Source organism: Protomyctophum parallelum (assembly GCF_964188405.1).
Source record: "Protomyctophum parallelum genome assembly, chromosome: 19".
NCBI classification, from domain to species: Eukaryota; Metazoa; Chordata; class Actinopteri; order Myctophiformes; family Myctophidae; genus Protomyctophum; species Protomyctophum parallelum.
Window position 1 is genome coordinate 23,233,797 of NC_139717.1, and position 66,664 is coordinate 23,300,460.

Here is a 66,664-nt window from a genome sequence, read left to right on the forward strand (position 1 = left end):
GAAACGCACCGGGGTGAGTCTTCCAGTATTCGTTTTATGTATATCCTGATGACTGCTGTGCACAAAACAAATTTCCGAAAGGACAAATAAAACATCTATTATCTAGGTAGTCGATACCATTAATGACCATATGGTTCCCAAATGTTTTAGCTCGAGACCTAAGAGAAATGTGATGTCTCCCTGAGACCCAGAGAGAAATGTGATGTCTCCCTCAGACCCAGAGAGAAATGTGATGTCTCCCTGAGACCCAGAGAGAAATGTGATGTCTCCCTCAGACCCAGAGAGAAATGTGATGTCTCCCTCAGACCCAGAGAGAAATGTGATGTCTCCCTGAGACCCAGAGAGAAATGTGATGTCTCCCTGAGACCCAGAGAGAAATGTGATGTCTCCCTGAGACCCAGAGAGAAATGTGATGTCTCCCTGAGACCCAGAGAGAAATGTGATGTCTCCCTGAGACCCAGAGAGAAATGTGATGTCTTTCCCGGGACCCAGAGAGAAATGTGATGTCTCCCCGAGACCCAGAGAGAAATGTGATGTCTCCCTGAGACCCAGAGAGAAATGTGATGTCTCCCTGAGACCCAGAGAGAAATGTGATGTCTCCCCGAGACCCAGAGAGAAATGTGATGTCTCCCCGAGACCCAGAGAGAAATGTGATGTCTCCCTCAGACCCAGAGAGAAATGTGATGTCTCCCCGAGACCCAGAGAGAAATGTGATGTCTCCCTGAGACCCAGAGAGAAATGTGATGTCTCCCTGAGACCCAGAGAGAAATGTGATGTCTCCCTGAGACCCAGAGAGAAATGTGATGTCTCCCCGAGACCCAGAGAGAAATGTGATGTCTCCCCGGGACCCAAACTAGTTAACATAGCACCTAGAAGCCTGTAGATCTGCTACTTCTTTAAAACATCTTTGATTTTGATTTTACATTGAAATTTGTTTCTAATTAATGATTATTATTATTTTTTGTTTGTTTTTATTTTAATGATTTTAAATAATAATTCAAAACGAAATGTATAGGAAACAAAAATAAATAAATGGATATGTATTTACTCGTGACCCATACAAATGTGTCCACGAGCCACTGTCATATGAGACTTGAATGGTAAAAGTGGATTGGTGAAAGTTTCTGCCACAGTTTCTCATGCAACAGCGATTCGGAGCCTGTGGGCCGGGGGCCCCCGTAGTGGGCAATGAGGATATTGCAAGTAAGCCCCCGAATAATTTGTAAAACAATAAGATTGTATCGATATACAAAATAAATGAATGTAAGAAAGGTAATGGTATTTATTTTCTTTAAAACTTTCATTGTGAAAATAACTGACCTCATGTTTCTATGTCAGTGGTTCTCAATATTTGATGTCAAGGACCCCAAAAATTATATGTAATAGGTCGCCGACCCTCATCTGAAAATATGTTCTAGGGCTAAGGAGTATGAAGAGGTGGGTTCATTAAAATATGTTCTAGGGCTAAGGAGTATGAAGAGGTGGGTTAATTAAAATATGTTCTAGGGCTAAGGAGTATGAAGAGGTGGGTTCATTAAAATATGTTCTAGGGCTAAGGAGTATGAAGAGGTGGGTTCATTAAAATATGTTCTAGGGCTAAGGAGTATGAAGAGGTGGGTTAATTAAAATATGTTCTAGGGCTAAGGAGTATGAAGAGGTGGGTTCATTAAAATATGTTCTAGGGCTAAGGAGTATGAAGAGGTGGGTTCATTAAAATATGTTCTAGGGCTAAGGAGTATGAAGAGGTGGGTTAATTAAAATATGTTCTAGGGCTAAGGAGTATGAAGAGGTGGGTTCATTAAAATATGTTCTAGGGCTAAGGAGTATGAAGAGGTGGGTTCATTAAAATATGTTCTAGGGCTAAGGAGTATGAAGAGGTGGGTTCATTAAAATATGTTCTAGGGCTAAGGAGTATGAAGAGGTGGGTTCATTAAAATATGTTCTAGGGCTAAGGAGTATGAAGAGGTGGGTTCATTAAAATATGTTCTAGGGCTAAGGAGTATGAAGAGGTGGGTTCATTAAAATATGTTCTAGGGCTAAGGAGTATGCAGAGGTGGGTTCATTAAAATATGTTCTAGGGCTAAGGAGTATGAAGAGGTGGGTTAATTAAAATATGTTCTAGGGCTAAGGAGTATGAAGAGGTGGGTTAATTAAAATATGTTCTAGGGCTAAGGAGTATGAAGAGGTGGGTTCATTGTTAGGGCCTAGCACTTGCCCTATAGCCTTGACGACCTTGCAGGCGTACAAGGCTATACAGTATGTAATTTAGATACAGTATAGCATATTATGTAGACTTAGCATTCTATAAAACAGCACAAATCATGTTTAAAGCCTGGAATAATAGGTTACCTGGCAAAAAGAAAGATGGTAATCAAAAATGTTAATGGTAAATAAAATATTAAACTTTGCAACAATATTAAACTGTTCCAAGTGCTGCAATAGGCAGTCACTCATTCAAAATTATAGATGGACAGTTGATTTTATAATTACTATGACTCTTTACTTTAGCCTATATGATGTATTATGATTTATTTATGTAAAAACATTTTGTGTTTTATATAAACGAGGTAAGAAGGGGGCTGGACAAAATAAGCTTTTGCTGCCCCTTCTTGAATACAAATGGTTGTGTTATAGTGCTGATGATGTATGGAGTATGACGGTTTCTGTACAATTTATTTATTCAAGATAAATCAAGCTCAAATCAAAATCCAATCCAAAAATCTGAATGCATTTTAACAGGAACACGGCCTTGTACAAATTGCTAGCCCGGGCACAACACACCATTAATCAATACCTCATTTCCGAATATGAGTCTCAGACAGAATGGAATTATTCACGTCATCTATCTTGTTCCTATGCTACAGACACATTAACGAAGGCTTTGTTTGGGATAAGAAGATGCCTTGGCCATAAAGTCAGATGTATACACAGTTCAAGAACCTTTTCTGGGTTTGATGATGAGCTTGCCATACAGTACCTCAGCACAGCAGCAGAATCACCCCTCCTCCTCCAGGCACAACACAGCTGCGTAGGCATCATCTCTTCTTGATGAGGTCAAAGTAGTGTTCTTTGATGTCCCTCGGGTCGGGGTTCCTTTAACTTTAAGCTTCTTGGGCGGTGATTACATCATCTACTTGTCCTTGCAGTGCCGGAGTTTTAGGATGATATGTCTCTCAACCTATACTTTTATTTATTTCCCAACAAATATATGGCCTAGTTTTTCAATTTCAGTCTCCTTCACTTTAAAGCCCAATTTCCTTAGTAGTCTACTTTCATTTCTGACATGTTTCACCTTTTTCCTCTGGGGCTCAGTCAACGATACTGTGATTGAATATCCAAATTCTAAGGTCCTCCTCCAGTTGTTTATTTCCATTCTCATTAAAACTGTCCTGGTCTTACAATTGTAATTCAACTGAATCCCGGTATCTCTTTAAGTGCACTGTCCATTCTTTTTTGCACATGATCTGAGATGATCTGAGATAATGTCAATGACAATAACACAAAAATGTAAGTTCTTGCTTTGTGCTCCAGCAGCTCTCTGTAAACATCCTGGATATTTCTGTCACGTTTCGGTGGTGTGGTGAGCTAGGACCCAGATGCAGGACAGCAAGCAGGCAGAGTTCAAAATCCAAGATTGGGTGATTTATTACAAAATAACTGAGATAACGTCACAGACACTGAACTGAACAAGAAATTACACCAAATTGACTGGGCAAGGACTGACTGGGGAACAAGACTGATATACCCACGAGGGCTGATTATTAGTGATTACACATGAGAAACACCTGGGGAAGACAACATAGAACCAGAACATAACGTAGAAATACAAGAGCTAGACAGGCACAGTATGTGACTGTGACTGTATCCTCCCTCCACGGACGGACGGCCATAATGTCCATGAAGAGGAGGGGACAAGAACAGGCTTTAGAGTACAGGTAGATGGGGGGGCAGGCAGGGAAAGGGGCTGAAACCCCCTAGAGCTTTCTTCCGCTGCTTGACAGGAACAGGAAGTTAGTGGGTCCTAAAGGCAGGGAAAGGGGCTGAAACCCCCCAGAGATTTCTTCCACTGCTGGGTCATTTAGGGCAGAGTCACAGGGTACAAAAGGCAGGGAAAGGGGCTGAAACCCCCCCAGAGCTTTCTTCCACTGCTTGGACAGGATCATGGCAGAGTCAGAGGGTCCAACGGGCACGGAAAGGGACATAGAAGAACCTGGGGCTGAAGAGGTGTTGAACTAGCCTGGCTAATAAGCCAGACCGAATCAGCCGTTGGCAAAAAAAAAAAATTGCCTGCCGGAAAGTGTTGTGTGATATTAGTCTGGCTTATTAGCCAGGCTAGTGTTGAACAGTCAGCTCTTCCACAACCAGAACCTTTGAGGAGTGAGGTCGGAGCATCACAACCAGGACTTCGACTTAGTACAGTACAGTACAGTACAGTACAGTACAGTACAGTACAGTACAGTACAGTACAGTACAGTACAGTACAGTACAGTACAGTACAGTACAGTACAGTACAGTACAGGGACCCCCTGGGGACCCCCACACGGTAACTCATTTCTCTACCCTTTTGGATGCGGCTCGCTGGAACCGACCCGGCCCTGGGCGCGTTCCTGTCGGTCAGGAATTTCTGGGGACCCCCCCGGAACGCCCACACGGAGTTGCACCGCTTACTTCACACGGGTGAAGGGCGGCGGTGGCTCAGGGGTAGAGTGCCTGGATGGTAACCGTAAGGTTGCCAGTTCGAACCCGGGCTCCCCCAGAGTTACTGTCGAAGTGTCCTTGAGCAAGACACTGAACCCCTAATTGCTCCCGATGTGCTAGTTGGTGCCTTGCATGGTTTCCGCTGCCATCGGTGTATGAATGGGTGAATGTAATGCACAATCTCTGTAAAGCGCCTTGGATAAAGGCGCTATATAAATGCACCATTTACCATTTACGGGTGTGATTTTACTAAACAGAATGCAAGACTAGTGGGATACTGCACATCTACTCTATGCCTTTTATACTGTACATGACAAATGGATTTATAAATCTACAGTTCAAACTTGAATGAATAGTGCCCATGCAGTTTAGGACACGTTGAACAGCAGGGTGTTCAGCTTTCAGATGAATAATGGAACATTTTCACTCCCACACAACAGCATTAAATATTAAATAAACACAACTCAGAACTTGTGAGGACTCATAAATGCAGCATACTGTATACTGTAAAGCACAACTAAACAATATCCAAAAGTTGACAACAGAATTCACTATAGCAGAGACTAAATGTTTTTATAATCGTCATGGGGGCCCGCCCACGCCAAACAACAAGAAACAGACAGAACAACTACAGCAATGACATTGTTAATAACAAAAGAGACATGTCTAAATAAGTAAATAAAAATAAACTCATCCCACCCTACAGAAACACCATAGCCTATATAACATGTTCACCTCTATTCTTCATACATACAAGAATTCCTTCACAAAATATCTATTTCCATGTATATTATCCACTTCAACCAGTACTTGTAGAATTTCTCTATACATATCCTGACGGAGAAAGTATGTTTCTCCATTTCGTATATATAGTTCTGTACAATGGCTGTCCACTCTCATCTCGCCAGCCACTTCTTGGTTATTGCTTTTTTCCCCCTGCTACCAGCAGTATTTTAAGAAGGTACTTATCTGGTGTACAAAGATCTTCTGGTATCATGTTACACAGATAAATGTTTGTAAATCCGTATCCAATCTCAAAACCCATTATTGCCTTGATCATAGAGCAACAGCCTGGTCTGTCAGCCATGTGGCTATAAGCTGCACAAGGAAATTAGGTCAGAGTGAATCTGATCGAGCGTCACTCTGGAATTTGGTCTGCGGCTGTTCTGTTGACCCACCCGCACACAATTAACACTGTTCTGTTGACCCACCCGCACACAATTAACACTGTTCTGTTGGCCCACCCGCACACAATTAATAGTAGGCCTATACTCCAATAATGATCTTTAGGGAGGACAAGGGAGTTCTGTTAATGAGAAGTAGCGAGGGATATGCCTTTTTCCATATTGACATATTTGAGTGTCAGGTGTTACCAATGATATAATTAAGGCTCTGTTACATTTAGTGTATCAGAGCCTTTCCCGTGAGCTATAGCTCTTGCGAGGCCAGCCCTCAATCTCAGCTCCCCACTCTCAGAGATCTGAGATTACCAGCAGTGAGCAGAGCTACTGAGAGAGTAGGGTACACTACAGCACAGTACAGTAGTAAGTAAGTAACGGTACTTGCAGTGACCGCGACCTTTAGGGCAGGGGTTCTCAATGTTTTTGGCTGGGGTCCCTCGAAATGCTTTGGCCATGTCTCGCAACCCCCGACCCACCCCCCTTCACACCACCAATTCAAACTGACTGCAAAAATAAACGTAATAATAGAGAAAATATATCAAAAATTAATACCATTATTATTAGGAAAGGAAAGTTTATGCATGCACTATGTGTACTATGTAAACTCTTAATTTCCATGTTCCAGCCATTCAGTTGCAATTGTTTTTTTAAATAATTTGGGGACCCCCCAAAAATAATTTGGCGACCCCCCGAGGGGTCGCGACACACAGGTTGAGAACCCCTGTTCCAGGGGAAGTTAACATGTTATAGACATGGAGATGAGAAAAGACTAGACTAGTGAGCCAACATGCGTAATAGCATCACACTGATTCACACAACGGTTGAACCTTACAGTATCTAACATTACACAACTGTTAAGCAATTATGGCTGCTGTGTGAAAAATATCTTTTGGGTGTGCTTGTTTTTTAACAGATTAAACGGTAGCCTAGATTATTTAAAATAAACTGGAGTAAATTGGTGTCAGAAATACATGAATCAAAATAAGTACTATACAGGAACAACATGCTTTATCTTCCTTCATTTCCTGTTTTTGTCTTTCTGGATATCGTAAATGATATACCAAATATGCAGGATGAATTAAACAAGTTAAGAAACCTTGTAAGATAATATGGATGAAACGGAAAACATGTATAGGCTATCACAAACAGACACGTCTCTCTCTCTCTCTCTCTCTCTCCACACACACACACACACACACACACACACACACACACACACACACACACACACACACACACACACACACACACACACACACACACACACACACACACACACACACACACACACACACACACACACACACACACACACACACACACACACAGTATATCTCTCTCTCTCATATATTGTATTTCATTCAAATGAAAGCTAGTATGCTGGGCATGTACTGAAATATCTTGTTTTAATTTAACTCTGACTCTCTGAGAATGTATAAGTTAATTTGTATATGCAGTGCCACATTACATGCACGGGGGAAACTTAACTAATGAGAACAGTTTTACGTTTAGCTGAAACCGGATTATTTAGGTCTCTGTTCATAATGCTTTATAAGTATTAATACTTTTACCCCCACGCCCAACTGTTAGTAAAGGAATCTTTGAGTTCATCTCCATGATTAAAAAAAAGTGCAGTCACAGAAAAGGTTGCCGTAGCAAAACTTGCTATAGTTCAACTCAATAATTACCATACCCCAGTGCCAAATCACTACAATTCACATCTGCTTCTCTTTGGCCTTCATTTGCTATGGACTAATAATTGAGGACTTTAATTGAGGAAATGTTTTCGTGAAACATGGGTTTAGAAGAGGAGAGGAGTGCTAATGAGATGAGATCCAGTATGGAGGACTCTGGTCTCAAAGCTAAGTCCTGCATGTCAGCATTTTGCCCCAGCCCCATCCATCTTTAACTAGCTTTTTATCAACCCAAGTGTTCTGGAGCCAAAAACATCAAATTAAAGGACTCCGGAGTTTATCTAATGATGAAGAGGAGGCGGGACAGGAGGTAGAGGAGGAGGGATGAAGAGAAAGGGGAAAGAGCAACAACAACCCGAGTACTGAAGAAGGAAAACCTTTATTGAAGAAAACAATTGAAAATAAACCTGACCCTTCCCTACCTTTCTGCCTTTGTGAATAAACATTTACATCAATCACTGTGATTCTCAAAGTGGATGTGACACTCCTGAAATCACAATGGAGCAGTTACGGCTTTAAAAATCACTTTAAAACTGACACACATTCTTATTTAGTTGAACACTAGTGCACACGCTCTTCCGAAGATAACTTAAAAGAGAGCAATCATAAGGGAAATTCTGTAATAAATACAACCTGAATCAAACTTTAGCATTATTGAGATCAATACAAATGTTAGCCTATATTTATAGTAATGCATAATTTTCAGAACAGGTACTGTATGTGAGAGTGAAGCAATGTCTTGCATGTTTAACACAGTGTTATTTGTTTGGTTAATGCATTTCTGTGAGTGACCCACAAAACAATATAATTATGTGCTTTATCTTTAGCTATACAGTAACTGCTAGCTTTTCAACCAAAACCCACAGGCCCCACCCCCATCTCACTTAACTTTGATACAGCTTGCTTTTTTATAGCTTTCAATAAGCAACATGCCTATTAGGATGGAACAAGCGCTTGAGTCCACACGGACCTTTTACACCTACAACAACATAACCTTATTGCCTCTCTGAAATGGTCTTCGTTGCTATTCTGATCCATTAGTTGCCCCCAGCTTGCATGTTTGTCCTGCAGTCTTTCAGGGTCAATTGTAGGACAACTCACACCGGCCAACACTCTGCAACGTAGGCCAAATGGGGCGAACATGTTTCTGAACTTCTCACAGGAAGCAATATCGTCACTGTCGTGTCGGGCGGAAACCTTGTATGTGTAAAATAGAACTTTACTTTTCAGGGTATATATGGATCCAGTGTATACAGTAGTTAACCCATTTTGACCTGAGATCATATTCTAAAAATGTCTTCTACATCCTGACAGTTTTCTGAAAAAGCTATGTTTCTATGTCAGTGGTTCTTCGATTTAAAAAAAATAGCAGACCTACAAGCAGACAAAAAAGACTATTTGGTTTTGATCATGTTTAGCTAGTGCTCTGGCCACTAAGCCCCCAATGTTTCTCAGAGTTGAAAATCACACCAGTGTGAACCGAGTGGTGCAACTCCCGTATATTGGTTCTCTGTATCGTTCCAATTTGTATCGTTCCAATTTCTTCTCTGTATCGTTCCAATTTCTTCTCTGTATCGCTCACTTATACATACATACATACATACAGGTACACATACAGGTACCTACCTACCTAGGTACACGGACATTGCTGGATGTAGGAGTGGTTGCACCACTCAAAAATAGGTCACTGATTACCCATCAATGGAGCCCAGTGAATCCTGCGCGTAACAGCGGGAGATGGTCTGTTGGTTAGATAAAGAACCTTTATCGCTACTTACGGAAGAACCAGGTCCTACTGCACACTTCAGTAGCGCTTAAACACCCTGGAATCTATTGTACCTGAGAGCTGCCATGCCATATGAGAGCACAGGGTGTGTTATCAAAAACATAATATTATATCATTCAGTGGGCAGAATGGTACTCCCTACCTCCCACTCCCTGTAGGCACTATGGGCTCAACAGATCAAAGGGATTGTCACGGGGTAAGCCCATTTTCAGAAGACAGCATCAGCATTTTGAGCAGTACAGGTGCTGCCAACAGTGTTTACATGGGTTGGCGGGGATAGGGGTCAGAGCCATTTAATAGAATGGCTCTGAGTTACAATATTGAGGGGGCAGAAACTGAGCGCTCGAGCGCTCATTTTCTGCGACAAGCTGGAGTTGGAATTACATTGTTTTCAACCAGGGGCGGCGCAAATAAGAGCTATTTAAGCATGTTTGCAACATGACAACCGTTTTAAAGTATTGTACAGTAAACAACTAAGTCTCTGTAATGTTTACGTTGTACGATTACGACGATTTAATCTGTATGTGATGAATAAAGATTGAATGAGTGTTAGGGTTAGTGAGTGAGAGGGTGAGTGAGTGAGTGGTAGTACAGTTAGTTGTACTATATACAGTATAGATATAGATACTGTAACCAGACATACAGAGAGACCAAAACAGATTCATACAATAGCAGAGGCATAATGTGAAGCAGGCAAGCAGGCAGGCAGGTAAAGACAAGCACATGACACAACGACAGAAAATAAAAGAAGGAGACAGCCAGCTAGCTGAGCCTGGGCCCTGCAGTGCTGCCTCTTACAATGGCACCCGTAGGAGGTGATTCCTGGGTTTGGAAATAAAGCCCTCAGGTCTCCCGCCTGCACTTTCTTTTGCTTACACGAGGGATTCCCCAAAAGTCAAACCACTCCAGAACATTCTCAAATGTATGGGTCGATCCACACACATTCTGACTAACCTGCACAACACGCTGCAACGTGTAATATGTAGCCTGGTGTGGATCGTCTGCTCTCACACCAAATGTTATTTGTGACAAATGTTGGCCTGTTTATGATGTGCATGACCCAGAATAGGGGCACTAGGAGGGTTCATGTGGTTAACTGGAAGCGATGATGTACTGCCAGGGCTTGCTGTGGGTGAGAACCCGGCCCTGGCAGCCGAGTTCTGCACATGCTGGAGCCGGTCCAGGGCTCTGCTGATGATAGTCACACACCACCAGAGCAACTACTACAAAAACCACTGCGAATAATGTTTATCACATGTTCCATATTGTTAGATTATAGGGCAAACACCACTGTATATAGGGACCACACACTGGAGCTGTGCAGTGATATGGGTCAGTGCACACTGCAGTGCACAGCTCACCAACACAACATCATGACATGATGTAAGCAGCGTGTCATTTTAAGCAAGTCTGGATTCACATGTTTTTTATTACAATGTATTTTCCAATCAACCACCCACGGCCACCACAGGAGGAATGTTGACTTCACAGTGAGAGAGAGAGAGACAGAGAGAGAGAGAGAGAGAGAGAGAGAGAGAGATGGGGAGGGGGGGGGGGCTGGAGGGGACAGAGGATTAGGAGGAAATATATTTTTTAAATTGTTTAGTGTGGGAGTAAAACCCAAGTTTGAGATGTTGACAAGCACTAGCTATTCTGAGCGTGGAGGTGTTGTGAATTTGCACGTATTAAAAGACGCAGCAGGGTGTGCCGTCTTTATGAGCTGAGCAGAACATTCAGTGCAGGGGGAGAGAGGAACCGAGAGAGACAGTGTGTGTGTGTGTGTGTGTGTGTGTGTGTGTGTGTGTGTGTGTGTGTGTGTGTGTGTGTGTGTGTGTGTGTGTGTGCGCGCACATGCATGCGTGTGCGTGTGTGTGTGTGTGTGTGTGTGTGTGTGCGCGCATGCACAGTGTAAGTGTTGTGTATGTGCCTGTGTATGTGTGAGAGAGACCGAGAGAGAGAAAGCAGAGCAGAGAAAGATGAAGGGTGACGATAATAACAGAAATCAAAGGAAACTTGGAAGATTGGGTCACGTCTCACTGCACAGTGTAACCTTTCTTTTTCTCTCATAACCCTTACCTCACCCTCTTTCTCTCTCCCTCTCTCTCTCTCTCTCTCTCTCTCTTTCCATGAAGGAACCCTCTCATCTCTAAGAGCTGTAACTGGCAGCATGGTGTAACATTCCCCTCTGTGCTGTGCTAACCGTGAGTATAACCTGGTGCGAGCAGAAAGGAAACACAGCTGCCAATCTGGTGAAGAAAGCAATACTGTACCTAGTTCAACTGTCGATTAAAGGCTGGTTTTTTTATACTTTGTTGCTTGAGGCTTTCACTCAAAATGGCATTTGTTTTGCAGAACAGTGTGGTATATGGCACATTTTAGGTTTCAGTACCCTCTTTTTTTAATAATATACGCGGATGACATTGCACTGTTTGCTGAACACATAAACTCTGCTCAAAAGCTTTTAACATCATAAGTATCAGCAGCCAAAGTTGGTCTATTGCTCAATGCCAAAAAGACAGAATGCCTGCTTCTGAATGAAGACTCATTGTTCACCCAACCATCGGCTCCATGGACGGCAGTGACATCAAAGAATGAGTATGTAGTGAGTAGCAGAAAGGACTTCCTGACAAGCTACATCTTATATGGCAGTCAGACATCTCAAGAGCTATACCAAAATCAACCTGTTTAAAGCCTGTGTGGAAAGTATCCTTCTTTATGGTGCCGAAACATGGACAATGAATAAGGAGTTTCAAGATCGTCTTGACGGAACATATACACAAGACTCCTCATGCATGTCCAGAACCTCTCATGGAAGGACCATCCCACTAAAGCTCAGATTTATGGAGGCACATCTCAGTTGTTGTGGCAGAAAGAAGACTCTGCTTTGCTGGACACTGCCACAGAGCAAAAGACCACCAGGTCATTTCGGATATTCTTCTGTGGAGACAACCCTGCCCATCAAGAGGAACAAGACCTCTCACATTTCTGAGTAGGGACACAGGACTGACTGTGAATGAACTTGGTGTGGCGATGAGCAACAGAGACCAGTGGAAGCAGCTTGTGTCGCAGATCTCGAGGGCACTCAAAGGATGATGATGATGATAATATATTTGGGGACCCTTACTATATTATAGTAAGGGTCCCCAAATAGGTACGGGCTCAGAATGAACAGAACCGGAGGCCGACATAAGTAACACAGCTGCCCAAATTTGTGCATGTACAACTTCCTGGTCTCAACTACTGTATGCATGTTTCTTTCCTTCCATGGAGCACCATGGAGCAACATGGCGTCGCCCGTACGGTCTTCACATCTCATCCTCTTTAGACAGTCCTTGGTAATAACCGGGACGTGCCAAGAGCCAAAGAAGGAGGCATCTACCTTTGTAGAGCAGGAGGGGTAATGAAGATCTACAATGAGGCACATGGGCGCGCTGCTTGGTCAATAAGACTAATTGGCCCTGAAATGAAAACCGGTGCAATACTGTTAGGAGTCGGAGGAGTAGTTAGGAGTCTGACATAGTTACTGTGTCTATTCTTATTTTAGTTTTTTAGAGGGTGTGTGTATAGTGTTGTATATTTGTTCATTATTTATGGCGACTGATTTCCCCCACAAGATGAATGAAGGTCTGTCTGTCAGCGCGTTCATGTTATTGGGGCAAATCCATCACGGAATGCACTCTGTTCCTACCCGGGAGGAGGAGTGAAATCGCCTCATGCGCTTTTGAGCAACTTTAATGCAAGTGGTAGGGAGGAGAAATCCGGTGTCGTCTCTATTAATATATACTCTAAGATAGGTACTGGTAGTACATTCACACATTCAAAACAAATTGATCACCGATCAAATCCCCCCAAACCACAAATCCATCTGTCCTTTCTCGCTATACAAATCGGTTCTGTTCTCCATGTGAGAGACGGAGAGAGAGAGAGAGAGGTATAAAGTTCATCCCAAGGCAGTGTCTGTGCAGTGCTGACATCAAACACATCAAAAGGACTGCCAACCGTATCTGCCTCTGCTTTATACAGTAGCTGTAGCATAGTGTGTGTGACTGTGTGTTCTACTAGTGCACTTTGTGAGGACTACTGTAGAAGTCTTTACAATAATAATAAAATTATGAGGAAAAGGAGGACATTTTGCCATGGGCTTTATTTGTGTGTGTGTTTGTGTGTGTGTGTGTGTGTGTGGGGGGGGGGTGTTAGACCTTAAGGTTTTACTGAGAAAGGAAAGAGGCCGCACAGCTCGAGGCCGCACAACGATGCCATCAAATTGTTATTTTTCGGCAACAAGTTGCCTTCTTCAGGGAATGATGCCGAAACGTTGGAAAAATTCAAATTTGATGGCATCGTGACTACGAGCTGTGTGGCCTCTTTCCTTTCTCAGTCAAAGTTTTGAAAAATGGGGCGGGGTGAAAAATGGGTTACAAAATCATGGAATAAAAAAAAAATATATATATATATATATATATATATATATATATATATAGCCTATATAAAAAAATTAAAATAAAGAGATTATACAAAATACAAACATAGCCTACAAATAATATTCCTGACAGAGTGCCAACAATGAGAATGCAAGCCCTGAGTAAGCATGTCCCTTTGATACAGTAGGCTATACAGATTCTCATTATTCAGTTCCCACAGCCCTGCCTTCTCTCACTCTTCTGTGCACAGGCAGCCGGTTCCCCTGAGGAGGCAAAGCTCCCATGAAGCTCACAACCGACTTGCCACAAGCACGGGTCAGAATTTATAAACTCCCTGCACATGAATACTGAATGTGGCGTGAACTTGTCTAGTTCAGTGGTTCCCAAAGTGGGGTCCGTGGACCCCCAGGGGTCATTGAGGGAGTTCCAGGGGGTCCCCAGCTAAATGATAGTTTGGAACCAAATGGACCCTTATGGGCCTGGAGCTCTGAGAGTGTACAAATGGAACCAAATGGATCCTTATAGGTCTGGAACTCTGAGAGTGTACAAATGGAACCAAATGGACCCTTATGGGTCTGTAACTCTGAGTGTACAAATGCAAATGGAACCAAATGGACCCTTATGGGTCTGGAACTCTGAGAGTGTACAAATGGACCATTATGGGTCTGGAACTCTGAGAGTGTACAAATGGAACCAAATGGACCCTTATGGGTCTGGAACTCTGAGAGTGTACAAATGGAACCAAATGGACCCTTATGGGTCTGTAACTCTGAGTGTACAAATGGAACCAAATGGACCCTTATGGGTCTGGAACTCTGAGAGTGTACAAATGGAACCAAATGGACCCTTATGGGTCTGTAACTCTGAGTGTACAAATGGAACCAAATGGACCCTTATGGGTCTGGAACTCTGAGAGTGTACAAATGGAACCAAATGGACCCTTATGGGTCTGGAACTCTGAGAGTGTACAAATGGAACCAAATGGACCCTTATGGGTCTGTAACTCTGAGAGTTAAATTATCATTGATTTTACAATATAAATTGGGGGTCTCAGAGATAGAAATGCCATTAAATGGTTGCCCGTAGACTAATGCATGTCAAACTGGGGGTCCTTGAAATTATACTGGTTGAGAATCACTGCTAGAGCCGTAAAAACTTATCTTAGGGGGTCCCAGGCATATCTTTTCAAATAGGGGTCCACGGGCTAAGTAGTGTCAATTTGGGGGTCCTTGACATGAAAAAGTTTGGGAACCACTGGTCTAGTTCACACGTGCAATTGTGATTTTCTGCTAAACGTTTTTATTGTATGCCTAGTTCACGCCTACTTCAGAATCACACGACAGTTAGTTTGGTTGCTGCTTTGTCTTTGACTACAAACCTCAGAAATAAAGTTGAACTTTCTTCAACCTTTGTTTACCGCTATTTGCTGCGAGTCTCCGTCGCAGCGAATCACTCCTTGCCACAGATAATGCATGGAACAATGTTGATTTATCCGAAGGAGCGGAATTTCGGTGATGGTGTGATATCACATGTGTGAGTTAGGCATAAGTTGGGTTGTTTTTGGCAGTTCCGTGACCGCGGAGAGCAAAGGTCCGTTTCTCAAGCTACATCATTACGTCCTTAGCCTTGCGTCATTGCCATTGTCTCCAGCAAAATCTATTCATTTCTTTGCAACACGAGAAATATTCACAGTTGGTATGACTATACAACATTATGGTTAATTTACTTCAGGTAACAAAAAAGTATTTACACATTTAAATATAGGACTCTTACTACTGCTGCTGCATTAACATACAATACTGCCAACAGATGTATAATACTTGTTTTGGGGCAAAAGAAAATCCAGTTTCGTCCAGTATGGGTGCAGCCATGGCACATAGATCCATGTGAAGAATACACTTGAAAAAAAAAAGAAAAATCACACCCGTCTGAACTGAGTGGTGCAACTCCCCTCTCTATCCCCCCCCCCACCTCTCTCTCTCTCTCTCATTAGCAGGCAACAGTACAGCACTATTTCTCTCTCTGTTTCTGACAGAACAGCGCCCCTACTGGTACTCATACTGGTGCTCATTAACCAACACATAGGTGAACAACACATAGGTGAACACGGACATTGCTGTTCTTTGGAGTGGTTGCACCACTCAATAAACATAAAGGAAAATCAAGTGAAAGCAATCGTAGAAGGAAACATATACTGCAGACATTACTCGCTCCCTCATACTCATCTGTTTTAATCTCTCCCGATCGTTGTCGTTGTTGTTTTCATTCTATCTCTGCGATCCTGCCCTCCTATAGCTTTGCTCTCTACCTCTGCTTTTCATCCTGCTATAGTCTCACTCTCAATTCCTGCCTTTTATTTCTCCATTGTTGTTTGCCGTGGTTGTTTGTCATTCTCTCACATTTCTGTTGTGGGGTTAAGCTCTCCTCCCCACTGTAAACACATTTAAAAATGACACAGACTCTCGCAAAGCTTCCGGAGTAATCCTGGGTGAAGGTAGCATCCCTCGCTGTTGCTGTGTTGTTTGGTCTCGTATCACTTCCCATCTGGTAATTGGGTCTCTTTTTTGTTTTGTTTTCTCTAGGCGTCTTCATTTCCACTCGTATAATTCTCCCTGTCAATCAATTTCTAATTAGATTCAAACCATGCCATGTTGGCACGATAAGAGATCTGGCTGTGTTTCAGTGACACATGCATGCCTCTCCCTTTCCTCTCTTCCATCAACACCCTCATTCCTTCACCCAGTTTCACCTCTCCTTCACTCTCCTTGTGCCAATTTGGTTGTCTTCACAGGTGATGTCAGGGTTGTCACAAAACACCTCATCAACTACTAGATGGATTGCTGTGATTGTCGTGTTGTCTCTGTGCGCCTTCATAAGAGCAACACTTTACACTTTAACACAAGATAAGTCAAAATATAATGACGGGTATATTGCCATGAAGCTTGCTGAGCACATTCATGCTCCAATAGTATCAGATCACTCACCCGTAACTATTTGAGTGACCCCTTGACCTACAGCATTTCCACGGCTGGCAGACTGCTAGCGGGAATTTCAACACGCGGTCTCGTCGTCTCATTTGAATGCGTGTGCATATATTATGTATTCAAACAAAGCAAATCAGAACCTTCCTTTCTCGTTTGTTATATGTAATTATAACTCAACATTCAATCGCAGGATTGAGAGCGAGTGTAACTAACCCATTGTCATCTGCATCTCATTGCATATTGACGGTTTCTTGTCTTCTAAATCCTAACCTTTTTCTGAAAAACCCATGTTTCTATGTCAGTGGGGCTCAAACTTTTTCATGTCAAGGACCCCCAGAATTATCTCTATTGGGCCACGGACCCCCATCTCAGAATATGTACTTCCAGGGACCCCCCAGAAGCCAATATTTTAGTTACAAATGTTCGCTCTGAAATATATATTCAAAGATTGGTGCCACACTTTCATGATTTTTCAAAAATAGCAGACCTACAAGCTGCTATAGATCTGCGATTTTTCAATAGCTAAATTATAACATAATGTTTAAAACACCAAAACGGGTTCCCGCCTAAAATGAGTTAAATCACAACCAGTGTTGATTTTGTCCTACTACGACGTCACATGACTACGACACAAAATGTCCGTCAACTACCTTTTTACACTGACGAAAACTAAATGGAAACCAAATGAAAACTTAGCTAAAAGACTAAGAATGTGGACAATTTCGTCAACAAATAAAAACTAGACTAAAATGTTAGGAAGGAATTGAGATCCACTATATAAGTAAAAGTCTTTTTACACTGACTTTTTTTAGTTGCACGCTGAAAATAGCCCACAACGCGTCGCGCTGCGAGACTGTGAGGCGTTGCGAGCTTGTAGATCACACCCACACACACCAGCTTGAACCTCTCTCCTCTCTCTCAATGGCAACTGTCGAGGTCAAGGAGACACTGGCCAAGATAATTAACCCTCCAAAGCCCCATGATCCCAAAAATGCACCAATGACCTTTGACTAGACTGTGATTATACTGAGGAACTTGGCAGGTATATTGTGTGTGTGTGTGTGTGTGTGTGTGTGTGTGTGTGTGCGTGTGCGTGTGCGTGTGCGTGTGCGTGTGCGTGTGCGTGTGCGTGTGTGACTGTGTGTGCACAAAACATTTCGGCTCAGTTTGCTTTCCCTGATTAAATACGTAAAACAACAAGAAGAGCGCAATATGCTGCCCTCGCCATTATTGTCTGAACAGTCTGACATTAATTATTTATGTCACTCACTGTCCTCTATACGCAACATTTCTGTCAGCCAATATGAGCGCGTCAGCTGGGGAAACACGTTCTAAATAAATGAGTTGTGGGTTTTAATCAAATCTCATAAACAAACATGTTTTATACTGATCTTCATCGTGGCAAGCAACACTTTTCCAATACAGTGTCTATTATCAACTGAATATCTCTCTCTCTCTCTCTCTCTCTCTCTCTCTCTCTCTCTCTCTCTCTCTCTCTCTCTCTCTCTCTCTCTCTCTCTCTCTCTCTCTCTCTCTCTCTCTCTCTCTCTATATATATATATATATTATATATATATACTGTATATATATTCAGTTTCGTTTCCTTTTTTACGGATTCTCTTTACTGTAAAGCTGTCCTTCTGTTAGCCAGCAGGAGCCAGCAGTTTATTGCTATTAAGGCAGGATAGAGATGAATGGAGATGCCAGAGAGAGAGAGAGAGAGAGAGAGAGAGAGAGAGAGAGAGAGAGAGAGAGAGAGAGAGAGAGAGAGAGAGAGAGAGACCGACCTTTAGTATACTTTTCCCAATTTCGGCATTTAGAAGACTTATCCATTACGAGATCAAGATCAGAGACATGTCAACCAATTGACAGGTTAAAATGTGGTCAGCTAAATAGAGAGTGCTATAAGAAAACCTATTTAGAGATACGAAGTAACCAGGATACCAGATAAACATCAAACCAAGCATCTGTCTAAACAATTGCCAAACAATGGAAATATCATTCTAAGCATTATGCAGTCAAGTATTCATCTGAATAACATTATAGTGTACAAGTTTACTGCTTAATAATAATATCAAATAATTGGCGACAAGAAGTGAATAGAGCCATTGTCGGCCGTGGCTCTATTCAGAGAGCCATTGTCAGGAATGAAACCTGTACACGCACGCATGCAGGCACGCACACACACACACACACACACACACACACACACACACACACACACACACACACACACACACACACACACACAGACCAACCCCCAGTGCCCCACTCCCCCCCCCCCCCCCACACACACACACACACACGCGCGCACACGCACACCGCATTAATCCCTGTCCACTGCAGATACAAGTCATTAGCATGTTCATGCGGTAACGACTGCAGTTTCTCACAAAGAGGACCGCTGTTTAATTAATCCCATGTTACCTCTCCTCATCTGTTCTGCCCACCATCTCTTCCTTTCTTCATCACTCCAATTCTACTCCCCCCCCCCCCCCCCCCCCCCCCTCCCCTCTAGCTGCCCGTCACCTCACCTTCCTTTTTCTGTAACCTATACTGTTACTGTCTTGTCTTTTATGAAACCTTCATTTAGCCACGTCGGAAACCCACTGAGATTACAGATGTCTTTTTTTACGGCAGAACTGACCCAAAAAGGAAAGCACACCACCCGGAACATTTAACAGCATCTGACGAGCATCATGGAGGGGGTGGGGGTGGGGGTGGGGGTGATCAACCCGAATCGCTTTCCCTGCAATGTCACAGAGGCAATTATTTGTCAAAAAGGTTGTGCAATTTTTTGAGGGGAGTTAGTAATATTAATGTGGGTAATTCTAATTAGCACATTAGGAGATTATGCTAATTCTATACATAATGTATCAAAACATCGTTTGGCAGGCGAGAACAGTGTGAAAGTGTTGTTGTTTTGGATGAACATCATAGCACTTTAATGTGTGACAGATGTGTGACAGATCCCAGGTGGCCGTGGCAGATGTGGTGTTGACGAATAGCTGGGATCATGGGACAGAGGAATGGTAGAAGTATACTAGAGATGGATGAGAGATGGAGGAGAGGAGGAACTCTGGCGGAAGGAGTGACCGCCAAGGAGAGAACGAGTGAAACACAGAGAGAGAAAGCAAGTGAGAGAGGGATATTCGAAGAGAATAGAGAGAGTGTGGCGATAGAGCTATGTGGGATTATGTGAGAGAGAGAGAGAGAGAGAGAGAGAGAGAGAGAGAGAGAGAGAGAGGATGATAGAAAGGGAGGTCACTGAAGAACAGAGAAAGGCCTCCAGGGAGCTGTCTCGTGGGATTGCCGTTCTGCGTATTCCTAGGAATTCCGCAGATCTCCGCCGCAGCATTCCGAGTCTATTCTTAGCATCAAAGTCTGTTCATCTGCACAGGAGCGACACACTTCGGCAACCGCAGCAGAAACAGAGTATAGAGGGCATGAACATCATCACAACAGGGATAATGATAGCTGAATGACCCTGCAGATTCTGGCCTCGGGCTCCCAAACACATCATACACCATCACACTCTGCAGTGGGTGACCTGTTGCTACGCACTATACCTAGAATTATTGTGTTCCATCAAATACACATACATCATCATATCGTATCGTATCCCAAATAGTGGGTCGGGACTCGGGACCCATGTGGGTCACGGAATGTTTTTATGGGTCACGACTACATTCCTACATTTTGTTTTTAATTATAAGTAAAAAATTTATTCATTAACAAACAAACAAATTGTTTTCTTTTGGGTCTCAAGCTAAAAAAGTTTGAGCACCACTGGTAACATATACCACCAAGCCTTTACTTGCCCTGCATGGCTTAGGGTGTGATAAAAGAACCACGAGGGCATTTGACCTGTCCTGATTGTTCAGCTGCTGCAGATATAGGTGCAAAGCTTATAGATTTATAAGGCAGCTGACCAATTAGGTCCAAAGTGCCACCACAAAGCAAAACTGTCACCGTGAGCTACTGAAGGGATTCATGGACGAATGTCATGGCCAACAACTGTGGTTGCTGATGTCGTCATCAGCAGACCAGTCGTACAGTATAGATAAACATTAGTACCGTATATGTACTGTATATGCAGGGCCTGTATATACATCCGGGACCCAGCAGGTGGCGTAAAAGGAGAAGACATGCCACGCGCCATCTATATGGACCTGTGGCGTGGGACGCTTCAAGTCATCTATGAAGAAGTGGGGCCTGTCGGACAGCGCGGCATGCGAGTGTGGCGAGCCTGAACAGACTGCCAAGCACATCATCACAGGCTGCCCCCTATAAATGGTAAATGGTAAATGGTGCATTTATATAGCGCCTTTATCCAAAGCGCTTTACAGAGATTGTGCATCACATTCACCCATTCACACACACATTCATACACCGATGGCAGCGGAAACCATGCAAGGCACGAACTAGCACATCGGGAGCAATTAGGGGTTCAGTGTCTTGCTCAAGGACACTTCGACAGTAACTCTGGGGGAGCCCGGGTTCGAACTGGCAACCTTACGGTTACCATCCAGGCACTCTACCCCTGAGCCACCGCCGCATATACAGCCCACCCTCAGCAGCTGGCCTTTTTGACCAGAGACGAGGGCATGGCTGCATGACACTGAGTTGGCATGCTATCCCATTGCAAAGGAACCAAAACAAAGAGCAGAAAACAGTGACCTTCAATCTCTAACCACTTGATCCCCATCCCTATATGGGGGAATGTTTGCCAAAAACAGACGATCTACAAGCTCACAGCATGTTGCGTTGAAACGTGTTGTGAGCTTGTAATGTAGACGTTCCATGTACAGTTGTAACTCAGGTTCGTTTAAACTAAGAATAGAGGGTTTAAGTGGTGAATTGCCCTGACCAGTCGTAGATGAACATTAGTATATGTATATGCAGGGCCTGAAGGATCAGCATCTAATCGATTCCCACAGATTGAGCACGTACTGTATAATGAACGCGGTAGATTCCCGCACACGTACAGCAATGTCGATAATATATAATCAGCAACGCAAATGTGGGAAGAGTGGCCTAAGTGCGGTGAGTTTTCTGTGAGCTCTCTCTGAGGTCAACGCTCACCCAATGCCACTTCGCTTCGCTTCTGGGGGTCAATGGAACAAAATATGTTTTGAGATGGGGTCCACAGCCAAATACGTATGTATGTATAGCCTAAACCAGTGTTGATTTCGTCGACTAAAACGATGACAAAAAAAGTTTGTCAACTACCTTTTTTCACTGATGAAAACTGAATGAAAACTAAATGCAAACTAAGCTATGATGAATAAATGTACTGACAATTTCGTCAACAAATGTTAGGAAGGGACTAGTGGACAAGAGATCCAGTATAACTCAATTTACACTTGGTTGCATTCTGAAAATAGCAGATCTATATGTATCTGCTATTTTCAGCAAGTGTAAACCAGTCATTACAACGGCATCAAGGCCCGCCAAAATACATTTTAGTCGACTAAATCAACTGTAGATTTAGTCGACTAAAATGTATTTTGGCGGGCTTTGATGGTAGTATATCTTTACAACCTTGGGAAAACAAATGCATTGTGTGATTGACCTACCGATAATTATGAACGTAAAGTATAGTATAGTAGTAACGTAAAGTATATTAGTTCCAATAAACATGCTCTGAATATTCAAGTGGGTCCTCTCCTGATCCATTAAAGGTTGGGAACCACTGGCTGATAATTCTCACAAAAATGCAACATGGATCCCTGTAATTCTAAAGTAGTAATTCAATGGTAAATGGTGCATTTATATAGCACCTTTATCCAAGGCGCTTTACATGAGATTGTGCATTACATTCACCTATTGACACACACATTCATACACCGATGGCAGTGGAAACCATGCAAGGCACCAACCAGCACCATCAGGAGCAATTAGGTGTTCAGTGTCTTGCTCAAGGACACTTCGACACTAACTCTGGGGGAGCCCGGGTTCGAACTGGCAACCTTACGGATACCATCCAGCCACTCTACCCCTGAGCCACCGCCGCCCCGTACTGCACTGTATTGTATTGTCCCCACCAAGTAGCATACTGTACATACTGTATACCTGTGCATGTTTAGTTGATGCATGTCTGAACAACGCAACACGGCAGCGACTACATAAAGGACCATACTTTAACTCAATAATGCATATGGCCAGTCCATATAGGGCTGTATTTTAAAGAAAATGCTTGCTACAATTACATGTAGTACTTAAGAGGCCAGAGCAGAATTATTTAAGCATCCCAAGACATGGACGGGACCAGCAAGAAATGTTCTTTTCTAAATGTATATACTAAACAATATAAGCCTCGGCTTCTGCTTTCACCTGTTCGGTTTCCACTAGTATTAGTGGTTTTTAATCTGTATGTACGTTTGTATGTACATGTGCTCTTTTTCCTTTTATGGACCAAAATAAAATCTATCCATCTATCCATCTAACAACAAATATTAGGGCATGCTGATTCTGTAGAACACTGTCACAATTTATTTGTGCGTATGTGCGTGCGTGGATGCATGTGCACGGGCACACATGGTTATGTTACGTACCTGCATCTGTGCAAGTCTCTGGAAAGGCACGACCACCAGTCATTGATCTCATCCTGTGTGAAAAGCCTCATTGACATTTCTTTCATTGTTTGAAGGTCATGCAGGTGTTTGAAGCCAGCACACTGCAAAGAACATACATGGGGAACATAGAAAATATTTGGGTAAGCGGGGATTCAGGGAACATAATGGTACGGTCCTCAAAATACAGCATACACTATACACATTTGACTTAACTTCATCATTATACTGGAGATGGGAGCGATAAAGCTTTAGATTTGTTAATTAGCCCCTCATTGTATGTGTCTTTGTATGTACATAGTCATACTGTATTATCTTGTTTACAGTAACAGTTTATTATTATTACGTTAACACTTATGTCGTTAATGATGGTGATAGACTATGTTAACTTACTGTAAAGAAATATGGGTAAATGTGATTGTGAAATCTGTTTTGCACAATAACAAGCCGACTAATTTATGTCCAGTGTGATTTTCAATTATATATTAGAAGCCAATTATTTATTCATGCTTTGCGTGTGCAAATGATGCATGTATGACGCCCAGACATGTGAACTCAGAATGAACGCTAGCTATAGCAGCTGTGTTAGCCCATTTTGGGCGGGGACCCCTTTTGGTGTTAAATAGCAGATCTACAAGCTCATAAAAACCGAAGAACGACTGACATAGAAAGTTAGAAACATAGCTTTTTCAGAAAACTGTCAGGATGTAGAAGACATTTTTAGAATCTGATCTCAGGTCAGAATGTGTTAGTTACTGTGCTCAGTGACGTACTGTACATTGAAATTAATTCAGGGCTTCCGTTTCAACTCATCTCCATATGCAACCATTAGGAGTCGGATAGCGGAGCAGGCATATTAAATGCATAGAAATGTATTAATGAATGCTGCAACACAAATGTCGCATTGCAAATTTGACCTTCTGGGTCATTCCACGGCAAGAAGTAAGTCACTCATAACAAGTCATTATGGCTGACTATAATTATTTCTCCCTGCTTTCATGGTGTATGCCACTAAAGTACACAAAATGGAAAATGTATGGGGGAAAAATGTTGTGATTATTTAAAGTAATTTCTGCTTCATTACGATAACGAGTTAAGGAAAGCGAGGGCTGTGGGGAGACATGGAAATGAAACAGAGCTGGATGAGAAACAGCACGTTGCGGTCATGTGGTCAGTGAAGTGGAGCCAGACTTTGCCCATTTCGCACGAGAAGATCAGAATGCACTGAATATGAATATGCTAATTTGTGAAATGAATAATATTTACATACTGTATTGCTTTCCAGCTCAAGGCAGACAAAGCAAAATGGCAAAACCTGATGATTCTAGTGAGGAAGAAGGTGCTCACCATTTGTTTATATGTACCCAAACAATTAAACCAATCAGTCATTTCATGGTTTTCTGACAACTACAGTCTTGTCCAGGAGTTTTGTTTTGCTTTGTTTTAACCATTTGACTTTGCTTTTGCACTCTCAGAGTTAAATGAACACTGTGTACTGCATGGTGTTAAAGCTAAATTACACTTTGGTAAAGGTTACTAGGTTAGAGTCGTGTAGTTACCATGTTTACCTTTTTGTAAGTTAGCCTAACAGTCATACCATGACTAACTCAAGTGTGCCCACTTGAGATATCATCAATATTGATCTGTTGATTAGACATTGATATTCAAAACCCCTCATTGACATACATTCACAAGTCACTCTTATATATAGGGGGCCTCATATAGACCCCTGGGGAATGCCGGTCAATGAGTTTAAGTGGTTTAAGTGGTTAAAATCACTGCACCATGGCCCCTAGCTGGTTTAAATCCTTTTAAAAATCATCCGTATCCAAAAATGTCCTGAGGCTAGAGGCCTCTTTTTGTGATAATGGCTACGTTTACATGAAGGGTGATCATTCCGAATAAATACTTCCGAATAAAATACATCCGATGTAATGTTTATGGCCGCGAGTTTACATGGGAAATGGTCATTCCGAATGAGTGTTTATATGGAGAAGTGATACATGTTAATTCACGTGAAACTACGCCATCTGTTGGACACATAAAATATAGGCAGTTCATTCATTGTGACTGTCTCAACAATACAAACATATTACAGACGAAAGACGATACTTTGAAATCCCATCATTTCATTCCGCAGTAGCTTTGAGGCTGCTGGTTGGATAGGGACGGGCAAATATGTTTACCGTCTTTTTTTCCCCACCCGCTGCGGCTCCGCTTCTCCGCTGGGAAGGTGATCATCTCATTTTTATTTGTAGGCCTACTTTATTATCTACAGCACGGCCAGGGCACGCAACACTGATTATTATTGTATCAGGTCGCTCGTTATTTTTTAGAGAGAGAGAGAGAGAGAGAGAGAGAGAGAGAGAGAGAGAGAGAGAGAGAGAGAGAGACCGTTGAACACACACAGACACACACACATACACACAGATCAGGGTTATCGTCATCTGCTGCTGCTCCACGTTTTTTTGTGGATTTCGGATCTGAAAAAAGGAACGAAATAACGCGCTCTATGTGCAAACTCCTCGGCGCGCCTTGGATATGAGCGCCTTGGAGCATGCTCAGAAAGACCAGAATGAACTTACATCCGAATTAGTGTATACATGAGTCCAATTTTCTTTCAATCGCATTGAACATCGGAGTAATCCGGCCAGTGACATCGGAATGGTTTTTAGATCGCATCGAGCGTTTTCATTCGGATGTAAGTTTTTGTAGGTGTTTACATAACAACGTTTAATAGGATTGAAATTCTATTCGGAATGAAAAGGGGATTTAACTGCTCATGTAAACGTAGCCATTGGTACCATTAAAAGGGACAAAGATGATTGGATATGATTTTTGTATTGCTACATGTCTGTAGTTTATGGAATGACATGATAGCAATCTCAAAATAGTAGCTGATTAGTTGTTTTCAGCCCTTATATCTGCTATAAGAAATTGGTACAGTGAATGGCATAACTCTGCAACTAATGGGCCGATTTAGATGATGCTGCTATCAAAGTATAAGTTTTCTGGGGTGCCGAGTTGATTTATGAGATGACTGAAGCAATTCAAGTTCAGTCAAAGGTTGAAGGTCAAAGTCAACGTCATTTTCGATCCAAATGTTAACAAAACTGGCATATCTTGGCCTTAACTTTTATGTTGATCTTGCCCTCAATAATAATTATGTAGCAAATAAAATTACATTTTGTAGCAAAACACTCAAATAACCTCAATAGTTTTATTATCACGATCAGTCTCGTTTACTGCCAAATTCGCTTTTAGTCAGCTCCTTATTTTAAGGAAATCTCTGAAATGTAACCCCAAGCTAATCGGATGATAACTTCGGAGACCTTTCTGAATTCATAAAACAAAATATGTGTGTGTGTGTGTGTGTGTGTGTGTGTGTGTGTGTGTGTGTGTGTGTGTGTGTGTGTGTGTGTGTGTGTGTGTTAGAAGACCGGATATTTGTCATAAAACATTATATTAATGCTTTATGATCAGTGCAGGAATGCTTCAGATAACCAAATGTTTCTTTTCAATCTACCGGTATATGTAAAATCACTCAGTCTGAAGTAACTCCACCCGCTTGTATTCAATTTCAACTTCTATGTAAAAGTATATATTGTCTCCTGCTCAGGGCCCACGGCGAAGCTCTCTGTCTTTGTTTCAATAAATGGTCAATTCAACACTCAGAGGAAATCTCTCTCTCTGCCTGCTTTTCTTCATCTGATGCAGTCCTGATTTTGAGAACTCCATACTTCTCTGGTTTGGTTAGTATAGCTTAAAGTGGTGTTTAATTATGCCATTTCTAATATACAACACACTGTTTTTGGGAGAGTGCGGGTCTTTAAATCACATAACCTGTATGCTTTTACTACAGCATATCTCTATAGCGTACTTATTCTGCATAAAAAAAAAGGTATAAGAAGCATAATGTAATTGATACCAGCAGAAACCAATAATGGAAATGAGATACCTTTATAAGGCCATATCACCTAAATAAAGGATGGCTGTAATCAGATAGCAATGGTCAGCATTAATATGTATTGATTAGCAGACAGGATACCTGGACAATAAGAAACCTGATAGGGATGCAAATTGATGATAAAGTAGTTCAGAATACAGTACCTTCAGCAAGGTCAACCTAAGCAAATGTATTCGTGAATAGCGCTGAAGGAAAGATGGTGGATTGAATCCAGCTGATATACTGTAGGCAGCTCATCTGTTTTAACATCTAGACCGGGCTCGGAAACCAGGAAACCAATGGATGCCAACATGTTCCTTGAGGTCAACACAACTGCTGGTTTTACTGTACTGTGGGCCTATACTGCATGTCCTAACTGATAGTTTGAAATCAGGCCTGAGGGGGCAGTTAAACTGCAGAACTAAAACGGTGTTGAAAGCATCTTTCTTGTTCATTTTTTTATCCCAAGAGCCAAAATATCATGCTTGGCTGCTAGAATTAAACGTAAATAGTTCATCAAACATACCCCCATTTTGTCATTCTGCATTCCTTTTGCACAATGATCAGAACTACTGTACTGTACTGTCCTAGAACTACTGTTGCTATTAACTCCCACCATTCTGGGGAGGGTGTAGATAAGATAACCACATGCCTCGATCCTCCAACACTCGATCACCAGCCACTTATATATTTCACCTGACAGTGAGGGAGATACACTGATGGTGTAATGTATGCCGGAACATATATGCTATCGTTCCCAGTTCTAAAACCTGCTGACCACAGCCTGTAGTGTTTTAAATACCAGAAACAGCAAGTTTTCTTGGTACAAGACCATTCACACCATGTTGCTTTCATTGAATCTGTCAAATCCAACCAAATCCAGTGCTGCTTAATCATAGTGGGCTTCAAGAAGGAGCAACAGCGAGTACAATTTCATCAGCAAATCAATAACCCCGAGTGATCAGTGAACCAAGAAATTAGAGAAAGCTACAAGCACTGGGGTTATCAGCGATTATGCATGACAGGGCAAATCAATGACCTACTGCTGTGCTGAAACATGTACAAATAGAAGTATGAAATTGACAGAAACAGTCTTGATATGTATGCAAAAGCACAACCACAACCACACACGCAGCAGGCACACACCGTTGTAACCCGGCTTTCGCAGCTGTTCCAGATGGCTGCTGACCGGGGCCAATCAAACACAAATCCCTTTCCTGGCCTCACAAAACTTCCTTGTTGATTGAAAGGTTCTGGCGGGCTGTAAAACTAAATTCCGTTATCGCCAGAAAGCAGAGTCGTGTTGGTGAGATGTTTTTTCCTCTTTCTGTCATGGTAAAGCCAAGCTGCCTGTTGACCCCCGACAGTCTTAGGAAGAAAATAAGAAAAAAAAAACCAAATCTTCTTCTTCATGTAAACGTGTGAAGTTTGAAATGCCCCTTAACTGCTGGAGCACACCCCAGTAAAGTGCCAGTATGAGGGAATACATTTGTTTGGAAGTGAGGGTGTCCAATGGGGGGGTCTTGGAGGGGTGCATGGGCTCCAAACACATGTCTGTGCTAATTGAATGTCACTCACAGGGATTCAGAAAAAAAACAAAACAACAGATGTTGGACTGCTGTTTACCTGTGTCTGTGTCACGGCGCTGTGGTCTCTGTGAGGCAGGGTGGTTGATGAATGGATATCTGGAAGAGCAGAGGGAGCTGTTCATGGTCTCTGGGTAACGGTAATGTACAGTATTCAGTACATGGGTACCCACACACGCTTGACTACACATAACACTATATCAGCTACTGCACTAATATGAACTGCAACTGTGAAGCCTTGCATCCCTATTCTGGGGGGGGGGGGGGGGGTTAACTTTCTGCGAGAGTAGCAGATCTACACAACACATGACACTCTAATGCAGGCCTGTCGAACTCAACTTGGGGCGGGGGCCGCATTGGTCAAAAGGTTACTTGATGGGGGCCACAACCAGTTGCGGACGCACGCTCGATGTCTCAGTCAGTCACTGCTATAATATATATATATCACTATCTATCTATCTATCTATCTATCTATCTATCTATGGCTCACTTTGTTTTTCTTCCCACAATAGGCCTATATATCAATTTATAAATTGTGTGTTTTTTAGAATAGTAGCTACTATCATTATTGACTTTCAATATTATATTATTATAATTTGAGAGATGCTAGTTTTGTTTAAGAATCAAAAATCTGTATTTATAGCACGTTTAAAACAGAAGCTGACCAAAGTGTTGTAGCCTCAGGCATATAGTTTCATAATGTAATTTAGATGTGTCAACTGTGAGCTACCTGTCCAGTGTTGAACAAGAAAAACTCGCATTAGAGTCTAATGCAAGTTTTTCAGGCTAATTTCGTTTGGTGTGTAGAGGGAAAATGGGGTGCCCTGGAAAATTGCAGTCGAGTGAACTGAACCCCAATGCCCAAACTAGTTCATCGGTATGGTAGAGTATATTACATAATAAATAATGTATACAAATACAGGATAGAGTATCTTAATGGTACAATATCGCCTAGAGGTTGACACGGTCCATAAGTTACTTATTGACAGTTATGTATTTTATTTTGTTTTGTTATTTTAAAGATTTTAAACGTTTACCCGTAGTTGGACATCTCTTCTCTCAGTTGGAATTATGGCCAGTGACGTGGATGACGTAGTGAAAGCCATAAATCCATCATGGCCAACTGACGTAATGACACTCTCCCCTGAAATCGGGAGCATAATAATAACAAAATGTAGCAACTTTTAGCTTTTTTGGCTAACGGCTGATGTAATCTACCAAAAAACGGCCGAAATCCGCGCCGTCTTTATGTGCATCGCTGCATGAATTCTGTCTGACTGCAGATAGCTAGTGCATGTTATGATGCGTAGAACCGGAAATGACATCGCCAGATTTGCTCGATTTGGTCAAAATAGGCATAATGGTGCGTTCCCGCCACCTGGTGGCAATAATATATATTACAATATGATTGTGTGAAAGAGATGTATATCATATATCACAGATTTTTCTTTTGGAATTAAATTGACGAATTTAAACATGAATAGTGTTGGCAGAATTATCAATCCAATGTTAAATTAGGTTGGTCAGTAAGGGGGTTAATGTACCATCATTATTATTATTCATGATTAGTATATTCAGAGATTGTCATTTTGGTGTACTGAGCCTAACAGTATGAATGTAATGTAGTATTGTGCTGTGTGACTTCTTTAAGATTATTCACCCCGCTATGGTATTACCTTAATCCCTTAACAAGGTCCAAGATTCTGCATGAATTTGCTGAATGCTAGGAACAGTATATCTGATGGAAAACTATGATTAATTTATGACGGCATGTTACAGTGAGCTGATGCACTGAGTTGAACTATTGTGCTGAACATGCTGCTCGTAGAGACCCTCAATTTGGGCCATGCACGTTGGCATAATAAGCACCCTTGGGCCACTGAAACGGCTTCTTTTTGTCAGAATAATAACTTATTTGTATTACAAGTGGGAGCGTTCGCGCACTCATGTGCACGGAGAGGAAATAACATCAGCTGCATTTCATTACCTTTCCTTTGTGCTGATTAGAAGGATTATATCCCAGCCAATCAGAGCCGTCCTAATTGCTGCCATCTCCTGCAGCTATAACTGTGTTGTTCTTTGCAGATTAGCAATAAACAACACAAGCAGAGACTGATCACAGATCCATACAGAGTTCATTGCTCCATTTCTCTCTCTCTTTCTTTCACCCTGATACCATCCCAGTGCAGCTCACATAACTTTTGACTTGATGTAAAATGCAGATGTCACAGACAATCCAATCAGGTTGGCAGATGCTCTCCACGGGAGTTAAACGCTATAACTAAAAATATGCTGTCTTGCGTTCCACCATTGCTATATGGTTTCATTTTGGTCTTTGTTTTCCTTAGCACTTCCTCATAGACCAATAAAACCTTATTGATATTTCCTGGCGCAACGGCATGTTTCTCCTGGGGGTGTTGAAATCCACTTCCAGAACAACATTATTAGGCTGGCAACAAGCTACAGTACTGTACATAAACTGTAGAAATAAGCTTCCACTAGCCCATATTATGTTTTATTGATCAACAGACACCATGTGCTGATCCACACAACTTTCCGGGGCTGGATGGATTGAATTAATCTTTCACATCACAATCTACAGTATCTCATTTCCCTATGATTGTGGTGGGTTTTCTCTGGCAGTTCTGCCATCATTTTGCATTAGCCCATATTGCACTTGGCATTGTGAACGAGGTGAACAGAGTTTGTGTGTGAAATGAATGCTCCAATTTGAACAACAATATGAACTTGGAGTAGGTAGCCAGTGCTATTGGCATAAAGTAGCTTTATTACCGGTAATAGTATCATTATGCTTCAAATGCTAGCTTTCTTACAAAACATAATATTAAAGCTCTCCCTTTCTAGAAGATTTTTAAAGCCTCCCTTGTTAATGAAAAGGAAAAAATAAATAAATCATGAGTCTTAAAAATAACTTGAGTGCCCCCCCCCCCCCCCCCATTCCCCAAGCCCCTGCCTAAGCCCTTGAAACTCCTAATAATGTCCCCCACTGTGTTCTACTGCATGCACTGTATGCAAGAACAATATTTATAATACTGTCCAATGATCATAAGATTTTGTCAAAATTGTGAAGCATGATACGCAAATTAGTGTTGTCACTGCAAAGAAAATTACTAGATTTCGGAACTACTTTGTTGCTCTAGTTTGACTTCCTGTTATGCTTTTCAAAGTGACCCGTCAACTAGAATAGATCATGTTCATGATTTATGATGCTTTATCTGCTTGAAAGGCGATGTAGTCACACACTGTTTTGTACAGTAGCTCCCACGGGAAGTTTTATTTAGGTATAAGGAACAGCGTGCGGACTACAGTACATCTCCTTCTCCTGTACGGATCTTTTGTTCAGCACATGAACCTTTTTTTTTACTTTCTTTTGGATTGACCCATGTGTATCACTCATCATCTACGTAAGCTACGCTAAACATATCTCAGCTCACTATCCTACAGGGACTGTGGTGTCCCACAGGGTGCACACAGGCAAGAACGAATGAAGGCAAGTTGAAAGCTTTCAGTTTCAGAGCTCTGCCCTGTACTGGTGCTACTGCCATAGAGACATTTATAACATGAGTTTCTGTTGGTTACATCAGCTCGTGATTCCCTCGCTCATACAGTACTTCAGAGCGGCTCAGTTCAAAGCAGCACAGGGTGGTGACGGTACACTGTAGTAGTCAAGTGCAAGACACGGATAGTGCAGAGTTTCTATGTCTCTGTGTGAATACTGATAAGTAGTGAGGAAAATGAATGATATCTAATAAATACAGTACACACAGTACACCGAGTACAGGCTACTGGTTATAGGCTACTGGAAAATGAATGCTATCTAATAAATACAGTAGAGCACACACAGAACACCGAGTACAGGCTACTGGTTGTGTGAAAACATTCTACTTCATGTGTTTGGCCAGTGCTTTACTGACACAGAGTTAGCGTAGATATTTAGATTAGTTGGATTAGAAAACTGATTTTATATACAGTATGTGAGATTTCTTTACCCCTTTTATTTAGGAAGGACAATATAAACATTCATTTGGAAAACCACATCTGGGAATAAACCAAACATCCGAGGTTCGATGCCAGGTTTCATAAACTGGCATCGAGGTGTCCTTGAGCAAGATGTAAACACTTATCCCCTAACTGCTCCCCCGAGGCACTGCCCCAGTAGCACCCACTGCTCCTGTTGGGTTTCACTTTGTATAGAAATACACTGTGAGAAGTGTGGACTATATATTATTATTATTATTACTATTACGTTTTCTCTACTCACCAATAAAAACGTTTTGTCTTCATTACTCATTACAAAGCCTTAGCACTCCCAGAAAGGGATTTTCTTTTCACCGGAAGGAAACATGTTGTCAATGGGGTTTTCTCTTGGCAATATCGGTATAGAGGGCGCAGTGGAGTAATAAAAAGTATCATCGTTATTCTATGAGATTACACCTAGCACCCTCCATAATAATGTCTCATGATTATGTTATGGAGATTAGAGAACAGGCTGTTTACTGTATAAGTCACACTTAATTAATGTTTACTCGATGCAAGTCAAACCGACACCTTTGACTGAAAAAGGGAAAAGGCTGCACAGCTCGCCTCATAGTCACGATGCCATAAAAAAAAACTTCCAACGTTTCGGGAACAAGTTGCCTTCTTCGATGCAAGTCAAACCGACACCTTTGGACAAAAATGACAAATGCACACAGAGGTAGTTCAACTTGCCACCAATTATTTTAGAATACATAAATCTAGCTTGTGTCAAGAAACACAACGCCAAACCCCTGACAGAAGACACGTCTCTGTGGTGATTCTGAATGGCCGGGATGACGCTCAAATAATTTAGACAGAGGAGTAATTTATGCAGAAATGCAGAAAACAACAGACGCACGCATGCACACTTGCTTGCTTTCTTATGGCAGTCCATCATTGTCGATGATGACTTCATAGTGGGGGTGTGTGTGCTCACACACACACACACACACACAGCCACACGCACGCACGCATGCACGCACGCACTAAACACATGATGCAATGTTAAAAGGAACATCCACCCAAAATAGAACTAAATCCTGAGCTTGTCCAGTCCAGCCCTTGATGTGCTTTTAAATGACACACATTGGTCCAAAGAACAAGCAACCAATTTGCACAAACCTTTGATTCTTCTACTAGTTCCCATAGCAGCCACTCCTCTTACATCACTGTGTATGTTCAGTTCACGCGCACGCACACACACACACACACACACACACACACACACACACACACACACACACACACACACACACACACACACACACACACACACACACACACACGCACACACGCAAAAATATTGATCTGTCCATCTCACTTGTGCTATTCTGGCAGAAGACATTAAAGTCACCATTGTGCCTGTACAGGAGACCACTTTATTGCAGCTATCAGTCACCGGGGACCCTGCAGAGTGGCTCCAATTGGCCATACATGTGAGGTCGATGTGCTATCTCACCAGTCGCCGCTTATTAACAGACAATAACCTCTCCTTGCTATATAGGAGACAAAAACATAGATGTATCGGTGTCTATCCATCTGTCTTACAGTACGTGGCTTGTCTTTCTATCTATTAGCCTTCAATGGAGTTCACTATGAGCTGCCGATTCTCTGTCTCTCTCTCTCTCTCTCTCTCTCTCTCTCTGAGTTTCTGGGAGAGAGAGAGCGGGGGTTCTATATTTTCGTAGAGAGAGAGAGAACATCAGTTCCAGAGAGCTCCGCATCTCATTGATTATCTCCTCTCTTACCAGGGTCAGTGGCAGCCACATGTTCAGCCCGTGAGTGAGGCTCACAGCTGACGGACCTGCACTTCCCAGAGAGGGGAGGGGGGTTGGGGGGGTGATCTTTTCCTCTCTCTCCAGCTTAAATGCTGATCGATTCCAGGGAGACGGGTTGGTTTTAGGGGCAGGAAGCCCAGCGGGACGGCGAGACATATAGGAATGATGAGGAGGGAGACAGACAGAGAGCAGGGGGGGGGGGGGGGGGGGAGTGTGGGAAGGTCAAGGATTGACGTACCCACAGAAAGAGTGACAGAAAGAGAACGTGACGTACAGTAGAGAGAGAGAGAGAGAGAGAGAGAGAGAGAGAGAGAGAGAGAGAGAGAGAGAGAGAGAGAGAGAGAGAGAGAGAGAGAGAGAGGCAGGCGGGCGGGCAGGCAGGCAGGCAGAGAGAGAGAGAGAGAGAGAGAGAGAGAGAGAGAGAATGGGGACAACCCACCAGATTGGCTCATTATTTTTGACTGGTCATCATGTCAATGCAGAGAATACCCAGACAGATAAATCCACTCAACCAACCTCTGAGACAAACGCACGCACGCACGCACGCACGCACGCACGCACGCACGCACGCACGCACGCACGCACCATATATGGGGATTTGGAGTGATACACTGACTGAGTGATAGTTAACTGTGACGTTTGAGGCAACCACAGTGGTTATCATGAGACTGTCAAAATATGATCATATTGGCATTCCCATATATGGGCTTAAAGGGTAAGACCACTTTTCTGGAGGTTTGGGTTGTTTTCTTACGTATTGTTGAGCAAACTAGTACATTCTATGAATTATTTCGCTCTGTTGTGCAGTTATTAAATTAATATTGATTACAGTCAAGGATATCCATGTATGGGCTTAACAGGGCATAACATAATGGGCATAACAGGGATTGTATTAGGGCAGGGGCCTAAGCATTTCCGGCCAAAAACGTTGAGATTTGAGATCAGGGTATCAGATTTGTTCTCCAGTTTGATTCTTATTGTTGTATGTCTCCAAGCTTGACTTTGTTTATGAAGACATGCCTGGTAGCATTTGCTATGCTCCTCACGAGACTCGAGAGACTCCATTGCCTTTCGGATGAGACAGGATATTTGGTGATATCTGGCTTTACAAACCAGATATTGTTGGGTTAGAAATTGATCGGACACCACTGCAGCGGGCTCTAACTTTTGACGTCTTCTCTGAGCTCATCTCTCATCGTCCTTGGTGACACAGAAACTCATGCAACCTTCAGGTCATTTAACATCTCAGCAATGTCTATGTGTGGGCTGGAGGTTCCCGACGAGCTGTTTGAAAGCACACTCTGCAGACTCATGGCTGCCTGCTTGAGGAACAGAGGGACCGTTTGTGGGCTGTCCTCTGACTCTTTTTCCGCCCGAGAACACAGAAGCACCTCGTTTACCTCCCCGTCAATCCCTCGAGAGAACACGAGGGGAAACACACCACACACACACTCCATTACACTCTTCCTCATCACAGAGTCACGACACACAAGGTTCAGCATAAATACACCTCTGGGAGTTAGCAGGCTGAATACTTTCTTCAGGAAGGAGATTTCCACAAAGCCAGCGGGAGGGCAGCTCATACCCACAGAGGTGTCCTTGCTGTCCACGTCAAACATGATGACGTCAAACAAACGACCATCTTCATTCGCCATGGCATTGATGCGCTCTAGGCCATCGCCGATCGTGACGGTCAAGCGGTCATCGGGTCGGAAGCCAAACCAGTCCTTTGCTACCTCCAGAATGACCGGGTCTAACTCCACAACCTCAACACTGGCACCGGGTACAAAGTCCCGCAGAAACTGAGGCAGGCCTCCTCCACCGAGCCCCACGAGGAGCACAGAGACAGGGGCATCCTTTTTCTGTGGTGTTCCCACCTGAAGCATGGCAAAGCCGGCCACCATGATTCCATGGTGAGTACAGCAAAGGAGGCCACTGTCCACCGAAAAGGAGGACGAGGGCGTTTTAGGAGGCACTGCTGGTTTGACCTTCTTTCTGTTCTTCCTTTTGTGACTGGATGCAGTATGTGGGGAGATAAGGCGGCTCTCTGATTGGACAAGGCCAGCATTAGACAGGAAGACCAGTCTGCGATAAAGCTCGCCATCTTCTCCTCTCACATCTTCCACGTAGTACGCCCCACTCAGCTCACTCACACCTTCACGAACCACATCTCTCCAGCCCAACTCACCACTCGCTGACAGGAAGGGTGCCTGATGGTTGGCTGGCATACCAGGGGGAGCCACGTCCATCACCAGTGGTGAGAGCTCTGCTTGGACAGCCTGCATGTCCGTATACTCCTGGTTCCTGTGCATTGCTACAACGACCAACCGTCTGAAGTTAGCGCTGGCCGCCAGACGGCTCCGCCCCTCGCCGGAAGCATACTGCCAATCAGTCTCTCTGCCCTGTGGGACAATAAAAACGGCAAAGTGATTTGCCCTGGGCACCATAGCACCAGGGGCACAATCTTGCACTGTGAGCGTATATCTGGGCAGACCCGTTTTGACGTGGCACAGGGTGAGTGAGAGGTTAGAGGTCGCATCCATGCCTGTTTGGAGCCTCTTTCTCAGGATAGAGTATGCCTGGCGCTCCTTCACCGCAGACAGGAGCTCTGGCACCCGTGTGAGCCGGGTTGGGGCTCCATTCTCTCCAAGGCATAACTCCAGAATAGGCATGGGCATTGGCTGTCGGAACTTGGTGCAGACTAAAACAAAGACTGGCAGTGCAATGGAGTCCTCCTGCCTTGCCGTTTCCTCCAGAGAGTGGAGTCTCACTGCCCACCCCATCTGAACAAAGTGCTCAACGGCCAGCCTGATAACACTCTCCTGGGCCAGAGTCACACAGACATACCTGCCGCCTACACTTAACACACGGCCAACCTCAGTGAGCATTCTCTTGGCGAGTGCTCCTTCCTCCTCAGATGCCATGGCATCCAGGGTTCCCTTGTCCAACGTGGCTTGGTAGCTGGCGTCCTCATAGGGCGTCTTGGTAGCGTCCACCTGATGGTAAGTGAGGTCTGGGCGTCGCTCGGCATTTCGCCGGTTCATTTGGGTCACCACTGTCTCACTGATATCAATGTTGGTCAACTGTTTGTAGCCCACATCATACAGCTGTTCACTCAGCTCTGAGTTGCCACAGCCGACCACCAGCACCTTGTCCTGGGTTTTGATGTATTTATGCAACACGCCGCAGAGTTCATTATAATCTCCATACCACTCAAAGGCTTTCTCTCCACGACTCTTGAAAAATCGTTCCCAGTATTCCGCCGAGCTGAACTCCTCAGCAGTGCGAGGTAAGAGGCTCATAGTGTGGGTAATTTTAACAGTGTATCAGTTCAACATGCTATACATATCGGGTCAATGGCTATGAATATTGATTCTGATGCAAGACCCTGGAACCCAGCTCTCCCGAACATCTACCACTCAACAAAGAGAGATATTCTGTTTATGGGCTGGGTTGCATGATGATGACTAATGTGAATGACAGTATGATTGGCCAACCAGACATGTCAGCTTAAGTGATTGGCCGAGCTTCGCTTAATGTTATAACACTCTCTAAAACAAACAATGATGCACATCGGACATTGTTTATTTTATTTCTCTCATGTTTTTACCCCTCTGCATCTAGAAAACCAACCATGCAGTTTATTACAAAAATGGTAGGCTATATACATATACACAGCGTTGTAATCGGACATTACTAACGTCATATCAATGATGCACATGGGACATTATTTATTTATTCATGTTTTTACTCCTCTGCATCTAGAAAACCAACCATGGAGTTTATAAAAAAATTATACATTGTAATCGGACATTACTAACAAAATGATGACGTCATATCAATGATGTCATCAAAATCCCATATAAGATACCATCCAATATAAGATACAGAATACAACATGTATACAGAATACAACATCTACAACGACAACCAGGTAATGGACTATTACTATTCGGGCACTAGGTGGTGCCCGAATAGATCAATGCCCAAAGGCCACTGCTCTAGTGGATCCTATATTATAATTGGCTAATGGGAGGATATGCTGGCCACGCCACGCATGTGTGAGGGCCACGTATAGCTCAAACTAAATCAGAGGGCCGCCCAAACCTCTATATATCTATAAATACACAAACCTCCGAACTTCTGTCTGTCTTTGTCCCTTTCATGTCCATATATGGAGATCTCTGTATCTGTTTGTCTTTGTCTGTCTGTATAGGAATTACTTTGTAATGGGTATACTGTACTCTGACAGTGGGTACAACGAGTACAACGGCTACTCACAATAAGAGGGGCTTCTGTTCCAAAACGGGCACACCCTAGCTTTTATATAAAGTTAATAAGTCACTATAGTTTGTCAGCAGCATGTATGGTTTTAGATATAATTTGCTCTGTTATATACGGTAGCTTTATTTGTGTTAATAATAAAGATCTTGCTTAATTATCACAGTTCAGGCATTGCCTGGTTCCTAGAAACCGAGATGGAAGGGAAGAGATATAGGTAGGTATAATGCATGTGTTCTGGAAAGAAATTGAGACATTTTGAGAAATTGTGACCCAATAAAATGTATAGAGCATTATGGAGAAAGATAACGGATTCAGTGAATGTGAAGGGGAGTGAGCAGCGAGGGCTGAAAGAGGTCTGCGAGAAAGGGAGTGACCTGATGACATTTCCCCACTGCATGGTGGCCCGTGACTGAAGCCTGGGCCATAGACCCATAGTCCTGCTGCCATATTTTGTTTGGGCTGCAAGGAGAGAGTGACTGAAAAAGGCTGCTCCAAAGTCCAAACACTACAAAGACGCAGTTGGAGATCAAAGTGAAGGTATAGTTGTTACAGAGGAAAAGGTCAAACTGAAATGGTTAACTCAGGTAACATTTTCAATTAAACAAAACGGCTGCCTCAATAGATTGCTACAGTATATGTATATACTGTAGCAATCTATAGGGGGTGTGCACGTGACAGCATCATCATACCTGGAAGTTATGCGGGAATGCCTACTGACCGAGTGGCAAAAAAACGACTTTCTGGCCTTGACAGCCCATACATCTAAACAGAAATGTCCTATCTGATTGTATTAAACAACGTTAAACTCACTTTGTCACGATCACTTTGCCACTCGATTTGCCATTCACTATGCATGCGCATACCCTCTTGCCGTGGCTCTGAGGCAATGACGCCACTTGCCCCTTGGTAGCATTTGAAACAAAAAGGCACGCACACACACACGCACACACGACTTCAACGCTATTATCTAGATTTGTTTAAGTCGGTGTATATATTCAAGTGTTTCTCTCTCTTGTTTCAGATGAGGGATGCTGGATTCCCATCATGACTCTCACTGGAACAAGGTGAGTTGTCACAAACACGTTCCAAGTTGTAGAAGTTGAAGCTGTTTTTTTGCTCCCAGAAGTTTTCCGATTTATATTATAGCAGCTCACCAGCTGCGAGCCGGCTGCAGTAACGATGATTGTAAAAAATAAAATTGGAGTAAATGACCAAAAGCTCTCCCAGTACGCAATTAATTATACAGCGAACAGCTGCAATCACATCATGGTGTCTGTCTCTGTCTGTCTGTCTGTCTGTCTGCACATTATAAACGTGAACAAATATAAGCACCAACACACACACACACTCGCACGCACGCACACACAATGGTGCATGTTTTCTCTGCAGCTGCACTTTCTTTGCTGTTTCTTGCTATTCCGCTACAATAGGCAGCTCACATCTCTCTCTCTCTCTCTCTCTCTCTCTCTCTCTCTCTCTGGTTAAAGGTAGATAGTAGGAAATGCCTCATAACACTGTAGTGATCTTAGGACTCTCTCGGGCACTGATACATCTCACCTGTGAGGACCTATACTCTCATGTATCTGTTTATATATTGACTTCTGCTAAATGTTTGGTTTATCGTCGTCGTTGTTGTCGTTTTGGTTTTTTTTGTCTCTTGGTCTGCTGTATTCATCCATTCCGTTCCTATGTCAGCATCACCATGTTATGTACAAAAAACCCAAAAAAAACAACATAGTTTAAATAAAAGTAGATAGTAGCTGGCCAGGCCCTTTGACTGGAGTGATTGATTGATTGATTGATTGATTGATTGATTGAATACTTTATTAGTACAGTCAGGCACTTGGTCTATAGTCTAAACGATAACACAAATAAAGTCCTTGCGGTCTTGTTTCCATTATGGTCCATGTTGATCAGTGAAAAAATGAAATATAACATGGATGGATCTGCTTTGTTTAATGATTACCGTACATATAGTGTGGTGTCTTAAGCAAGAGTATTGTGAACGGGGTGTGTGTGTGTGTGTGTGTGTGTGTGTGTGTGTGTGTGTACGCGTGCGCGTACGTGTGCGTGTGCGTGTGTGTGTGTGTGTGTGTGTGTGTGTGTGCGCGTGCGCAGTATCATCACTATATGGATAAATCCTAAGGCTTCTTCCTTGGGGGTTGGGGTCTGCTATCTATTAAATGCATACAAAGACACGGTTCCAACCCTAAACCCAGTGACTCATGCTCCATTGTTAGTCTTAATTTCTATAAAAAGCCACAGACAGTGATTTTCCCAGTCATAAAGGATGACTAAAGTTCCTAATTGACTACGATAACTTTAGACGTTCTGAGCAGGGACCTCACACGTTTCAAAGTCACAGAGCAGACTTAAACAAAGATTAGCCTCCACTGTGCCTGTATAGTCTTTGACAGCTAGTAGGGATTATATCTAGGGCAGGGGGAATTACAGATTATAATCATATTACAAAATATGTATTTGTAGTAGATGACAATCCAATTGAAAACCCAGCCGTTTACATTTATAACAAAACAATGAGATTACAAATACTTTTGAAGGAAGAAGTCTTTGATGTTGTGCAGTACACATTGGTTCCCAATAGAGATGTCCCAATACTGTATGGCTATAAGAACCGTATCGGCTATAGGGGTGGGACGATATGGAACCTCATGATACGATATATGTAGCGATATTAGACCCTCGATATGGATAATATCACGTTATTCGATATATTGCGATAATAAAAGTGTTGTCAGACACCTCTCCATGTACAAATCCTTATTATAGTACCTAGACTACCTACTTATTACTACCTACTGGTAGTAATAAGTAACTTTGTCATGTTATACAGACGCTCCGCGACAGTTTGTCCTCCCGGAATTGTGTATTGATTATATTTTATAAGTATCGATATATTGCAATATCGACATTTCAGCACACCCCTAGTATCGGCCCTTTTTTGTCATATCGGGTCATATTGGTATCGTCTAACCACCGATCCGACACAGGGGTAAGGGGTTGACACTATGGCAGGGCAATACAATGTTGGGGCATGTGGAGTTTGCTTTCGAGTTGCCAGAACTGCAAGTGCACATTTGAGTGAGAAGTCTGCTAAAAAAATACAACACGGCTGAGGATGAGACTAGCTGGCCACTGCCACCAACACCAAGAAATCCCGGCCAAAAAGCTTGTACTGTGGGAACCAACACACGGGCATCGATCGAGAGGACGTCCCACACCTACCTATGTGTGGACGTACTAAAGAAAGTGCTGCAGGAAAGCACAAATGAGCTGGCCAGATGTACGGAGAACCGAGATGACTGGAGACGACGATGGAGGGCTCGTCTGAGGACGACGTAGAGAGATAAGGGAAACAAGTAAGTCTCCCCTCTCCTGCATAGTGTTGAGTTATTCCCCGTGCAAGGTCCACCTGTGCCTGGTTTGCTAACAAGCTCTCAGAAACTGTATACTGATATAAACGAGTCTGCAGAGCCGGGGCCAGCTGTATGCAATCAATGCCTCGTTGTCAAGCTGTGCTTAATGTGACACTGCAGCTATGCAGTGTTGTTTTCGTCGACAAATACTAAGACAAAAAATGTTCGTCGACTACCTTTTTTCACTGGCGAAAACTAAATTAAAACTAAGCTATGGTGACAAAAACTAAGACTAAATATATCGACAATTTTTCGTCAACTAATAAAAATTAAAAACTAGACTAAAATGTTAGGAAGGGACTAGTGGTCAAGAGATCCACAGTATAAATAATTTTACACTTGGTTGCATGCTGGAAATAGCTGATCTTCTACAAGCTCACAACCCATCGCAGCGCGACGCGTTGTGAGCTTGTAGATCAGCTATTTTCAGCAAGTGTGAAATCAGCCATTACAACGCCATCAAGGCCCGCCAAAATACACTTTAGTCGACTAAATCAACTGTAGATTTAGTCAACTAAAATCACACTAAAACATTCCAGGTGACTAAAATGTGACTAAAACTATGTCTAAACTAAAATAGAAATTTGCTGCCAAAAACAACACTACAGCTATGATTGTGCCCAGGGCCACTTGCGCCACTGTTGTCTATAGATGAATCCGCGGAGCTGTGCCCTGTTCAGCCGTCAATCATTGGATTTCAGTTTGTTAAGCACAAACAACACCAATGGGTCGAGACGCACTGAAACGGTTTCAGCGTTTATCTGTGTCACATGTTCTGTTGCGATTAGACCCATGTAGACGCAAGTCGACCCAAGTGATTCAATTACTTATTTAGTTCAATTCAATGGTTGCTTGCAACTAAATGCGTCTACATGCATCTACATGGGTCTACTCACAACCGTTTCGTTGCAAGGAGTTGACCCATTGGTGTGGCGTGGACTTTAGTTTTAGCATTGTGTTTGTGTGTTGTGGTTGTTGTCAAGTGTTATGTAGGTTGTATGTTGTACGTGACATTTAAGCAGGCACTGATTGAAATAACCTCTTAAATATAAATTGTTACAGACAATATAGACTTTTGTCTTTCAAAATATGTCCTTATATGTCCATATTTTGTGTTCTCCTGTTATCTGTAGTTACATTACAACAATCATTTACCTTGCATCATGTAAATTCAGGTAATTTATAAATCCATCAGCCACTACGTGCGTTCCATCCACACATTCATATTCTGCGTGTTTGGACTGCATAGAAAATCTGAACGCTAGAGTATTTAATGTCAACACTAGGACTGAGAGAGTTTATTCTATAACAAAGTGAAGAGGCTACAGCACCACCTGGTGGCATCAAAGTTTCATTGATATGTGACTGCTATATAGTGGCCATTAACCCATTTTGACCTGAGATCAGATTAAAAAAATGTCTTCTACATTCTGACAGTTTTCTGAAAAAGCTGTGTTTCTATGTCAGGTGAAGTTGTAGTGCACAGCCTCCTTGCAAGCCAGAATCCGCTGATTGACTGACGTGGGTTGAATCTTCTGTTTCACAAGTTTATCTGCACTCTTCAGAAGCTCTTCAGAAGCAATGATCACCACTGAGGTGGTCCAATCATCCCTGGCCTTGTCTTGCAGGTCAGCCAAGATCGCACATAGTACCATGGCTGTTCCTTCATCCTGACGCTGCTGGAGAGACAGCAACTCTCTGTCTCTGTGTCTGAAGACATGCAAATGTGATCCCAAACCCACGATCAGAGATTTCACAGATTTTTGGCTTTGAGTGTGCCCCCATGACGTCATGTGGCAGCCATGTCTATGGTAAATGGTAAATGGTGCATTTATCTAGCGCCTTTATCCAAGGCGCTTTACATAGATTGTGAATAACATTCACCCATTCACACACACATTCACACACCGATGGCGACGGAAACCATGCAAGGCACCAACCAGCACATCAGGAGTTCAGTGTCTTGCTCAAGGACACTTCGACACTAACTCTGGGGTTCGAACTGGCAACCTTGCGGTTACCATCCGGCTACTCTACCCCTGAGCCACTGCCGCCCCTGTGGACTTTTAATGCTTTCTTTAATCATGTCCCTGTGACATGCATTTTTTTTGTAGTAGTTTAACAGTAATTGTTTGGCTGCAGCCTATAGGCCTACTGTATACTCAGAGTTTCGAGGCGTGGCAGTAAGTCTTTTGTTACTGTATCCTTTTGGCTCATCCAAATCGCGTGCTGCAACTCCTCTTCGTACTGCTCGGACTCCAACTCCTGGTCACACTGCTCGGACTCCAACTCCTCCTGCTTTTGGCAGCGACGCTGCTGCCGCTTCTGCTTTTTTGACACTAATGTTTCGAAAGTGTCTGATGACTGCTTCTGATATTCAAATTCTGAGGGCAGGTCGAACACGTGGTACGCCTGCATCAACTCAGAGTTGATGGTGGTCACATTCTGCAGTGTGTCTACTCGGAGCTGAGCGGGGCTCTCGGAGTTGTCCCCAATGCGCCTGACACTGTCGAAGTGGTTGCCATAGCGAAATGCAATGTGTAGTTCGTTGCACAATTGCTCCTCTGTGCCGTTTATCTCCCACAGTGGCAGACGAAGCTGATGGATGACCACTTTTAGCTGCTGATTGCGGGCGAAAGCCACAATGGCATGGTGGCCAGCAAACGTACCGGGCTCAGAGAGTGAAGACAAGTACTTTGAAAAGGGCTCGTCCTTCGCCAAAAAGGGCTCGAAGTCCTGTCGATGGGTTGTCATGTACAGGACCGTCTCCTGGCGCAGCTTCAGGTGTCTCTTGGAGTGACCTTCTAACTGGTCACTCAGAGCTCTGAACAGACAGTTCCCGTCTCCAAGGACCTCTCTCAGCTTGAGGTTTAGTGCTAGGAGCTGGCTGGAGAAAATGCCATCGTTCTTTTGGTCATCATCCAAATTGCCGTCTTTATCCTTCGACTTGCCTTTAGCCTTGCCTTTAGCCGGCTTGTCGTCTTTATTCTTGCGTGCTTCACAGGCTTGTTTCCCACGGTTCCGTTTTTTTTCACACTTATTCTTCTTCCTTGCCATGGTGCCGCCGCATGCTCTTGTGACTTGTTTCTCACCTGTTTATTACTGGAGGTAAGGTCTATTACCAGCATTACAAGATGCTGTATAACAAAGAACGTATCCACGTTGAAATGTGCGACTATGCATGATGACCTACACTTCGTCAAGCTCGGCGTGTCGACCTTCGTCTCTGGCACTTTCTTTCTGACATAGTCAACGCTTATCCTCCCCTTACATAGGCCAATCAAGAACTATGGTATGACATCACACACAAGCGGCAACGCACAACTTGGCAAAGCACGTAACCATAATGTATTTTTTCACTTGTACACTGATGTCATAGACTGATGTCTATGACATCAGTGGTGTGACGTCAGTACTTTGACAGGGCAGTGGTGGGAAACCTTGACGATGGAGTGATGATGGCCACTATATTTCTACACTCACTTCGGAGGGCCACATTGCATGTTACAAGCTCAAAACGCGTCGCATTGGAATCCTGAAAATGTAAGTAAATGCCTTTAATTAAATACAAATACATTGAACATAAAAAAAACACAACATCACATTTTAATACTACTCATTAATAAGCTACTAATTTAAACGGAAGTAATTAAAGCGGGTCATGTTTGCATGTTTGGAATTGCAACAGCTAGCTGGGCCGCATTAAGTGAAGGTGTTGGCCGCATGTGGCCCCCAGGCTGCCAATTGCCCATGTATGACACTGGGGGTCAATATGTCCGTACACTAATGTTTCCGTGGCAAATTTTATATTTTCTCGGTATAGCCATTCAGGGCTATAGCTCTGTATGGTCAGATTATTGTCCACAATTATTTTGTAATGTCTGTGTCAAAAAATGATTTTTACCAAAAGATCAGCTTTGCGATGACCCCTGGTGACATACAGTAAGTATTGTGACATCTTCCTATCTGAGCAAAGTTTCAGTCCAATCCAACCTCCATTGACTTCCAGTATGAACTGGAAGTTTAAACAAACTTGGGCCTGCAGCTACAGTAACTGCGTCGCCTTCTCTCCAATTTGATTCTATTCCCCAAATAAATAATGAATAAAACCTACTTAGATCATGTGGTGCATGCACTTAAAATTAATCATCTTCTTCTTGCTGCAGCTTCATGTGACACATCCTTCTTCTCATACTCTGATTCTGTACACTTATGTAACATGCAAGATTATAGAAATGCTTTTTTCTATGATATGGTCATAAATACTGAACATACTCTCTCTCTCTCTCTCTCTCTCTCTCTCTCTCTCTCTCTTTATTAAGACCTGAGGCCGAAAATGTCTTTGAAAAGTTTTCTGGAGAAAAAATAAATCACACCTGTGTGAAGTGAGGGGCACTCTTATCATTATACATCATCATACATACATCATCTCATGAACAACTGAATTGATGTGATTGGTTGGCTAAATGTACGTCATATTTGGTGGACCTAATTTCTCTTTTCATTGTCAATGGCAAATATTGAGATGTATGGGGACAAAACGTGTATATAGGAGCGACCCTAAAAAAAAATCACTATATGTGTCTATGTTTCTATGTCAGTGGTTCTCAAAACGTTCCATGTCAAGGACCCCCAAAATGATGTGTATTTGGCTGTGGACCCCCATTTCAAGATCTTGTGTTCAAGGGACCCGCAGAAGTGAAGATTTGAGTTAATAATATTCACTTAAAAAATATACAGAGATTTGCACAAGGCACGCTCACACTGTATATCTGCTATTTTAGCCAAAGTATAAAATAATCCTTTTTAGCTCAAATGTACAATGACTCAGGTGCTTCCCGGTCTTAATGGGTACAGGTACAAAAAATAAAAAATACATAAAATAAATAGGAAGGCAAATCCTTGAATAGAGTAGATTTTGTCTGAGAAGTGGAGCAAAATGCCTTTGATGTACGTTAAATGCATTAGCGCGCTCTCATTTACCCCAGGATATGATTTTAGCCTTAGGTTGCTAAGGTTTCAGTTTGAATCAAGGATTATTGGGGGGAAAAATCGCTTTATGTAATTGATTCCCTCCCACTTTTTTGTAGTTAAGATTATTTTTCTCCTATTGGGTAGTAATTCATAGTGGGAAAGATTCATTCTTAATCCAAATTTTGTGGTAACCTGTAAATCTATAGGCATACTAGGCAATGTTTTATTTTGATAATTAATCATTATAAATAATAAACACTCAAAAAAACACATTAAAACAAGTAAAAAAATGTGCATGCATGCACACAAGATGCATTGCAGGCATATACGGACACATGCACGAACACAAGCACATGCACGGACACACACACACGCACGCACACACACACACGCACACGACGGGTCAGTGAGTAAGTAGCATCCTTGGCTCCTGTACTGTAACATGGTAACAAGACCAAGCCAATCTCTCTATCAGTCTCCCTTTGAATTCCTCGCCCAGCTGCAGCAGTGATTAATTTCTTAGAGCGGTCACCACTTCCCCCATCCTGATAACACGGCTTTGATATTCACACAACCCTCTAACCAGGCACTATCTATCTAGCTGGAAGCTATCTCTCTAAGTCATGCATGTACACATGCACGCACACGTGCATGTGTACGCTAGCATTCCTATGTACTTGTGAGCACGTCAACATTTTACGACAGCATGCAGAAAATAACAGAAAAATAATCCGGAAAGATGGCTGATCTATGCGCTGTGAGCTTTTAGATCGGCTATTGGTGCATAACAACTATATATCAGGTATATTTCCAATCCTAACCCATAAACCTAACCTCTAAGGCCTAATCCTCATCCTACCCACAACAACCTGAGTATATGTTTCTAATGGTAAGCCTAATTTTCCCAAATATTTTTATTCTATTTCTCAAATTGTATTACTCTTGTGTCGGGAGCTACTGTACCTCAAAGGATAAAGCCATTGAGATGCAGCAACTCATTTCCGAGCGGGTCCTTAACACAAATGAACAAAGGCATACAATACACAAACAATATAACAAAATGCAGACAAGACAAGAGCTCTCCCGAAGTTAGCCGCAACCCCACCAGTTCAACCCAAAAAAGTAGCAAAAATGCATATGGAGACATGAACATGAATATGGCCCACACAAGTATATAACACACAAACACACACACACACACACACACACACACACACGCACCCGCACACACACGCACATCCTTGGAACACATGCTCAACCAATGCGCAAAAGCCTTGAGAGCATCATTTGCATCATTTGCAATGCAGAGGATCTTGCATATACAGTATGCATGCTACTGGATGACTGCAGGGTAAAGGTAACGTAATACAGAGCAGATGTACAAGGCCTCTCATACACATGCTGTTGAATGAGCTGTAGGGAGAAGATCATGTAATGTAGAGAAACACGTACAGTATGGGCCTTAGATTGGTCCTGTGGTTTGCAAGATTATTTGGACAAATATGAGCGCACACGCACGCACGCACGCACAGCCTATGTACCGATATGAGTATTTAGCCAGTTGAACCCCAGCATCCACGGGGAACATTATTATTAAAGAGAAATAATTGTCTATTCATGTGCACCTCACATGCATGGAGTAACAGAATGCAGACACACGCACACAGGTATAAGACCAAGTGAACAAAAAGCAGCCAGCATGAGCAGATGACATGTCTGTCATCTGTCGACTTGCTTTGTGACAGATGGATAGATTGAACACAACAAGCACGAATCCTCTTCAGAGTTTAACATATCAGAACACCTACAAGCACAACCCCTCAGGGTGACACTGCCTGACTGCATTCCATGGCTCACCAAGTTCACCCAGATAAGACATGGGACATGGAATACGCGCAGTGGTGGAAAAAGCATTACATTTTCTTTTACTTTAGGTAAAAGTATCGATACTTGAAAAAAGGAAAAGAGGCTGCACATGCTCGTAGTCACGATGCAAACATATTGCATCGTGACTACGAGCTGCGCGGACCTCTTTTCAAGTTTTATCTCCTGCGGTCAGCACCTCCCCACTATGGCAGTGGCGTGCACAGACATTTAGAGGGGCAGGTGAAAAAAGTGAAAAAAGGGCACCTTGTGCAGTGCGTGGAACCGGCCGGTTGCCTTAATAGCGTGAGATTTATAGATTTTGGGGCATAAATCATATATTAGAAGCTTTTATTTATCAATAATTGATCAATGTCACCATGGTCCACTGTAGTGTACAGTACGTTTAATGTTTAATGGGCACATTGCTGACCAAAGGGCAAAGGCAAATCTGTGCACGCCACTGACTACTGGTGTACGCTCCTACCTCTTTGTTTGAAAAGTATCAATACTACAATTTCTTTGCTGGCAAACAGTAACACAGCAAAGCAGTGGTTCCCAGACTTTTTCATGTCAAGGACCCCCAAACTAACACTAATTAGCCCGCGTTTGAAAAGATATACAGCAGGGACTCCCATAAGAGAAGATTTTCACGGCTCTAGCACCCGTTTAATTTTCCAGGACCCCCAGTTTGATATGCATTAGGAGTACGGAGTACGGAACCCCAATTAATGGCATTTCTATCTCTGAGACCCCCAATTTTAACTCTGAGAGTGTACAAATAGAACCAAACGGGTCCGTTTGGTTCTATTTGTACACTCAGACCCAAAAAGGTCTGCATTTAGTTCCAAACTATCATTTAGCTGGGGACCCCCTGGAACTCCCTCAAGGACCCCTGGGGGCCAAGAGAATGGCAACACGCGACAGTAACTTGTACTGTAACTTCAATTTTTGTAGAAGAGGCAAACTATTGTTTGTGCCGTTTGCTTTGATTGAATAATTGATTGAACACGTATGTACTATGATTTGATTTGGCTGTGTTCTAAACTAAAGTGTTGGTGTTGATTATCGTGTATTAATCTAATTATAGTAAACTAAGACTATTACACTATAAAAAGATAATGATCAAGGTATTAATCTAATTATAGTAAGCTAGTGTTATACTAAAAAAGATCAAGGGAAAAGAGACATTTTTACAGTACAATAATGTTTCAAGATAACACATGTATAAAAATAAACAGGCCAACGGCATAAACCATATTAGTTTGCCTCTTCTACAAATATAAAAGTTACTGTCGCGCGTGCCAAGCAGTCATTCTCTTGTATTATATCGCACTCCACCTCGGAGGAAACTCTGGTAAGGCCGGCAGTGTCGGTAGGCAATCAGAGGCAGGCGGGGCGTTACAATGTCTATGCTCAGTGTCGGTAGGCCAATCAGAGGCAGGCGGGGCGTTACCATGTCTATGCTCAGAGTCGGTAGGCAATCAGAGGCAGGCGGGGCGTTACCATGTCTATGCTCAGAGTCGGTAGGCAATCAGAGGCAGGCGGGGCGTTACCATGTCTATGCTCAGTGTCGGTAGGCCAATCAGAGGCAGGTGGGGCGTTACCATGTCTATGCTCAGAGTCGGTAGGCCAATCAGAGGCAGGTGGGGCGTTACCATGTCTATGCTCATAGTCGGTAGGCAATCAGAGGCAGGTGGGGCGTTACCATGTCTATGCTCAGTGTCGGTAGGCCAATCAGAGGCAGGCGGGGCGTTACCATGTCTATGCTCAGTGTCGGTAGGCCAATCAGAGGCAGGCGGGGCGTTACCATGTCTATGCTCAGAGTCGGTAGGCCAATCAGAGGCAGGCGGGGCGTTACCATGATTGTCTATGCTCAGAGTCGGTAGGCCAATCAGAGGCAGGCGGGGCGTTACCATGTCTATGCTCAGAGTCGGTAGGCCAATCAGAGGCAGGCGGGGCGTTACCATGTCTATGCTCAGAGTCGGTAGGCCAATCAGAGGCAGGCGGGGCGTTACCATGTCTATGCTCAGAGTCGGTAGGCCAATCAGAGGCAGGAGGGGCGTTACCATGTCTATGCTTGGACGGAGAAAAGATATACGTTGCATCGACGCCTGTGCCACGTGATCAGCCGTAGCCTATCTGAAGAGGGAAACACAGTCGTCCACTTCCTGTTTCTGCGCATGAATAGGCATAGGCTGCATCTGCAGTGATTGAACAGTTACAGAACGTAACAAGAGACATGAGTTACTAATGGCGGATTTGAGAAACGGAAGCTGCAAAAGTTCATTGGGTTGAAAACACATAGGCAATGTGAGTGATGTCACAGCACAGGCGTAGTGATGTCACAGCACAGGCATAAACAGCAGTCCTGCATACTCTGGTCTATGACATGGAGACCTGAACTGGGTATACAGAAATGTGAGCAATGGGTACAAATGCAGGCATATACTGTACATATGAATGCATATGGATGTACACGCTCTTGTACAGTACATGCATATGTTTGGAACTGTATGAATATGCATACTATGCGTTTGTGTGTGTGTTCTCCCTCTGTCTGTCTGTCTGTCTGTCTCTATCTCTCGCACGCACGCATGCACGCACTCACGCAGTGTGTTCTGCACTCTCTGCGTATCTGTGTCAGCCTGAGTGGATTTACTGGCCAGAGTAAGCAATAATATCTCATTTTAAATGGATTATATATATACATATCTGCTATTCATCCCTTTAAGCCATAAAACAGATTATTCTGGGGGGAGAGAGAGAGAGAGAGAGAGAGAGAGAGAGAGAGAGAGAGAGAGAGAACCAGACGGAGATAAAACAAGAGAGCATTTCGAGGGAAGGGGAGAGGGGGAGAAACAGTAAGAAATTAGCAACGCAGTGAGCAAGCATCGCAGAAGAGAGGAGCAGAGATGGAGAAAAAGTGACAAATACTGTATGTGAGAAAGAGGAAAAAGAGGAAAACTAAAAGTTGATTTATGCTTCATTGTATGACGGTGTCACATGCCGAAAACACCCAATCTACGAGCTGATAATGTGTCGCATCTAAATTAAGAATAAGTCTGACATCTTTTTATTTGCAAGCAGCTGCATTTTCTGATGCGGTACATAATAGTTATGTAACGGATATCCCTCTCCCTTCAGACCTTTTGTGTCTCATGTGCTTGTAATTCATAATAATGCTTAATGTTCCCAGTGGAAACCACGTATAGTCTGTGCAGAAAAGTCCTCAGCATTAGTTTGACTCTTAATACATTTACAGCATCAGCCCATGAGCACTGGTGGAAATTGTACCACGATAGCAACTTAACCCATTTTGGACTGAGGTCGATTAAAAAAAAGGCTGTTTCTATGTCAGTGGTGCTCAACCTTTTTCATGTCAAGGACCACAAGAATTATCTCTATTGGGCCACGTACCCCCATCTCAAAAGATGTAGTTCCATGCAGGGACCCCCCAGAAGCAAATATTTAATTTAAAAATGTTCGCTCTGAAATATATATTCAAAGATTTGTGCCACATTTGAACGATAAAAAAAAAAAAAGCAGACCTACAAGCTCGTAGCGTGCTATGGCGCGCTATGAGCTTGTAGATCTGCTATTTTTCAATAGCTATAGTGAGCCTTCTGTACAGACGGCTTCAGCAGTGATGGAAAAAGTATATATATATATATATATTATATATATATATATATATATATATTACAGTATATATATATATATATACCATAATGTAGAAAATATAATGTTCAATGTGTCAAACTGTTTAGAAAATAGCAACAAAAAAAAACGTCACAGCTGGGTTCGCTATACTTTTGAATTTGAATTGAAAATGAACATACTGTATATAGGCCTATAGGTTTCCACCAACGATATGTTCCTCTTTCCACCGGTATGACAAAAACATCTACTCTAGTTTAGTTACTCTAATATTCCTGTGTGTTCCAAAAGGGTAATTGAACTGTTTGCATCACTGTAACTCATATGGAAGTGTGCCATCTGCTGTGGAACCCAGTTGTCAACAAATGTTTAGGACCTCCGAGTGCATTTTGAGGTAAGACTTCTCCCTCCTTGCAACAGTCACTTGTTACTCACTTGCGTGCGTGTGTGGTTGCGAGTGCGTGGTTGCGAGTGCGTGTGAGCTCGCGTGAGTGCATGCGTGTGCGTGAGAGAGGGATTGAGAGAGACTAAATATGAACTGTTGTGAAACACAGGTTATTTTACCCTGAAATCCTGGTTTTGGACATACAGGGTTTCCACCTGACACAGTGACAATGCTGATATGGCAATAGGAGCCAACAGTGAGTCATCACTCAGCCCCCTCAGGGCAGCAGACAATGTCCATGAGTGAGTGAGTGAGTGAGAGAGACACTAAACGTAGTGTCATTAAAAACCAACCACCAATCACTGTGCTTTCTAACGCAGCATTACGACGGAGTAAAATGCCATGTGGTTCGGCCCTGAAAAGACATTATGCCCCGTGGCAGATGACACCGCCACAGTCACCGTAATAGGCTACTGTACCAGCACCTTGATGGAAACCTCCATGTTTAAATTGCTTATACTTTTCAGCATTCAAATTCGAAAATGGCACAAATAGCAGATCTGCAAGCTCAAATCAATCAATCAATCAATCAATATAAGATTGGCTATTTTGGATACTGATTGACACTGTCACAGAACACTGTGATCATACATGGGCCACATGCGGCCCCCACCTTCACTTAATGTGGCCCATATACTGTAGGTTAACATTCGAATAGATATAGTATTTATTTCAGCTGTTACAATTCCAAACATGCAAACATGACACGCTTTAATTGCTTCAGTCTATATTAGTAGCTTAATGACTAAAACTATTGTCTTTTGTTATGTCCAATGTATTTCTATTTAGTTCATAAAGTTAACATAACTATAATTAAAGCCATTTGAAATGACATAAAAATGTAAATTGTCAGGATTTCAATTCAAAAATAGCGGTGCGCTGCGACACGTTTTGAGCTTGTAAATCGGCAATGTTTTGCTACGACAGTAATATGCAATGTGGCCCCTCTGGAGTGAGCGTGGAAAATAAATATAGTGGCCCTCTCCACCCCTGAAGTATAGGGCATTCACTTAGGAAGAAAAAACATTAAAAGGTTAAAATATGGAGATAAGAGGTTTCTGCCCGACAGGCGACAGCGATAATCCTCCTGCAGTTCAGTCTTAGCACAGGGGCCTAAGGCCGCAACGATCGATTTGCCTCTTAGTGATTATTGTACCGATTACGATTAGTTTTTCATTTAATCAATGGCCTCTGTATAAGTGTCCCTGGGCAAGACACTTAACCCTTAACTGCTCAACGGGCGCTGTTGTACTGATAGAGCCCGTTGCGCCTAATATTTAGGATGGGTAAAATGCAGGGGAGGTGTTTCACATACTGTACGTACTGTACATAATGTACTAATTCAGAGTACACACGTCTACACCTGACATTGTCTTCACACACACTCACTCACACTGACATAATGTGACACACTCCAACAAAACATGCCTCAAGTCGCCAGAATGAAAATGGAGGAAATCAATAAATAAACTCGTTTTTTTTTTTTATGTGATTTTCTTTTTTTTCATATTAACACAGTTTGAATGTTGAAGAAGATTTTCATTCAAACAGATTGTTCATTTGGGCAAATGAAATGTACACATTTATACGTCAAAGTGGGCTTGTTTTTTAACAAGTTTTTGGGGGCAGAGAAGCGCAGTTGTCGATTGGTCCTGGAATCTCTTTGTCCTCAGGTTTCACGCTCTGATCACCGCCCATTAGCGTGCTTGTGTTTGTAAACACAGAATTATTCTACATGGCTATAGTATGGAGGAGCATTTGGGTTATACTTTACAGAAAATAAACAAAACCACGTAGCTACTCGCTCAAATACGCTTCCCAGCCTGGAAGCAACACACAACAGTCTAGAAGCTAGCTAGCCTAGTTAGCTAGCTGTCTGTGTGTCGTGTGTTAAGTGTTCTTTTTTTTTCCTCCACCCGCAAAGAGCCAAGATCACTCGTCTTTTCTTTAAATCATAACTCGCTAATTTTTTGCTCATTTAAAAACATTCAAAATACTATGTAAACTACGAAATTGGGGCTTTCATTTGGTATATAGATCGTTTGTGTAGGCCCTCTCTACGAAACGGTATCAAGTGAAAAGGAAATGTCGGGAAATCGGTTTATTGTGTAAAAGATTGGATACGTCTTTTCAAATACGGCCGTTAGTACTGTTAATTCAACATCCGGTGAGGGGAGGATACGGATCGTGTATGTATTGTGTATATAAATCAGCGCATACAGTGGGTGGGCTTTAGACCGGATGTAAGCCTTGCACACTAAATAGAAACCAGGCATTGTGACTGCATGTGGACAGATCTGTTTATTAAAATAGCAAATCTACAGTACAAGCACACAACATCATAGCCTGATGCGTCGGTTTTATTTATTAAAAAAAACTGGGTCAATTGTCTGACTTTGATTGCTTAAAGTAGACCTGCATAAAATGGTGTAGCCTACTGCAGCTATTTACAACCAGGTAGTGTATAAGTTAAATTGAACACTTAACTTAGTATTTAATACTTGAATACTTATACTTAGTATTTAATACTTAGTACTTTCAAAAGGGTTTGCATTGTTTGTTCTACTGGCTTAAACATGTCAGTGTTTCTAGTGTTGCACTGTTGACAGCTAAAACGTCCTATTGTCCCTTGTCCCTCCCATTGACACACCCACTTCTGTCCATATATATATATATATACAGTATATATATATATATATATATATATATATATATATATATATATATATATATATTTATATATATATTTATATATATTTTCTGTTCTTTAATGATGAATTGAACAATGTGGACCCTGTTGTAAACAAGTGTAATGCTTAATTGGGTCGTCCACTCACAGTTAACAGTCTCTGTATTGAGTTTGTGCTTGAAATGTACTGTAATTCTACAAACTGTTTCAATCAATCAATCCAGCTCTAAGGTGATAAAATGTTGTGAATATTGAAACGGACTTTTCTCAGCTTTGGGTGAAAGGCCCAAATCATTTAAAAATGGTTATATCTCCTTCAATTATTGTCCAATTTCATTGAATGATACATCATATGAAAGCTTACATTCTGTACTTTTTCTCTGAAAAATGGAAAAGTAGAGTTGAGGGCCTTTTTTGCTGGATTTTGTCACTGTGAGTGATTTGTCTGAAATGTCTTTATTAGGAACAATCCCTTGAGATGAATCATCTCTTTTTCAAGGGGGTCCGCAATTCACTAAATACACTTCATACGTAAAGACAATTTTTTACAAACAATTCAACCAGACAAAACAAAACAAGACAAAACAATACAATTCCTAGATAAACAAGAAACAAACAAAACAAAAAAACAAAAAAACAACAAAACAAAAACTGCAACAAGACAACATTTCACATAACATGGACATAACGTAGAAATAACACATGGATCATTGCATCATAAATCTGCTATAGTGATGATTAGTGAAAACATGAACAGGTAGTCTCAAGATGAGAGGACAGCACAGTTTTAAACAAACGAAAAGATGTTATTGAACGAATATGGACAGGTAGATTGTTCCAGTCACAAGGAGCTTTGAACATAAAAGATTTTTTGCCAACTGATGTGGGTATATTGAAATAAACCTGTGAGCAATGTCTAAGTTGATGTGTAGAAGTGTATGGTGTCATAAGCTGTTTCAGATACTGTGGATAATTGAAATGAATAAATTTAAAGATGAACTGCAGCCAGTGCTGCTGTCTTCTTGAGGTGGGAGATGGTAAGTTGATATTTTTGTATAAGGTACAGTGGTGGGTCAAATATGGGCAGTCAAGGACAAATCTGCATAAACGGTTGTATACTGAAGGGGAAGAAGGTTTGTTTTAGGGGCAGTCTGATAAATGACATCTGCATTAATCAAGAATTGGTAGTATGAGTTGTTGAACTAGTTTATTTCTTACTGTAAAAGAGTTTCTGTTGCGGTATAGAACACCAGTGCTGAAGTTGATTTTCCGGACTATGTTATCTATATGACATTTAAATGAGCCAGAGACCAAGATATTTTAATTGTTCAACTCTATGCAGTTGTGTACCATCGAGACAGGAGATATTGAATGATTGATTGTTAGTTTGTGCTTTAATATTTGGATTAGTCCCGAAGAGCATAGTGTTTGTTTTGGTTTTGTTGATTAGTAATTTATTAGATATAAGCCATGATTCTAGATGATTAAAATTTAGTTGCAATGTCGACTGTGTTTGTGAAAGGTTAGCTTGTGCAGTGTATATGACAGTGTCGTCAGCATAGAGTTGAACGTTGCAACCAGAGAAAATTGAGGGAAGATCATTAATAAAGATGGAGAATAAAAGTGAACCTATAGGGTTGAGCCTTGTGGCACACTACGTTCCTGTACTGCTAGGTCGGATTTACTGCCCTGAATGACAACACAGTGTTTTCTATTGTGCAAATAGGAGTTGAACCAAAGTAAGGCATTTCTTGACATACCAATAGAGTGAAGTTTGTCTAATAAGATGTAATGGTCGACTAGATCAAATGCCTTGGTTAAATCAATGAAGATTGCACCGGTAAGTTTGCGATTAGCAGAGGCAGAGTGTATGTCATTGGTGAGTTTCAATAGAGCAGTAGTTGTAGAATGATTTGGACGAAAACCAGATTGAACAGGTGAGAGAATGTTGTATTTGGAGAGATAATTGGACAGTTGATTGTATATAAATTTTTCGAAAACTTTTGCTATTGAGCAGAAGTTGATTACCTGCTTTGTGGAGTGGGGTGATACGTGACCATTTCCAGATGGAGGGTATGTCATGGGTTGAAAGAGATAAATTAAAAAGGTCACAGAGAGGGTACATGAGGATGTGTTGAGCAAGTTTAAGAAATTTGGCTTCGACGCCATCTAAGCCAGGACTGCTGCAGACTTTGAGGTCATTAATTGCATTTAGGACTTCAACTGGTGTAATTCTCCTGAAAGAGAATGTGCTGTGGCAAGGTGGTGTATTGGTAAGCACATAGGGATCAGATGAAGGAGTACAGACTGAGGAGAAATGTTGGTTGAAAGCTTGAGCTACTAAAAGGGGATTATGTAGTATGGTGTTGTTGACCTTTAATTGATTATGCTGAATCATGGTTTTATCAGGTGCATTGGTTAGTGTTTTAATTTTTTTCCAAAATTGTTTAGGATTTTTAAAGTCATTGGTAAGGGATTCATTGTAATAATTAGATTTTGAGTTACTAGTCATGACTTTACTTTTATTTCTCAGAAGTCTGTACTTCTCCCAGTCAGAGGGATCTCTTGTCCTACGATACACAGCCCATGCTTTATCTCTTTGCCTGAAGGTGCTTATAAGATCAGATGTTATCCATGGAAGATGGCTACCCTTGACTTTAATAGTTTTGAAAGGGGCATGTTTATCAATAGTTTTTGTGAGTTCTGAGTGTAAGAATGTCCATGCATCATGAACATTTGAAATTATTTGGTACCGGTCCCAGTTAATTTAAATTAGATCATTAATGAAGGCGTCAACATTGATTTTCTTATCTTGTCTAATTTGGATTAATTTAGGAGGGAGTTTGGGTAACTTAATTTTCCAAATGCAGAATATGGTGCAATGGTCACTGAAGCAATCAGACATGATCCCAGATTTAATGTATCTGTTCGGATGTGAGAACAGAATCCAGTCAAGCAAGGATTGACTTGTGGGCGTGACCCTAGTGGGCTCACTAATTAGCTGTGTTAAATTCAGATTCCTAATAGTATTTTTAGCAGTATTGGAAGATCTATCTGCCCAGTCCCCAATCTCCCAGAAGTGCCACTTCGTTTTTATCCTTGAGAGAGTTAATAGTAGATACAATGCAATTAAAGGATTCAGCAGGGGCTGAAGGGGGTCTATAAATGTTTCCAATTGTGATATATTTGCTCTCATGTAAGATGACTTTCACGAAAATACATTCAAAGTGTACAGGCTCAACTGTGGGTACAACTAGCTCAGAAGCTAGATTAGATGAGACATATGTGACTACACCACCGGCCCTTGTACCTCTATCTTTTCTATATAAGACATAATTTGTTTACATGTCGTTTTGTTGGTCTGCTGTATTCATCCTCATATTATGAGGATGAATACAGCAGACCAACAAAACGACAACAACGACGATAAACCAAACATTTAGCAGAAGTCAATATATAAACAGATACATGAGAGTATAGGTCCTCACAGGTGAGATGTATCAGTGCCCGAGAGTCCATAAGATCACTACAGTGTTATGAGGCATTTCCTACTATCTACCTTTAACCCAATAGTCTGAGAGAGAGAGAGAGAGAGAGAGAGAGAGCTACAGTTTGAGCTGCCTATTGTAGCGGAATAGCAAGAACAGCAAAGAAACATGCACATTGTGCACGTGCGTGCATGCTTGCGTGCGTGCGTGTGCTTATATTTGTTCACGTTTATAATGTGTACACAAACACATACACACACTGAAAACACCAGATGATGGAGACCATGGCAGTTCAATGTTCAATTCATGCCCCAAATAACGTTTTATTTTTTTATTTTTTCAATCGACTACTCGCCCCATGGAGACTTCGATTCAATATCTCCCTATATATGCTCGCTCTACTCCCTATATATTGTAGACCCAAAGGAGACTCTTTGTGTCTTCATAGGGAAGATCGTTGTGTCTATTATGCAGACGTATAGCATAATAATAGAAGCCTTCACTGTTCATGGATAGGCATCATATTATATTCAATCTTCTATATCAGCAGTACTTACCGCTGTGGCCTATACCCTGCAATAATGACGGCAGGGGTGGAACTTGCCTTTGCAGCAAGACACGTGCAAGACAATGCACGCACGCGTGCACATGCACGCACAATGGTGAATCATCCTATCAATGTGTGAATATATTGTATCTGACTGTGTCCCATCACATAATAGGCACGTACTGTAGTACAGTAAGAAGTCACAGCAGTGGAGAAGGACCGTAGCAACAGTGAGCGTTCTGTCAAATAAAACAGGGAAATGCTTTCAAGAGCAACCTAAACATAAAGTTTAGATGGTTTCAACGTGACAAAAATAACTATGGTGGAACTGGTCGGAAAAATGTGTTCCTTCCACGCGCTACGTCCGGCAAGGGAAATTCCCCCGTCAGGTGAAAAGAAGCAGCTTGGAACCCCCCCCCCAGGTTGGCAGAGGAAGTGTAGCGCCCAGGATTACATTAGATAATTGGCACTGGGTGAAAAAACTGGGTTGCAAAATCGTGGGATAAAAATTATATAAAAATAATAATAATAACAACTATGGTGATTCGGTGAACGTTCAACTCACATGAACTTCTGTTAATTTTCTTGGATACCAAATTAAATTAGTATAAAAGCGCCAACTGGACCAAAGTGGTTTGAACCAACCAAATGGTGCATTTATATAGCGCTTTTATCCAAACGTGCTTTACATAGATCATTGTGCATTACATTCACTCATTCATACACCGATGGCGGAGGAAACCACGCAAGGCACCAAACTTGCACATTGAGAGCAATTATGGGTTCAAGACACTTCGACACTAACGCCGGGGAGCCTGGAATCAAACTGGGAACCTCATGGTTCCCATCTGGCCCTGAGCCACCCCCAACACAGCCAACACAGCCATCATGGGAACCTTGCACTGTCACTATTATGTCAGCGAAGATGGCAGTGGCTTGTTCATCATTTAGCAGCTGCCTTTGACAAGAAATTGATAAGAGACCACTTAAAGTCGTTGAGAAGCTGTTCAAAACATAATAAAAAGGCCATAATTATACTGTATGAATGAATTTAATTTTGTCATAATGTTCCGTGACTTCCGTCACTGATGTTATACGTTATACCTCGCTATTGGAATTGGCAGTCAAGTATTAAGTTAAGTGAGAGTTTTTGCTTGTGCTGTACAGATTTGTGTCGAGATAGCTGGGTTAATGCGATTGGTCTGAAATCTGACAGGAGCAGAGATTATGTAATTAAATGCGTCAATGGTGCGAAACACATTGGCCCAGGCCGTAGCGTAACGGTCTGGGCACCGGACTGGTAATCCAGTCGCAGTGTGCCGCGGGTTCGACTCCCGGACCCGACACGGCCTTTACTGCATGTCTTCCCCCATCTCTCTCCCGTTTCCTGTCAGCCTACTGTCTGTCCCTTCAAAAAATCAATAAAAGGCGTAAGCCGCAAAAAAATATCTTTAAAAAAAATGGTGCGAAACACAAAAGAACTGCAATTTCCATCTTACATTTCAAGGCCATGCTCTCTCTCTCTCTCTCTCTCTGGATTCATAGCTGAGAAGATACACTGTGGTTGAATATAGTGAGAGAAGTGTTGGCACAGTGTTTTGTATCTTATTGTTGTCATCGTTCAGTGTCCGCATGCCGTATTTAGGCCACAAAGCTTAACCCATTTAGACCTGAGGACGATTCTACAATTGTCTTCTAAATCCTGACAGTTTTCCTGTGCTCAATATTTCATGTCGAGGACCCCAAAAATGATACTGTATGTAATTGGCCGCCGACCCCCATCAGAAAATATGTTGTTCCCTGGATCTCTCCAGAATCGAAGTTAAAAAGTTAAGAGTTAAAAAGAGTTAAAAACGCTCGCTCTGAAATAATATATATTCAAACATTGCGCCACATTTTAAAAAATTAAAAAAAAAGAATTCAATAGCTAAAGTAGAACAGAATTGAAACACCAAAAGGGGTTCCCGCCCAAAATGGGTTAAAAGAACGGTGGATCAGAGTTACAGTGAGACACTACTTTTCTTCACGACAGCCCTCAGCCCTTAATAATATAGCTAATCTTAACACTCTAAAACTGCAATTGTCTTCGCCAGGCCGGGCAGCCAAAGGCCGGAGACAGTTAAGCCCATCACACACCGTCTGCGAACGCCGCACGTCAAAACAGCCACCTCCGTTATTTTCCAATGAACCTATCCCACACCGGCGGCGTCCGACGCGCGGTCACGCCTCGCCTGACACTCCGATACGCCACTGTTCTATTTTCCAGGCGTTGCCACCACGTGCGCACCCGGTGTGTGTTGGGCTTTATATGTTTTTGCTCCTTTCCAACCGACTGTCCATGTGTCTGTGAGCAGCTAATCTCAGACACAGATGGGCAGATCAGAGTGAAGCAGAGATCAGAGTTTCCATGCGCACCCGGTGTGTGTTGGGCTTTATATGTTTTTGCTCCATCCAACCGACTGTCCATGCGTCTGTGAGCAGCTAATCTCAGACACAGATGGGCAGATCAGAGTGAAGCTTTGCACTCACAACACCCATTTAATCTAAGGACAAACCTCTGTTCCAAATGTTCTAAAATCTAAATGGTGGTCTATAAAAGGGCCTGTCGCTTTTGAATACCAATCTATATCTCTATATATCTAATAATCTATACTTATATCCACACAAGGGCGGCTGCTCTATCTGGCAGGATCTGTGCACGCTAACGCACGTTACCACCTGGGAGTAAATGGTAAATGGTGCATTTATATAGCGCCTTTATCCAAGGCGCTTTACATAGATTGTGCATTACATTCACCCATTCATACACCGATGGCAGCGGAAACCATGCACATCGGGAGCAATTAGGGGTTCAGTGTCTTGCTCAAGGACACTTCGACAGTAACTCTGGGGGAGCCCCAGTTCGAACTGGCAACCTTGCGGTTGCCATCCAGGCACTCTACCCCTGAGCCACCGTCACTGCCCAGTGCAGCCACTCTCTCCTTTCCATTAGGCCACTGGACACCTCCCCTGGAACTGCTGATAATTCAAAGTTCATAGACAGTAGAGGGAAGAGTGTGCATTACTCATTTCCTTTACCCTCTCCCACATGGCCGTCTCACCCCCAAAGCACTCTGGAAACTTAAAGGGCATTGCTTTTTACACCAAAGGAATGCAACAATAGCTTGTTTAATTGAACGTGTCAGTGGTTTGGGAGAACTCGAGGTGGGGATGGGGGTGAGAGATTGCAGCTGGCCAACCTGATTGCTTCCACTAAAATCTCCAGTTGGTTAGAGGGGAGAAGACAGCAGGCTTGCTGCGACGCATTAAGCACAACACAAAGACACCATTCAATAGAGTGGAGGGGGCTTGGAAATGGATCTGGAACTCTCTCTGAGGAGTCATTGTTACTGGCTCCCTTGTATTAAATGACAGAAGGGAGATATGAGAGAATGAGAGAGAGAGAGAGAGAGAGCATACCTCCATATCTGTGTTGACCTGGGAGGAAAAATGGGCAACAACTATTCTGTCCAATTCAATTGCATAGAACTGCATATATTGAATGAAATTTGCTATGCAGCTCCTAAAACATCCATCACGCACGCACGCACGCACACGCACACACACACACACACACACACACACACACACACACACACACACAAAATGCATTCACCTTACAAAAACATTCTTTCACCTTATGCAGATGGTGTTATTGCACATTGTCAAATCAAATCAAATCAAACATTATTTACATACTAAAACAACTAAGATTGACCAAAGTGCTGTGCAGAAACAATCAAAACAAGAAAAGCAATATATGTAGGGAAATGTATTTCCCTGAAGAAGGCAACTTGTTGACGAAACGTTGGACAAATAAAAATGTGATGGCATCATGACTACGAGCTGTGCGACCTCTTTCCTTTCTCAGGGGAAATTAAGTATCGACATGATCACAATAAAAACACATAATATGCATCTAAAATAGAAAAATAAAGCACAACAAAACAAAGGATAAGAGATTAGAGATTAAAAGCCAAGGAAAATAAATGAGTTTTAAGCAGGCAAACCTGTATAAGGGCAGACTGTTCCAGAGCCTGGGGGCTGCAGCTGCAGCTGAAAGCTTGTGCACCCCTGGTACTTTTGTTAATTTTGGGATCAGTCAGCAGTAGCTTAAGCGAAAGAGGAAAACATTAATATTTGGTCTGGTATTGCAGACCTCCGGGGGGAGGGGTGGGTGGGATTGTTTGTTGTTTGTTTTTGTGTTCCTTGCTTTTGCTGTTATATGTGTTACTTTTTATATGTGTTTTGTTTTCTTTATTAATTCATGATGTTAATGTGTTTTATTGTGATTTTTTGTCTTAAATAAAAAACATTTGATAACAAAACAAAAAAAGCAGTAGCTTATTTGCAGATCTGTGTGGTGTAAGAATCCAGTAGCTCAGACAGAAAGGATGCCAGCCCGTTTAAAGATTTAAATGTGAAAAGGAGAATGTTAAAATCAATTAGACCATGTCTAAGATATGTATGCACTTCATTTAGCGGAGAATATCTCAACTGTTCTTGACCGCTGCGAACAACTTAGGAACTGTGAAAAATTCTTTATCCGGGGCGAAATACCCCAAAATGATTGTGTCAAACTCACCAACTGTAACTGCCCCCTGGGCTTGGTTAATAGACGTTGATAATGAGACAGTAGAGTTTCCAAACTGATGATGATGATGCTCTTTATTTTGGTGAAGCACCAAGATCCACCGTAAAAACTGCAGAAATATGACAAAAAATATATAATCCAAATTAAAGTCAAAATACAATAAAGTCATTAAACATACAGTTTAGCCAAAAATAACTAAGCTTCAAACTTGACAATAAACACAAAGGTAATTGTCTTAATCATCATAAGCCAACTGGTAGCTATAAAATGACATTGGACATTAATTAACTCTTGTAAACGAAAATAGTCCTCCAGGTAGCCATGTGTTGCAGCCAATGTCACATGACAATAGTGTTTACATCAGGGCTATTCAACTGGCGGCCCGCGGGCCAAATGCGGCCCGCGGAGCGCCCCCTAGTGGCCCTTGGAATAATAATTAAAAAAAAAAAAAAAAAAACTTTTTTTTTTTATTTTTTTTTTTTTAAGAGAGAAAGTTACAGGTATGATGTGCGCGATATATAAAGTGCTAGATTATCATAATGACAGTAATCAGCCATAGTTGTTTCTAAGGGTGGGGGGCGAGGGGGGAAGCCCCACCCCATGGGGCCCGCGACCCGCAATTGTATTTGCGCGCGCATGAGACTGGACCATGGTCTTATTCAAAACTTATTTATACTATACTTATTATTTGTGGACCTTCAGCATTTCTAGTTGAGGACCCCTGGCCTACATAGATCTTTGTGTTTGAACACAAAATACATTTGTAGAATCCAAAAAAATCCGCGCTTCGCGCGCACGCTTGCGGCCCTCCACACACAATCATTCTACAGTTGTGGCCCCCGACCTAATCTAGTTGAATACCCCTGGTTTACATTAAGGCAATAAAAAACGCTCTCTTTAACCAAAACAAGCTCTTGGCACTATGAAATGTTCATGCAATGTTCACATACAGACCTCATTCCGCCTTCCAAGGGGTGTTAAAAAAGGGGAAATAAAACATTATAACTGTATGCGTTGCCGCCATCTTGTCTTTCATTGAACATTCAACTCTAACATCACCTTGTATACCTGAATGCCCAGAAAGGACATGGCCAACTCTGCCACCTAGTGGACAGTTTTAAACCACACATAACCCAAAGCTGCTCAGAATGTAGAAACCACAGTAAACCATGGCATATCACCACAAATATAGAAAAACAGAAAAACAGCAATAATAATAAAGGTAAACCATAACTTCTTAAGTGGCAATAACTTCTTGGTTGGTGGCCATTTACACCAACATTGCAGCTGTAGGCCTACGAAAAGCTTTAATTATCCTCTTTCTCCTCTACAAAGTGTTTGTTTCATAAGAATCCACGGTAGACATGTTATGAGCTACTTTAAGTCAAGAAAGTTTTGGAAGCGCTCATTGAATAATCACTCAACGGGCATGCGTACCACCTGTTTTGAATTTGCACATAATGCAGGAGGCAGCAGGATGCTGTGTTACTGAAAGGGAGCTCTTCCAAACTCAAACACTTAGAAAAAAATCACACCAGTGTGAACCAAGTGGTGCAACTCCAGTCTATTGGTTCTCTGTATCATTCCAATTTGTATCGTTCCAATTTCTTCTCTGTATCGTTCCTATTTCTTCTCTGTATCGTTTGCGTCCAGCAGGTGGCAGCCATGTCACATACTTCTCTCGTTCCAATTTCACGCATGCGCACACCACTCGTGCTCATGATACATGATACATGCGGACATTGCTGGATGTGGAAGTGGTTGCACCACTTAAAAATCACCTGCAAGGAATTTCTTGACATAAAGTAGCTCATAACATGTCTATGATGGATTTTTATGAAACAAACACTTTGCCGATAGAAAGAGCATCATTAAAGCTTTTCGTACAGCTGAAATGTGCATATGGTCTATTGAGTATTCAAACATGAGTATTCTGAACATTTTGAGCATTTCAGGA

The 66,664-nt window shown here is 42.3% G+C and overlaps 1 protein-coding gene across 1 annotated transcript; it reads right to left on the reverse strand.

Annotated features, from left to right (window-relative positions):
* Window positions 1-35,904: 35,904 nt before the first annotated feature.
* Window positions 35,905-37,989, reverse strand: LOC310876865 (eEF1A lysine and N-terminal methyltransferase-like; the record flags this gene model as incomplete). The annotated part of the gene is made up of 1 exon (XM_083790517.1): window positions 35,905-37,989. One exon carries the CDS (start codon window positions 37,987-37,989, stop codon window positions 35,905-35,907), a length of 2,085 nt encoding a protein of 694 aa, XP_083646643.1.
* Window positions 37,990-66,664: the final 28,675 nt, after the last annotated feature.